At 41.2% G+C, this 72,089-nt stretch overlaps 2 long non-coding RNA genes across 2 annotated transcripts; both read left to right on the plus strand.

The window, feature by feature from the left end:
* The first annotated feature begins 2,246 nt into the window (after positions 1-2,246).
* Positions 2,247-12,789, plus strand: LOC105370066 (uncharacterized). The gene is made up of 3 exons (XR_945526.2): positions 2,247-3,294; positions 10,438-10,543; positions 12,490-12,789. It is a non-coding gene; the product is annotated as an uncharacterized LOC105370066 (long non-coding RNA).
* Positions 12,790-26,826: 14,037 nt separating this feature from the next.
* On the plus strand, positions 26,827-51,365 carry LOC105370067 (uncharacterized). Its single transcript, XR_945528.4, has 4 exons — positions 26,827-29,445; positions 34,463-34,577; positions 39,375-39,518; positions 49,773-51,365. It is a non-coding gene; the product is annotated as an uncharacterized LOC105370067 (long non-coding RNA).
* Positions 51,366-72,089: the final 20,724 nt, after the last annotated feature.

Genomic DNA, 72,089 nt, shown 5'->3' on the forward strand with positions numbered 1-72,089 from the left:
CTAAAGCTTGGTGAGTGAATAGTGAGTGACCTGGAGCTATTTTGAGTGAGTTTCTCTGAAGGTTTCCTTGAGAAGGCTGACTTTGGAGCAGAGGCTTGAATGAAGAGAGGAAGGAGAGATGTGAACAGTTAGGAGAAGCTGTCCAGGCAGGAGACGGCAAGTGAAACTGGAATAAGCTTTGTGTGTGGGAGAAACAACAAGATGGCCAGGTGGCTGAAGCAGAGGGAGAGAAGTTGGAAGTGATCGGGGCAGACCCACGTGGGCCCTGGCAGGACATGTGTGGCTGATGCTGAAATTACCCCACCTCAGTATCCATTCTCCCCTCCCTTCGTCAGCATAGAAATCTTCGTTTTTAGCTTGACAGAATAATGACTATATTTTCCAGCTTTTTTTTTTACTCCTCATAAGGCAGGTATCCCTGTGATTAACACTTGATATGGCTGAGAGTGGTGCCTGTAATTTCCTTGATTTTTTTTTTTTAACTTTTTAGATTCAGGAGGGACACATGCAGGTTTGTAATATGGGTGTGTCGTGTGATGCTGAGGTTTAGGGTATGACTGGCCCATCGCCCCGGTAATGAGCACAGCAGCCAATAGATAGTTTTTGGACCCTTGTTCACTTCCCACCCTCCCCGTCTCGTAGTCACCAGTGTCTGTTGTTCCCGTCTTTAAGTCCATGTGCACCCAATGTTTAGCTCCCACTTAGAAGTGAGACCGTGCAGCATTTGTTTTGAAATGTTCTTAATGGAAGGAAACATGCCCCTCCTACATCCTGGTGGCTAGAATGTGGGTGTCATGACTGGATTACCAGCATTTATTTGGGGCCACACAATGAGCTTAGGAATGGAAGTTTGGCACAGTGAAGCAACAAGAGAAGGGGATCTGGGTCTCTGGAACTAGACTTGGGCTGATTGCCTCTAGGCTACAGTGGCATGAGAGAGAAATGAAACTCCTCTCTTGTTTAAGACCCTGCATTTTTGGAACCTTCTGTGACTCACAGCTCAGTCTAATCCTGTTTGATATACTGAGGTAAGAACTTTAAATTTTATTCTAATCCCAAGGAAATATTTGGAGAATTTTATGCCAGGGAGGGACGTAACGTGCTCACTAAAGGCTCACTCTGGCTTCTAGGAGAGATCAGGCACCAAGGCCCAAGAGTAGAAGTAGGTCAATTGGTTGGGGCTCTTGCAGTTATCCAGGTAGAAGGTGATGGTTGAATTAGACTATGGTGGAAGTGCGGTGGGTGGTGATAAGTGGTCGTATTTGGAGTGGATTTATGTACTGTGTATTTTTGTTTTATCAAATGTATTTTTTTTAATCTGGGGATATCATTTATATGCATTAAAACACACCCATTTTCAGTGCACAGTTAATACATTTTGGCAACTACATACATCTGTTCAAACACCATCACAATCAACACACAGAATACTCCATTCATCCTGAAAGTTTCCTCATTCCCTTTCACAGTCAATACTCCCACAGACTCCAGACCCAGCAAACACCAATTTGCTTTCTGCCACTATACATTAGATCTGCCTTTTCTGGACTATCATGTAAGTAGATTCATACAGCATATTGTTTCTAGCTTCTTTCACTTCACAAACGTTTATGAGATTCATCCTGTTGTTATGTGAATCGGTGACTCACTTCATTTTTAGTGCAGAGTAGTGTTTGTTGCTGGGAGTTTATTTACCACCATTTGTTTACCTTCTCATGTGTTCATGAACATTGCATTGTTTCTAGGCATTGCTGTTATGAACAAAACTACTACAAACATTCATGGACAAATCTTTATGTGGTCATATGCTTTAATTTGTCTCTGACAAATGCTAAGAGCAGAATAATTGGGCAATATTGTAAGTGTAAATTTAAGCATGTAAGAAACTGTCAACCTTTTCTCCAACTGATGTATTAGGTTGGTGCAAAAGTAATTGTGTGTGTGTGTTTTTGCCATAAAAGGAATGGCAAAAACCGCAATTACTTTTGCATCAACCTATGATTCCCAGTTGCTCTTCACTCTCACCAAATCTTTGTATTGCCAGTTTAAACAATTCTGTCCTTTACTTGCAGAACCCTGCTGCTAATGTGCCCAGCTAAAAAGAAAATAAAACAAACCGGCAAACACAAAACGCTGTATTTCCCAGCAGTGCAGCCAGCTGACAAGGTCTGGCCAATGAGAGGCCAGCGGAAATTCCTGGGCGGGACTTCCGGGAATTCCCATAAACTGGGCTGAGTTTCCACTCTCCAAGATGGTGGCCCAGGAAACTTTATGCCTGGGGGAATTCTCGTCTCAACCCCAGGGCTTGTGAGCAGGCTTGGCTCTGAGCTGGAGCTGGTCTGCTTCTGGTGGATGGTGGCCCTGTATGGACAACTCAGGCAGCTCTTGGTCCTTGATCTCCTCACCTTGTTGCGTTAGCATAGTGGTTCCACCTTAGCAAAAGGTATCACTCCTTGCACCCTCATCCGGACGTCTGGGGAATCATACTTTTGGGGGATGTGGCTAACCTTGCCCAAAGCCTTTCTGTATTTGGGTTTTGGTGGATCCTGGGTCCACAGCTAAAGGGATGCAAGGCCTGAGTCGGGCAGAGATTCGGGTTCCTTGGCTGGTTTACTCAAGGATGGGGAAGGGAACATGAGAATTTAAATGAGAGAAGTGTGGGTCTTGGTTCAGGGCTGTGCACAGAAAGCAAACCCTGAATGAGAGAGGAGGAAGTAAAAGTCCATTTAAATACACTACACGTTCCATCATTCAGACAGACAACACCTTCAACTCATGCTTAACTTGGCAAATTGTCATTAGATACAGATAATCATCAATGGATCTTGTAGCGTCATTTACGGGCAGTTCCCAGAAGGAAGATGACATTTCAAACCAAATGGAGTTCAAAATTTCTGCTGCTCATTCGTAAACTGCTTGTGGCCTAACTCAGTTCCCAAGAGTCCTGTTAGTAATTCTGCCTTTGTCTTTTTCTTTCCTTTTACTTTAGCATTGGAGCCCCAAGGGCTCACCATCAGCATAGACTCTTCTCACCAATACCTTACCTACCTGGGATCTGTTGTATGAGAAATTCAGAAACCCCCTTTTTGCATAAGGAAACCATCAGGAGCTAAATCATTTTTTTACATACAAAGCTAAGTGGTTTTCAATATTACATGTTAACTACAGACCTTCATTATGGAAAATGTTGTGCCTCTGGACTTACGGCAACCTCAAAATATTTCAACCTCAAAATATTTCGGACAAACCATTAAGTTTACTTGTAAATGGAAGCTAAAAGCCTACATTTTCCAGGTGAGAAAATCTACCTGAGCAGTTTTATTTTGCCTTATGGAAGGAACTATGACAGCACCATGGAAGAAAATCACCATGCTCTTAGCGACCCCTGAGAGGTGAGAAAGCAGCTGCTGGCCTCAGGGGATCTTGCCCTGTGTGCCTCAGAACTGGAGCTTGTGGGCAGGTCTTGGTGGCTCACACCTGTAATCTCAGCGCTTTGGGAAGCCCAGGCGAGAGGATCACTTGAGGTCAGGAGTTCGAGACCAGCCTGGGCAACATGGCAAAACCCTGTCTCTACTAAAAATACAGAAATTAGCCGGGCATGATGGCATGTGCCTGTCATCCCAACTACTTGAATCCACAGAGGTTGCAGTGAGCCAAGATCCTGCCACTGCACTCCAGCCTGGGTGACAGAGTGAGACTCTGACTCAAAAACAACAACAATAACAAACGAACTGGAGCTTCTGTTCAGATAGTTCATTTTCTGATGGGATTGCTGGGAGGAAAGTCAATGGACCCAGCAGAAGGGACCCACGAGGGGCTCTATTATGCTATTTGGCAAGAGAATGAGAAAGTAGAGGACAGGCTGGATGAATAGGGTACCATTGGCTTTTAATGGGCTCATGAAAATTCTTAGCTCAGTGAATTCTGGTTGGATGTAGTGTTGTCATCTGGCAGCCTTCCCAGCCAGTCAAACCAGGAGGTATTGTCATGTTGATGTGACCTCACCTGCAGTTCTATCATTTTTTCTTCATCCTGAGTTGCTTACTTGCATAGTCAACTACTGGTATGAGAGCATGACGTGGGTGAGACCCTGCTTGGTGTTTTGAAGATGTGTATTTAAGAAGAGACAAAGCATTTCCAACTGCAGGGGGACAGTCATGTGGATGCACATATACACAAGCCAATCCCTCTAAATTCTTTTTTTTTTTTTTTTTTTTTTTTTTTTGAGACAGAGTCTTGCTCTGTCGCCCAGGTTGGAGTGCAGTGGTGTGATCTTGGCTCACTGCAAGCTCTGCCTCCCGGGTTCTCGCCATTCTCCTGTCTCAGCCTCCTGAGTAGCTGGGACTACAGGCGCCTGCCACCACACCCAGCTAATTTTTTGTATTTTTAGTAGAGACGGGGTTTCAACGTGTTAGCCAGGATGGTCTTGATCTCCTGACCTTGTGATCTGCCCGCCTCGGCCTCCCAAAGTGCTGGGATTACAGGCATGAGCCACCGCACCCGGCCTCTAAATTCTTTACTAATAGAAAAGGGTTGGCCAGCAACTGAACCAAAAAAAAGAAAGATGAAAGCAACATAACGTATTAGTTTCCCACTGCTGCTGTAACACATAACTACACACTTCCTGCTTTAAAACAATGTAAGTTTATTCTTTACAATTCTGGAGGTCAGAAGTGTGAAATGCGTCTCACAAGGTTAAAACCAAGATGTTGGCAAGACTGGTTCCTTTTGAAGGCTTTAGGGGATGTTTCCTTTTCTTGCCTTGTCCAGCTTCTAGAGTTGACTTTTCCTTTTTAATTGCTTTACTCATGGTCTCTTTAAAGCCAGCAGCCTCACATCTTCACATCTCTCTTCACTTTGGTTGTCACATCCCCTGTGACAATGTCCCGTATATAGACCCCTGTAATTATGTATAAATCTATAGAGATTTTCTGCTTCTCACTTTTTATAGAAAGCAGTTACTGCATCCAGATTTGGGTAAAATCCAGAACCAGCTGCTGTAAATAAGGTCATAAAGGAAGAAAGGTAAATCAATGACTTCAGGATGTCAGGGCAAACAGGATAGTGGATAGGATCTCTCACAGGTAAAAGGAGGCAGTAGAGTGTTAGTTCATTGAATGGACTTTGTTTAGAACCAGGTGGTTGAAATTGTGTCCCCATCACTTACTAGCCTTGTATTTTAAACAAGTGACTTAACTCTTTTTACCTCAGTCTCCTTTTCTGTAAAATAGTATCTACTTTGCAGGATTCTTTAAGGATGAATTGAATTAATAAATGCAAAGTGTTTCCACAACACCTAGCATGTAATAAATAATTCTTAGTTATTGCAATGACATTTCACTTATTGGATTCTGCTGATGATACATTCATGATAATCTCCAGACAATATTGATCTCTTCTTTTCTCTGAGCTCTGGCAATGTGTAAAACTTTAATCAAACAGTTTAATTTGGATTTTCTTTTATTGTTAGTTTATATTTCATCTGTCTCTCTATCTATATATATTTCCAACAATAACTTTTTCTTTTTCTAAATCATAAGTCCCTCAAGGCCATGGCTGTTTGTCTTTCACTTTTTTTTGTTGTTGTTGTTCTTTCCCAACCTTGACTTTTGATTGCCTTGATAAGTTAATTCACATAGAGACCTACACTTAAGTTTGTGCTTTGTAAGAAAGCTATGTTTGTACATTGAAGAAAAGCATTGACCAAGCAATTTAGTCATGTAAGCATAAATGCTGAAGGGATGTTGATGGTACTTGAAATTATGCTGTGTGGGCATTTGAGAAATACCCATTCGCATGCATACCATTGATATGGCCATGATAACATACTTTCAATGAATCATTAAAACATGTTCTCTAGGAATATGTCACATCACCAGGCACCATGTGTTTCATCTTCCTTCATGTGCTTGAAAACAATGGTCTGCATTGGGAAAAGGATGCACAATATTCCATACATGATGTTGACCCCCTCAAGCTAGTTAGGATTACAAGTGTGTTATTATTTACAAAGAAAGGTCAGGTCTGGGGCTATAAACTGACCCTGGTTCTGCTCAAGTGAGCTGTGAGGAACCCACATCTATTTCCCAGCCCCACTTTTTTCAGTGTTGGTCACATGTAAGGCAGACTCCTCAGTATAATGAGAGGGCTAGAACAGGATACAGATGAGGGAAGGGGGCTGGGCCAGGGGAGGAGGTGGACAACAGGGAATGGTGGGAACTGTGGGGAACCTTAGAATGTAGGCACCCACCAAAGATAACAGTAACCACGCAGATCCAGCTGCATGTCTGGGTGGACATGCATGCCAGCTAAGTGGAGGGAGCTGGGGCAGGGGCAGGGCCATATTCCTGGTTGGGTAACTTATGGATACTTCTTACAGTATCTCTGTCTTACTGACATCATCGATGAAGACTCAGTATCTAAAGTAAGCATATTGGACATTCAATGTGTAACCAAAAAGCAGGTCAGTTGCTTGTCACATGCAGAGTCCAGTTAGCCAGAGTGAGGTCTGGTATAACAAAAGTAAATTTATTCTGAAGCTAGCTTGGGGGAAGGGGCACAAAGCATCTTTAAGGATGAAATGAGTTAATAAATGTGCCATTTCCCTTTTGGAGCAGAAAGCAAACACTTCCATAAGGCAGTGAGGGTCAGTGAGCAAGGGACGGGTTCCTCCTGCTAGCTCGGTGCCTTATCTACCTGACGGTTGAGTTGGCACCTTCCTGGGCAGAAGTAAGATGTAAAAATGGTTAAGCAGGCATACTTTTGATATACCCTCCCAGAGGCTGGAAGTTCTGAGGCAACCCCTGGAAGTGAATATTCCACAGCGGGCATGATTGGGTCTGTAAATCGATTGTTAGCTCTTCAGGAATTAGATGATCTTGTCCTCTAAGAAGTATCTGGTGAAGGAAGAGGTAAAAGGCTGTATTTTCGTCTCTGAAGGACTAAGTGGGAAGCAGCAAGTGGGAAAGGGGAAAGGAGAAAAAGAAGAGAAAATAATTTAAAAATAATTAAACTATTAGGAAAATAGGGGTACTCGATTGCAATTGGGCATTGATTTATTGTGGGTACTGAGCTCATGCTCTCCATCTTATGATTCGAAAATATCCTGTTGAATCCCAACTGCAAGTTTTTTCTCTGAGGCAATTACCTTTGTGTCTGTACCATCAGGGGCATACTCTTGGTGTTTCTTTTCCAGCATCAACAGTTTTATCAGGTTGTAAATAGGCTTGCCATTGAATAATTATATTTTTAGATGCATTTTGTTGCTTTGAGCAATGCGTTGAGTAGGCATTTATGTTGGTTTTGATCATCTCTACCTAATATCGCTTGCTGTCTTGTCACAAAAATACTCTGATGAGTACTTTGGGGGATGCACTTCTCGCGTAGCCTGTGGATCAGGGAAAACTGATATACTTCAGGTGCCCAGGGTGGGTCACATGACCATGGCTGGGCTCATCAGCAAATTCTATTCTCCTAATTCAAGTGATTGGTTTAAAGATGGGCACATAACACATCTGATGATACAAGGAGATTCGCAAAATTCTTCTTTGGGTACTTCTTGGAAATCAGTTTTTAGTAGTTCTTGCTGAACTTGAAGGAAATCAAACATGATATTTTTCTTCCCATGAAAAGGAGATTGAATAAGGATCTGACACCGTTGAAATCAGTTATGAGTTGAGTAAAAATGTCTAAATGAAGTTTTCTGAACTTTGATTTTCAGCTGTGATTGGAAGTCACTCTATCTCTAGACATTCCATTTATGACTGTCATTAACTTTTGTTTAAGCTCATTTGAATTGAACTTTTTGTTTCATCACAATGGGAAGAATCCTTGTAGATGGATGGAAAGAGCGAGTGAATGAAGGCCAGTTTGAATTCGAATCCCTAAGTAAATGAACTCGACTATGACATTTATCTGAGCTGACTCTTATGTTTATGGGGCAAACAATTGAGTTACTTCATGGTGTTCTTGGTGGATATTAGGAAGTAGATCCCATGTGACGGGGGCGAAATTGAATTTCAGAGAGATTAAGTGATTTGTCTCACTAGATAATATGAGTTGATGACAGACTTAGATTTCCAACATGGATTTTTTTTTTGGCCTCTGTTATAAGCCTCAGCTGCCCCTAATCAGTTAATAACAGAGTTTTCTGAATTATTAGCACATTTCTGATACTATCTAAACAGTCTCTGAAATGTCCAATTTGGAATAAATATAAATGTAAATTGGAACAAGGTGTACACAATTTTCTACTGCTCAACAGCTGATATTGCCTATAAATGATTAAAATTCCTATTAGATTAAGGTCTAATTTTTCTACTTAATATTTGTAGTAATGCATGCTAGTTTCACATCTGGATCCTTGTGGGCATCTAACACATCGACTTCAAATCCCTTCACTCTGGTTTCACGTTATGCCTTTTCATCTCCACTTAGCCCATGAAACTGCAATGTTGATTAAGAAAGAGCCATGTGATTTATTTCAACTTTTTATCAGGTTAAAGGGTCATAGTTGTACCAATTAAAAACTGTGTTGAGTAAGTAATTCTTGCTGCTGTAACAAATGAACCTCCGCATTTCAGTGGCTTTCCGTGTTCAAAGTTGTATTTCTTACACCCACAATGATCTAACATCACTGATGATGGTTGGCACGTGGTTTACTTCCCTGTCTTAATTTCTGCCATGGCCTAGGGCCTTTAAATTATCTTCTCCAGCTGATGGAGGGAAAGAGAGAGATGTGTAGACACATCTAAACCATCTAACTTGGAAGTGATACTCATTTCTTTTGCTCACATCCCATTGGTTACAACTAGTACCACATCTGGAAGCAAAGCTAGGGAGGCTGTGAAACAGTCCCTATAGACCGTAGCCCTAACTGCCCCTCTTAATAATTTGCAGAAACATACATGGTAATTGAGTATACAGCAAACTCTTTCTGCCACAAAAACAATGCCTCTCTCTGCCATTTCACCACGTTTCTAATTGCAACCGGCTGTTCAGCGATAAATTTACCTGCGTGGCTACTTTTTATATTTATGGAGCTGAACTCTACTCAGTTTAAGGAAGTCTCCTCTTCTTCTGAGATATAAATTAGAAACAAATTATTGGCTTTCAATGTTTGATGTCTGGAATAACAAGCCTAAATGAGATCCCTCTAGTGTCGGGACTTTTGTCTGAACCCAAAAGAGAAAGCCAGGTTCATTGTCCTTGCTTTATTTGTGTTTCTGGAGGAGTTCTAAGACAGAAGGAAGATGCACTTGATGACATACTGGGCAGGTACTGGGGGTAACTGTACATCTGAAACAAATATCAGAGCGTGGACACCAACTGAGGAGAGAGCAAGAGAAGAGAGTGCTGGTGGCTTACAGGCGGATTTGTTATTATTATTTATAAGCTGGCCTCAACCTATTTCCTACCTGAGTTTATAGCTGATGCCACCTCCTGCAAATTTCCTTTCGGATACTCAATGTCTTTTCTGCAGTGCCCGATGGCCTTTTACATTTGTGTGCTTTTGTCAGACTGGCCCAAGTTTTCTGCAACGTCTTCTGCCTGTCCTTGCTCTGACTGGCAAACTCCTCCTTAATCCTCAAGATTCAGTGCAAATGTTATCTCTTCCATGAAGTGGTCCCTAAAAATTCTCTAGGTCATTAGTTGATCCAGCTGGTTGCTTTCATAACACTTGGAATTATTTTATTATAGCGCTTAATCACATTGCATTTCAATCTCATTTAAGAACTGCTTTCTAAGGGAAATCTTGGACCTCTCTGCAGGGGCTTGTGACTTTTGTCATTGTGCAGAGGCTGAAGGTGTTCTTAAGGTGAGCATCTTGGCTAGCCTCTTCACTTTCCATAATTCAAATATATTGATTGCTTAAAATATAGATATAGAATACAAGTTTGTATGTAACAAAAAGTATTTTTTCTACTGTTGTTAAAGTAATACACATATACAGTAAAAATAGAGCAGGAAGAATAAGTTCAAGAGAACTGTTGTACAACATAGTGACTATAGTTAATAATGATGTGTTCTCAAAAATTGCTGAGAGTTGATTTTAAGTCTTCTCACTACAAAAAATGAAATGTGAGGTGATGCATAGGTTAATGGGCTCTATTTGGCCATTCCATAAGATATGTGTATATATATATATATATATATATATATATATATATATATATATAGTTACAACATTATTCTGTACACAATAAATATATTTAATTGTTATCTGTCAATTACAAAATAAATAAATTCAGATGACCATCAGTCCCTCTCTACAGTTTGCTCCCTGTCCAGAGGCAGGCACATCTAACATCTCCTACTTTTATTTCTTTTTGTAATTACTTCTGTAACACTAAATAATGTTAACACATCTATGTCTTCCTTAAATATATTTATAGAAGCTAAGGATTTAGCATACTTTTTCTGCCTCTTACTTTCCAGTATATCATTGAGAATTGTCTTGAGCTGCAAGTAACAGAAAACTTCTCTACGGTTGCTTAGCTACATAGAGATTTGTTTAATTCTCAACATAATGAAGAATCCAGAGGTAAGTGCTCCAGGGCTATTCAAGAGAGTTATCAAGGATCTAGGTCCTTTCTGGCTTTGTACACCACCATGCTGAATGTATAACGTCGGGTCACAGTGATTGCAGAATTCCTGCTCCACCTCAGTTTCTTCTCAAGATGCCAGCATCAGCAACGACACTGGAAAGCTTGGCATTTGGAGGTTAGCTAAATTTATTTAGAGAAGATTCCTTTGCTTTGTTTTCCACTGAGGTAAATACAAAGCATTCTAACTTCTACTCAGTGGGGGGAGGTAGGGAAATGGAGATGAATATTCCATACACAAAATGTTAATCAGTTTTCTTGCATTCAACCTCACTTTTCTCTCCCATCTACCACTATATTTGCCAATGTGGAATCAGGGGCCCCTGTGGGATTCCAAAGAGGACCCTCTTGGCATCTTCACTGTTCTCCAGACTGTGGTGTCTTTTGTTTCTGTTCCATCTTACACTTTAACAGTTTTTGTCCACTCTCCATCTTCCACTGTTTTAGATAAACACTTTCTCTTGCTGATGGTTTGCATCTTACACTGTTTGCTGGAAAGTATTTGTTTTGATACTTCAGTGGTATTTAGTGGGGTATCTGTGGACATGTGAGCTGAATGCATGGATTCATGGCCATGGATTCTTCAGAAAAGAGAACATCCAATATTTTAAGTCACATATTATGTAACTTTTGTGTTTGTAAATGCATTAAAATATAACCAAAGACAGTCATCATCATACTGTTCACACCCATATCCGTGATCAAAATCTAAATTTATTGTTGGCAGAAGGAGCTTAACCAAAAGTTCTACAGTTAATTTTTAAGAAGAAGGAATTTTATCATCAATAAAATGGTGATATAGAAGGTTGTTGAGAAGACAATAATACTCCCATATAATAAAATATATTGTAAGACTACATGAATCAAACTGTCTTGGTACTAGCACTTAGAGGCGCAAATCAATGCAATATAATACACCACTCAAAAGCAGACACTAGTATTTATAAAATCTAGTATGAATTAAGGAGAAAGCAACAAGTTATTTGAACATGGTATGGAGAAAATAACTGGCAATTTGGGAAAACACTGTTAGGGTCACTACTTCGGCCAGTATGATAATTGAGTGAAATCTGAGTTTAAAATGGAGATTGAGAGATGCATGTTAATTAGAGTGCAACTGCTCTGCCAAAAACTGAATATTTCAATTTAATTTTGAAAATTTTTACAGGAAGGAATCATTCCTCTGCTTGTTGAATTTAGAAAAAATTCAGCAGATGTCAGTCTGTGATTTATGATCATGTTCCCATTTCACATCATATGCCAAAATAAATTTTAAAGGAATTCCAGAGCTAAATTTAAAATCTGCAGCTAGCTAGACATACACACAGAGATAGCACTAGAAGAATATATTATATATATATGTATACATTTTTCATATATGTGAATATGAATATCTGATCTTTATTAGAATTATCCAGAGAAACAGAGCCAATAATTTGAGTTATCTCCTTATTTTATATATAATATATACAATGTTATGCAATTTTATGTGTGTATATATATACACCCGTACATAAAATACATATATATGTATTTTCATGAATAAATATATATTCATATATAAAAATATATATTCATATATACATATATATATATATATGAGAAAGACATTGGCTCATATGGTTATGAAGACTGAGAAGTCCCAAGATCTACAGTCAACAAACTGGAGACCCAGGAGAGTGGATGTGTACTTTCAGTCCAAGTTCAAAGGCCTGATAAATAGGAGAGTTGATAGTATAAATTTCAGTCTGAATGTTGGCAGCCCTGAAAACTAAGAAGAGCTGAGGTTTCAGTCCAAAACTGAAGCACAGAAAAGGCCAATATCTCATCTCAATCAGTCAGGCCAAGAGAGTTGCTTCTTATTCAACATTTTTATTCTTTTCAGCTCTTCAACTGATTGGAGGATGTCCACTCACATTGGAGAGGGCAATCTGCTTTTCTCAAAGTTCAGCCACTCAAATGTTCATTCATCCAGAAATGCCCTTGAAGATACACACAATATAACATCTGGCCAAATATCTGGGCACCCTGTGGCCCAGATTGACACATAAAATTAAACCTCACCATCTTGCCTAGGGGAAGGATTTTCTCATCATAAATGCCATTGTAGAAATCATGAAAGAAATGATTAGTACTTCCTACTGTGTCTTAAGTTTCATGCTTTTGCCTTCACTATAGAATACGCATGTGCATAGAAGCTCGTCAGAAATATATAATCTCAAACTATGCTTCTTAACTCTTATTAAGAATTCAGCTGCTCTTAGGAAGAGGTTTTACAACAAAATAATGTTCTTAAGGGTAAGAATTAGAGTCAACCTTGCACATTTGTGAGTTCTGCATTTCAGTAATACTGTATTTTCCACCTGCAGTTGGTTGAATCCATGGATGCAGAACCCAAGGATATGACGGGCCAACTGTACAAGCTATTCTCTATGGTCATGTTCTAGGTTCTCTCTCTGTGAAGTCTTACCATCCAGCAGCAATTGGCTTCTCTGGAACTACACTACTTTGTTCCCTGTGGAATCTCTTTTATTGGAATGCCCTTTTGTGGTGTACCCCCCTCCCTTTGTTTTAAAAGTTGGATAGGAAGCATCTGGATAAAGTTCATCTTGTCTGTGTGTGTAAATGCCTTTGTGTCTCTAAAGATTTTCTTCCGAGACACCCATTAGCATAATTTCTCTTAGTCCCTGTAGCCATGAAAAACTATTGTCATTCGTCTTATAGAAAGTACCAGTCTCATATCATATTGTGATTTGAGAGCTGAACATTTCAGAGGCGAACTCGGTGTTCTTCAGGCTTTGCTTAGAGTATTAGATGTTGATTTTTGCTAACCTTTTCCCTGTCTGCATAGCATAGTGGCTAAGAACATGGACTCTAGAGCCAGGTGGCTGGAGTCAAACCCAAGCTTTGTTACTCACCAGCTCCATGCTCTTGGGAAAGGCGCTTCACTTGGAGGGTTGCTTTGGTACATATTATTGTGTGGGGGCTTCTATTTAATAGGCCTTTTGTGCACTCAATAGAGTAAGAACTATCTGACTTCTCTCCAGATGGCTGAGCCAGTTCATGTTCAAGTCAGCAACAAATGTGGGTGCTGAAATCCACCCATCCCTGGAAATATTTGGCATTATTCATCTTCGTAAGTTGTCCTAATTAAAAATTGTCATATAACAGGTCCCGGTGTGTGATGTTCCCCTTCCTGTGTCCATGTGTTCTCATTGTTTAATTCCCACCTCTGAGTGAGAACATGCGGTGTTTGGTTTTTTGTCCTTGCGATAGTTTGCTGAGAATGATGGCTTCCAGCTTCATCCATGTCCCTACAAAGGACGTGAACTCATCATTTTTTATGGCTGCATAGTATTCCATGGTGTATATGTGCCACTTTCTTAATCCAGTCTATCATTGTTGGACATTTGGGTTGTTTCCAAGTCTTTGCTATTGTGAATAGTGCAGCAATAAACATATGTGTGCATGTGTCTTGCCTGTTGTGGGGAGGGGGGAGGGGGGAGGGATAGCATTAGGAGATATACCTAATGTTAAATGAAGAGTTAATGAGTGCAGCACAGCAACATGGCACATGTATACATATGTAACGAACCTGCACATTGTGCACATGTACCCTAAAACTTAAAGTATAATTAAAAAAAACAAAAAACAAACAAAAATTGTCATATAATATGTTGTTTTTTTATAATTTGCACTTTATAAATACTGATGAGTTTGAAAACCTTGTCATGTGGGTGTTAGCTTTATATGTTTCCTCTTCTGCAATTGCTTACTCATATTCGCTGGATGTTTTAAGTGTTCCTTCTTTCACTCAATGATTAGCAGAAATTCTTTATATATTGTATAGGGTAATTCCTAGTTATAGACATTGTATACATAAGATACTAAATTTACATCTCTGTCCGGAGATCTCGTTACCATTTTCAGTCTTGTCTGCATCTTCCCCTCTACTGTCTTTCATTTCTCCAGCCTAAGTTTGATGAAGCACTTACCATGTGCCAGGCATGGTATTTTTTTGTTTGTTTGGTTTTTGTTTTGTTTTGTTTTTTGAGACAGAGTCTCGCTCTGTCACCCAAGCTGGAGTGCAGTGGTGCAATCTTGGCTCACTGCAAGCTCCGCCTCCGGGGTTCACGCCATTCTCCTGCCTCAGACCACCAAGTAGCTGGGACTACAGGTGCCCACCACCATGCCTGGCTAATTTTTTGTATTTTTTTTTTGTTAGTAGAGATGGGGTTTCACTGTGTTAGCCAGGATGGTCTCGATCTCCTGACTTCGTGATCTGCCCACCTCAGCCTCCCAAAGTGCTGGGATTACAGGCGTGAGCCACTGTGCCTGGCCATGCCAGGCATTGTCAGATGGTATGAATGGAGTGAGTCAGCTGTAGTCTCTGTCCTTATGGAAGTCACTTCTGTTCATTAAGACAGGCATATAACACAAAAATTTGAATGGGCTTCATGTTTCTAAGACAGGGAGTATTCAAGAAGGCCATAGTAACTGTGATGGTTAATACTGAGTGTCAACTTGATTGGATTGAAGGATGCAAAGTATTGATCCTGATGCAAAATATTGGTGTGTCTGTGAGGGTGTTGCCAAAGGAGGTTAATGTTTGAGTCAGTGGGCTGGGAAAGGCAGACCCACCCTTAATCTGGGAAGGGACCATCTAATCAGCTTCCAGCATGGCTAGAACGTAAAGCAGACAGAAAAACGTGAAAAGACTAGACTGGCCTAGCCTCCCAGCCTGCATCTTTCTCCCATGCTGGATGCATCCTGCCCTTGAACATCAGACTCCAGGTTCTCCAGTTTTGGGACTGGGACTGGCTCTCCTTGCTCCTCAGCTTGAAGACAGCCTATTGTGGGACCTTGTGATCATGTGAATTAATACTTAATAAACTTCCCTTCATCCTATTAGTTCCCTGTATCCTATTAGTTCTGTCCCTGTAGAGAACCCTGACTAATACAGTAGCCTTGTCTGAAAGGTGTAGAAGGTTTCTTCAGGGAGGTGACACATGAGCTAAGAGCAGAAGGACTGGACAGAGGCAACCAGTGAAAGGGTGACAGGTGGGTGGGGGTGGAAAAAAGGGGGAAAGTATGGCTGGATGCAGAGAACAAAGGGGAGTGTTGCAGGAGATTGGAAGGGTGGGAGTGGCTGAGGGAGCTGAGGCCTCAGAGGCCGTGTTAAATAGTTTGACCTTTGCCCTAATAGCAATGGAAAGTTACATCAAGGACACCAGTCTTTAGTTTTAGAAAGTGATAAGTTGACTGGCAGATCCCAGAGTGGCCGCTAGAAGACTGAGGATGAGGTGTTTGATTTGACCCAGGAGTGAGGCAATGGCTCTGGGAAACTCAGGAGAGAGTTTTAGGTGACGAAGGTGGCAAACGTAAGGCTCTTCCTTATGAGTCTGAAAGAATTCCTCTTTGTACTTCGTGGATTTCCAAGAAACCCTTGAATAGCCGCCTCCTTTTCTCATCACTTTGTGTGGGTTTTATAGCTGTGTGTGTGTATGTGTGATAGTGTGTAAAATATATCTGCTGTGTGCCAGTGGATTATGGGGAACTGGCTCAATTTGCCTCTTTAATATTTTGTAATTGCTTTATAATGAGTTGTGTTATAAGTGGTTTTCAGGAAATTCAAAGAGACGGGGCTAAACAGAGAGGCAGGGGACACATTGTCATATTACTTTCGTGTCTGGAGGGCATTGATCTAAGACTATTTCATCAAATCTATTCCGAACGTGGAACATGCCATGTATTTCCACGTAAGGTCTATTAGGAAAAAAAGGTTCTGCCTCTACTGTGTTTTAAAATGACTATCGCTGTCATTTATTATAAATGAAAGATTTTAAAACTTCCTAAACAAGAAGCAGGAAGATAATGAGTTACGGAATGGTGTCATTTGTACACTCTAAAATTGCAAACCTAGGTATACTTTCTTTTTTAATTATACAAAATTGGGATTCTATCTCAGTTTTCTAAATCCACGATTCTCTTTGCAGAGAATTAATAACTTTTCTTTTTTTGTTCTTATTTTATGTAAACTTCTAGGCTAGCTCTTAAGCCAGTATATTACACCTCACCCATGCATGCCCCTGTCTCCCATGGGGAGCTCTCTGCAGACAGGATGCTGACTTGGGACTGTCTGTGTCCACAGCACCTAGCACAGGACTGTCAGCTTGTAAGCACTCATTAAGTGTCTATTGACTTGAAGTAAGTTTGTAACACAGTATAAGAAAATTTGCCAGCCACCTCCAGAGTCTCTAGCTATGACTTTTGCTCCCCCGTGGCAATGCTGTTGCATGTGCTACTTAATAAGTGTATTTGAGTGTTTTATCCAAATAGAAAATCACACCTTTACACAGTAATTGTGCTTTATTGGGTTTTGACAAAGGAGCTTCCTTCCTGCCCTGAGGTTTGAATGTCAGGATCAATATTAGAAGCACTTTCTCCAGAGGCGAAAAGTTAAACAATCAGCCAGTGAAACTGGTCATTTTAGATTTCCTGGGTTTGGAAATTGGTGATGATTTATAGATGCTATTTATAGCTTTCATTGAGTGAAAATATAGAAAGGCACTACTTTTCTCTGAAAATTTGCAGGAATTTTGCCTGTGTATTAAAGGACCTGCTCTTTCTATGAGTAAAATGTCAAGCTGAATACTCCCAACGACAAGAATTTCTTCAAAACCATCGCCTCCTCTTCCTCTCTCCTCCTAGGCCTTTATCCTTTCTCACTGTTTTACAGTCACAAGGGACTTCTGTTGGCTTCTTGAAAAACCGGACTTACTTCCACATCACCACTGTTTTCTTTGTGCTATCAGGCTTTAAGCCTCTTTCTTCCAATATTTCATGGCTGGCCTCTTCTCATCGCTTAATTTTATTTTTCTTTCTTTTTTATTTTTCTTTTTTGAGACAGGGTCCCACTCTGTTGCCCAGGCTGGAGTGCAGTGGCGTGATCTCAGCTCACTGCAACCTCCCCCTCCTTGGCTCAGGTGATCCTCCCACCTCAACCTCCCGAGTATCTGGGACTAGAGGTGTGCACCACCAGGTACAGCTGATTTTTCTATTTTTTTTTTTTTTATAGAGATGGGGTTTCGCCATATTGCCCAATCTGGTCTCAAACTCCTGAGCCCAAGCCTTCCACCCACCTCGGCCTCCCAAAGTGTTGGGATTACAGGCGTGAGCCACCACACCCTGCAGCTTCTCCTTTTTTCTCGGGTCTCAACTTAAGCACTTCCTTTCCTGGGACCATTTCCCTCATCATTCTGAGAACATCCCACCTCAGCTCCTTTCTGAGTCATTATCCATCGTTATCGTCTTCACAGAACTATTGTCCATCTGAAATAATCTCAGTTGTGTTTATTTTTTTAATTTACTTATGCATCTATTAGCTGAGGTCCCCGTTAGACTATCAGCATCATGAGAACAAAGAACAGGCCAGAGAAGGCACCCCTGGATTTTTAGCACCCAGGACAGTGCCTGTGGTGTTGTCGAATGATCTTGCCTTTAGAGGCTAGATCCAACAGTTAATTCATGGATCAAGGGTATAGGCTGATACCGTGTTTAGGAAGCGATAAAATGCTATTTTAATACATGTGATGGCATAAGCCTAGGGGGGTGACCACCAGTGACTCCTGCCTCCTTTTCATGCCTATACATAATATTATCCCTGAGTGGGTGTGGGGCTTGGGAGTTATTAATTGCTCTAACTAATATAATATGGCAAAGATGATGGGTTACTACTTTTATGATATCACACACACACATATGTCACTTATGTACAGAGAAATCTATATTTATATCTATCCATCTCTATAATGCATATGAGCATGTCATTATATATTACATATGTAAATTTATATGATCATACACACACACACGTATATACATAAGCAGATCCACTCCCTGCTGGTCTTGAGGAAGCATGCTGCTATGTTTGCTGTATTGTGAACTGCCTATAGAGGAAGCCACGTGATGGGGAACTGTCGGCATCCTCTAGGAGCTGAGAGCCTCAGTCCTGCGATCACGGGAACAAAGTTCTGCCTACAGCCATATGAGCATGGAGGGTCACCTTGAGCCTCAAATGAAAATGCAGTCCTGCAACTTTGACTGCAATCCAGCAAGATCCTGAGCTGAGGATCCAGTTAATCCAGACCCAGACTCCTGACCAACAGAAACGCTGAGATGTTAAAGTGTGTGTTGCTTTGAGGCATTCATTGTTTGGTAACTTTTTGTGAAGCAACAGATGACCATTACAACTTGTATCTCTTCGTTTAGAAGTTTCTTGTTAATTCTAAGGTCAGAATCCCTCATCCCCATCCTTCTTTTTATGACATTTATGTGTGTGGATACATAGATAGATAGATAGATAGATAGATAGATAGATAAATAGATAGATAGATATAGAGATATTTGATCACCAATTGGAAGATTTCAAAAGGTCAGAATAATTTACTAAAACAGGTTCAATTGATGGTTCCAGTTCTCAGCAGTCTTGTGCCCCCTGCCCTTTCATTTCAGCCCGGATTTTTCCCTGCTTGCCAAGTACGTGAAATTGTGCTAATCAATCTGTAATTTTTTGGTGCTCAATAATTTATTTTAATTATGGGCTGCTAAAGATAGCAATAAAAGAAGAAAGAAATGTATCTGAAATTATGAATGAAAATGAGTTGTTATGTTTAATGTTTTCCAATGGAAGAATCTTATTTTACGATGGCTTCATGTTTCAGAAAAAAACCAGGGGTTAAATTACATTATGTAGCATGGTTTAAAATTCAGGGTAGCAGAAGAGACATTTCTCTCATGGAACAGATTAATACAAGACCTAATAGAATTTTCTGACCCTAAAAACCACCAAGAGAAGATTTCATTTATTTCTCTTCTGTATATAAATTTTACATATTATAAAAATTATTTCAGAAATGTTATTGCCAACAAAAAACATAAAATATAGTATGAACTAAGATAAAATGGCAGAATACCATTTGCAAATGATTAATCTAGCCTAACATTGCTTTTTAAAAAGGCCAACAACTAGGTTTCATCTTCAGAATCTGCTTTCCAATCCCAGTGAGCTTGCTCAGTTATGAATGCAACATCCAAGACTGCTGGTTTCACCTCCAACATGTGAATCATTTTAAAGTCACCACTCCCATTCATAAAACAAGAAAGGAGCTCAACAAACTGAAAACCCACGACTTTTATTATGCACATCAGAAACTGTAGGTCACAGCACAGTTACCCCCAAACCTGGAGAGACAGGGAAATATAGATAATCACAATTAATGTCCAATGTGACTACATGGGGCAGAAGCATCTAGAGCCATGAAGCCAGGAAGCAAGAGTAGCCACACAATGCCCAGGAAGAACAAAGTGAGGTGACCGATGCTGCTGGCGTTGTGAAGGCCCAGTCATCTAGACTGTGTGCTATTGGAGAAAGAAAAGACAAATGGGTGGATGGAACAGAAGAGGGCCTCAGCAATAGACTCTCACAAATAGAATCAACTGACTTTTGATAGAGGAACAAATGCAGGAGAAGAGTCATTTCAACAACTGGTACTGGAACAATTCTATGCACAAAAGAAAGTGGTGTGGGGGCCAGAGAAAAGAATTCAGACACACACAGTACTTACCACTGTCACAAAAAATAATGTACAGTGGATCTTAGATCTAATACAAAATAGAGTACCATAAAACTTCTAAAAGATAACATGGGAAAAAGTCTAAACAAACTTGCCTGTGATGATGAGTTTTTAGATAACATTTCAAAAGCATGATTCATAAAAAAAGATAAGTTTGACTTTATTAAAATCAAAACTTCTGCTTTCAGAAAGTTAATAGAATTTTTTAAAAGTCAAATACTGGGAGAAAATATTTGCAAAACACATCTGGTAAAGGATTTGTATGCAAACATACAGAAAGAAACTCTTACAACTCAACAAGAAACAACCAAATGAAAAAATGGCAGAGATCTGGCCGGGCGTGGTGACTCACTTCTGTAATCCCAGCACATTGGGAGGCCGATGTGGGATGATCGCTTGAGCTCACAAGTTTGAGACCAGCCTGGGCAACATGGGGAAACCCTGTCTCTACAAAAATACAAAAATTAGCCGGGCACGGTGGTTAACACTTGTAGTCCCAGTTACTCAGGAGGCTGAGGTGGGAGGATCACTTGAACCTGGGAGGCAGAGGTTGCAGTGAGTCAAGGTCATTCCACTACACTTCAACCTGGGTGACACAGCAAGACCCTGCCTCTAAAAAAAGGATATATATTAAACGACAACAGCAATAGAAACTCCGTGGCAGCTCTACTAGTAGAAAAACTGAAATAATTATTTCATACAGTAATATTAAATTGATATGTATGTATGTATATATAGACATATATACATACAGACATCAATAATATTAAATTGATATGTATGTATGTATATATACACACATATATATACATACACACTCACACATATATATACCTTTGATGGAAAAACCATATAAATTAACATTATGTATTTATTATATTTTATATTACATCTAAAAATTTATATATATACATATATATACATATATATATATATCTCAAGGTACAAATTTGCTTAGAGTTCAACTTTCTTAGAAGAAAAAAAAGGCAAGTGAATGAACAAGGAAAGGGCAAGAAATCTCAGAGATGTCACCGTGCGTTCATTTGGAAAAGTTCACAGGTACACAGAGTTTCTCTTTCACAGGTTGAATATTCAAAATTAAAATGAGTACTTTATCACACGTCTTCCTAGTGGATATGCTTTTCTAGCATTAACTTTTTTTAAGATGATTCTAGTTCATGTCATCCTTCAGAAACCAAAATTAGGCATCTCCAAGAGCCAGATGCTTGTGTAATTAGAAAAGAGAGCTACCTTGACAGTGTGGGATGTGGAGACATCCCCTTTGCTCTGCAGGCGTGCAGGTGAGTCCAGCACCGTGGGCCTCCTGTCCTCTGGGTGGCTCTCTGGAAACTTCCCCCCACGCTGTGCGTCTTGTTCTGGAATAAGCTTTCTGTGAAGAATGCCTTGCCAGCCTCTTGGCTCCCTGGGGGGAGTTGCATGCCTCTCTCTTTCTCCTTGTGATTAATTTATCACAGAGAATGTGGTTTGCTGAAGAATCCAAATTAAAAGTGTCTCTCCTGGTGTCATTAATCACATCCTGAAAGTGCGTCAGTTCCCGGGGCTGGGGCTGTCTCATAATGCCTGCTGAATTTCAGATGCTACTTTGTCTTAGTCTCCTTGGCAAAATGCGATTTTATGGACTGTGTCTGGTGAAGGGTTTGGTCCCAAGTAGAATTTCTTTAGGAGTAGTCTGAAGGCCTGTTCAGACTACCCACTGAGGAGCTGTTGATTTATATATTAATACCAATTCTGGGGCCCTGTTCCAGAAAATCTGAATCAGAATCTTGGGGAAATTGAGTCCAGAAATCTGTACGATTGACCAGTGTGATGGTTAATACTGAGTGTCAACTTGATTGGATTGAAGGATGCAAAGTATTGATCCTGGATGTGTCTGTGAGGGTATTGCCAAACAGGGTTAACATTAGAGTCAGTCGCCTGGGAAAGGAAAACACACCCTCAATCTGGGTGGCCACCATTCAATCAGCTGCCAGCATGGCTAGAATATAAAACAGCCAGAAAAATGTGAAAAGGCTAGACTGGCCTGGCCTCCCAGCCTGTGCTGTATGCCTCCCACCCTCAAACATCGGACTCCAAGTTCTTCAGTTTTGGCACCCAGACTGGCTCTCCTTGCTCCTCGGCTTGCAAACAGCCTATTGTGGGACCCTGGGACTGTACAAGTTAATACTTAATAAATGTGCGTATATATATCACTTGCATTATATATATATATAAAAATATATGTTATATATATTTTATAAATATATATAATAATACATAATATATATAAATTTATGTATATTTATATATGTGATATATATCAATTTATATATATTTATATATAATATATATAAATTTATATATATATAATAAATATATATATAAATTATATATAATATATATTATATATATATATAAATTTATATATTTTATATATAATATATAAATTTATATATTTTTATATATAATATATATATTTATATATATTATATAATATATATTTATATATATTTTATATATACATAATATATAAAATATATATAAATTTATATAATATATATAAATTTATGTTTTTATATATATTTTATATATATAATAAATATATATATTATATATATTTTTATAAAATAATATATATAAAATATATATTATATAATATATAATAGGATATATAATAGGATATAATTATATATTATATATGATAATGAGCATAATTATATATTATATATGATAATATATCTTATATATGATAATATATAAGATATATTATATATGATAATATATAAGATATATTATATATGATAATATATAAGATATATTATATATGATAATATATAAGATATATTATATATGATAATATATCATATATATTATATATGATAATATATCATATATATTATATATGATAATATATCATATATATTATATATGATAATGATAATGAGGACAGAGGCCATTTCTCTTACTATCCCCTGTCTCCAAAGAGAAGGAGGAAGTAAAAGCTGAAAAACAACAGACTGATCGACACCGCTGGTCAGGCCTGTAGGTTAAAGATTAACCCCCACCCTAATAGCTTGTGCTACCTATAGATCACAGACTATGGTATGGAGAAGTACTTGCATTGCTTATCCCCACCGCTAATGTATGTGGACATAGTCATGTACCCCATGCATGCTCACTCTATCACAACCCTTTCACGTGGACCCCTCAGGGTTGTAAGCTTTTAAAAGGGCCAGGAATTCTTTCTTCAGGGAGCTCAGTTCTTGAGATGCAAGTCTGCCAACCTCCCGGCTGAATAAAGCCTCTTCCTTCTTTAACCTGGTGTCTGAGGGGTTTTGTCTGCAGCTCATCCTGTTACATTTCTTGGTTTCCTGACTGAGAAGTGAGGTGGTTGATGGACGGTCGAGGTAGCCCCTTAGGTGGCTTAAGCCTGCCCTGCAGAGCATCCCTGCGGAGGACTCTGGCTAGCTTGAGTGACGCAGATCCTAAGAGTGCTCCCGGGTAGCCATCTGCCCTGGTGGAATGCCTCGTCAGAGCGGTGCATGGCAGACCCTGCGAGGATCAACACAGTGGCTGAACACCAGGAAGGAACCAGTGTTTGGAGTCTGGACATCTGGAATATGGTAGGACCGGTCCTGGGAACTTGCCCCCTCCATTTGAGTGGAAGCATGGCCTGATCACCCACGGTGTGCCCTTATTGACACTTTGGTCTCAGTTTTGATTTTGATTTGGCTTGGCTTGTTTGAAGAAAGGAGAGTGAAAGTGAGTGAATACTTGTGATTGACACAAATCTCCTCTTGTGGCGTGAGTGTTCTTTTCTTTCTTTTCTTGTCTTGGGAAGGAGATGGGTAAAACACAGAGTAAGCCCACTCCATTAGGAACTATGTTAAAGAATTTCAAAAAAGGTTTTAATGGAGATTATGGGGTTACTATGACTCCAGGAAAACTTAGGACCTTGTGTGAGATAGATTGGCCAGCATTAGAAGTGGGTTGGCCGTCAGAAGGAAGCTTAGTCAGGTCCCTTGTTTCAAAGGTATGGCATAAGGTAACTGGTAAAGGACACCCAGACCAAGTTTCCATACATAGACACTTGGTTACAGCTGGTTTTAGACCCCTGACAGTGGTTAAGAGGACAGGCAGTAGTACTAGCGGCAAAGGGACAGACAGTCAAGGAAGACTCCCGCTCCACCCACCGAGAGGAGTTGGCTCTTAAAGTCCTGTCCGACCCAACATCAGAGGATTAATGGCAAGAAACAGCACCAGTGGCCCGCACTGTTACCAAGAAGGAAGGCCTCCCACTCCTGAGCCCACTGCGCCCAAGCTTCCACAAGGCCTACATACCCCTAGGCCACCCAGAGTAGAAAAGAAAGGATGTGAGACCTTGGGAGAAACCCTTCCCTTGGCAGCCTGTTTGAGGCCTAGAACTGGCATACAAATGCCCCTGAGAGAGCAATGGTATACTGGGGTAGACGAGGACGGGCATATGGTGGTGCCTTCGTGTATCAACCCTTCACCTCTGCCGATCTCTTCAACTGGAAAAACAATACCCCATCCCATCAACCCTTCACCTCTGCCGATCTCCTCAATTGGAAAAACAATACCCCATCCTATACCAAAAAGCCTCAAGCTATGATTGATTTGCTCCCAACTATTATCCAGACCCACAACCCTACTTGGGCTATTGCCACCAGTTGCTCACGTACCTCTCTTTAACATGGATGAAAGGTGAAGGGTTCTCCAAGCAGCAACTCAGTGGCTAGAGGAACATGTTCCAGCTGATTACCAAAACCCCCAAGAGTATGTGAGGATCCAATTACGAGGAACAGACCTCCAGTGGGACCCAAATGAAAGACAGGTTATGCAAAGGCTAAACCGGTACAGGGAATCCCTCCTGGAAGGGTTAAAGAGGGGATCTCAGAAGGCCACAAACATTAACAAGGTCTCTGAGGTCATTCAAGGGAAAGGTGAGAGCCCGGCACAATTCTATTAGAGACTATGTGAGGCCTATCTTATGTATACCTGCTTTGACCCTGAAAGCCCTGAAAATCAGCACATGATTAACATGGCTTTAGTTAGTCAAAGTGCAGAAGACCTTAGAAGAAAACTACAGAAACAGGCTGAGTTTGCAGGCATGAATACTTCATAGTTATTGGAGATAGCCAACCAGGTGTTTGTGAAAAGAGATGCAGTAAGCCACAGAACCGCAGCGAGAGTGAACGCTAAGTCCGGTGAAACGCCGAACTGCTAGCCGCAGCTATTAAAGGGGTGCCCCCGAAGGGCGAGAGAAGGGGGGGCCCGGGAAAAATACCAGTCTGGCCGTCCATGCTTGCAGAGTAACCAGTGTGCTTACTGTAAGGAAATAGGACATTGGAAGGCAAGTGCCCCCAGCTGAAAGGGAAACAGGGTGACTCTGAGCAGGAGGCCTCAGACAAGGATGAAGGGGCCTTGTTCAATCTGGCAGAAGGGTTACTGGACTGAGGGGGATCAGACTCATGTGCCCCAAAGAGCCCATGGTCAGGATGACAGTCGGGGGGCAAGGACATTGAGTTTCTTGTTGATACTGGTGCTGAACATTCAGTAGTAACCACCCCACTCACACCCTTATCCAAAAAGACTATTGATATAATCGGAGCCACAGGGGTTTTGGCAAAGCAAGCTTTCTGTTTGCCCTGGACCTGCACTGTAGCGGGGCATGAGGTAATTTACGAGTTCCTGTACATGCCTGAGTGCCCCTTGTCTTTACTGGAAGGGACCTACTTAGCAAGCTGAGAGCCACTATCTATTTTACAAAGCATGGCTCTTTACAGCTAAATTTACCTGGAACGGGAGTCATCATGGCCCTTATGGTTCCTCTGGAAGAGGAATGGAGACTCTTCTTAACTGAGCCAGGCCAATAGATAGGACCAGCCCTGGCTAAGTAGTGGCCAAAGGTGTGGGCGGAAGACAACCCTCTAGGGCTGGCTGTCAACCAGGCCCCAGTACTCATAGAAGTTAAGCCTGGGTCCCAGCCAGTCAGGCAAAAGCAGTACCCAGTTCCCAGAGAAGCCCTTGAAGGCGTCCAGGTCCATCTCAAGGGCCTGAGGGCCTTTGGAATTATAGTCCCTTGTCAGTCTCCATGGAACGCTCCCCTCCTACCTGTTCCCAAGCCAGGGACCAAGGACTACAGGCTGGTACAGGGTTTCTGCATGGTCAACCAAGCTACAGTGACTTTGCACCCAACAGTACCTAACCCGTACATGTTGTTGGGTTTGCTGCCAGCCGAAGACAGCCGGTCCACCTGCTTGGACTTGAAAGATGCTTTCTTTAGCATCAGACTAGCCCCTGAGAGCCAAAAACTGTTTGCCTTTCAGTGGGAGGATCCGGGGTCAGGTGTCACCACTCAGTACACTTGGACCTGACTCCGCCAAGGGTTCAAGAACTCCCTCACCATCTTTGGGGAGGCACTGGCTCAAGACCTCCAGAAGTTTCCCAGCAGAGACCTAGGCTGCGTGCTGCTCCAGTACATCGATGACCCCCTGCTGGGACACCCCACGGCATTCGGGTGTGCCAAGGGAACAGATACCCTGCTCTGGCACCTGGAGGACTGTGGGTATAAGGTGTCCAAGAAGAAAGCTCAGATCTGCAAACAGCAAGTATGTTACCTGGGATTTACTATCTGACAGGGAGAGTGCAGCCTGGGATCAGAAAGAAAGCAAGTCATTTGCAACCTGCTGGAGCCTAAGACCAGAAGGCAGGTGAAAGAATTCTTAGGAGCTGTAGGGTTCTGCAGGTTGTGGATCCCAAACTTTGCAGTATTGGCTAAGGGCCTATACGGAGTCACAAAGCGGGGAGACAAGGAACCTTTCAAATGGGGGTCCTGACAGCAGTGAGCTTTTCATGAGTTAAAAGAAAATCTCATGTTGGTCCCAGCCCTGCGGCTACCTGACCTGACGAAACCTTTTACACTGTATGTGTCAAAGAGAGAAAAAATGGTGTTTGGAGTTTTGACCCAGACTGTGGGGCCCTGGTCGAGGCCAGTGGCCTACCACTCCAAACAACTAGACGGGGTTTCTAAGCATTGGCCTGCATCTTTAAGGACCTTGGCAGCAACAACCCAGCTAGCACAAGAAGCGGATAAGCTAACTCTTGGGCAAAACCTAACTATAAAGGCCCCCCATGCTGTGGTGACTTTAATGAATACCAAAGGACATCAATGGCTAACGAATGCTAGACCAACTAGATACCAAAGCTTGCTCTGTGAGAATCCCCACATAACCATTGAAGTTTGCAACACCCTGAACCCTGCCACCTTGCTCCCGGTATCAGAGAGCCCAGTTGAACATAACTGTGTAGAGGTGATGGACTTAGTTTATTCTAGCAGGCCTGACATCCGAGACCATCCTTGGACATAAGTAGACTGGGAGCTGTACATGGACAGGAGCAGCTTCGTCAACCCATAAGGAGAGAGGTGTGTGGCATATGCAGCGGTAACCCTAGACACTGTCACTGAAGCCAAATCGTTACCCCAGGGCACTTCAGCCCAGAAGGCCGAACTCATTGCTTTAATTCAGGCCTTAGAGCTAAGTGAAGGTAAGACTGTAAACATTTACACTAACTCTCGGTATGCCTTTTTAACCCTCCAAATGCATGGGGCATTATACAAGGAAAAAGGCCTGTTGAACTCTGGGGGAAAAGACATAAAGTATCAGCAAGAGATCTTGCAATTATTAGAGGCAGTATGGGAGCCCCAAAGGGTGGCAGTCATGCACTGCAGAGGACACCAGTGAGCTTCCACCTCGATTGCCTTGGGGAACTCCCAAGCTGACTCAGAGGCTCGAAAGGCAGCATCCACCCCGTACTGGGTGTTAGTCACAGCCCCCCTGCTCCTTCAGTCACCTGACCTTGTGCCTACTTATTCTAAAGAAGAGAAGGACTTTCTCCAGGCAGAGGGAGGACAGGTTATAAAAGAGGGATGGATCCAGTTATTGGATGGAAGAATAGCTGTGTCACAGCTGCTAGGGGCTGCAATTGTACTGGCTTGCATAAGACCACCCACCTAGGCGAAGAGTCATTTGAAAAGTTGTTAGGCTGGTACTTCTACATCTCACATCTGTCAGCCCTTGCCAAAACAGTGGCGCAGCAGTGTGTCACCTGCTGGCAGCACAATGCTAGGCAAGGTCCAAAAGTCCTGCCCAGCATACAGGCTTGTGGAGCAGCCCCCTTTGAAGATCTCCAAGTAGACTTCACCAAGACGCCCAAATGTGGAGGTAACAAGTATTTGCTAGTTCTAGCGTGTACATACTCTGGGTGGGTGGAGGCCTATCCAACACGAACTGAGAAAGCTCATGAAGTAACCCATGTGCTTCTCTGTGATCTCATTCCTAGGTTTGGACTGCCCTTACCAATTGGCTCAGACAACGGGCCGGCATTTGTGGCTGACTTGGTACAGAAGACAGCAATGGTATAGGGGATCACATGGAAACTACATACCACCTATCGACCACAAAGTTCTGGAAAGGTGGACCGGATGAATCGGACTATCAAAAATAGTTTAGGGAAAGTGTGTCAAGAAACAGGATTAAAGTGGGTACAAGCTCTCCCTGTGGTATTGTTTAAGATTAGATGTACCCTTTCTAAAAGAACAGGATATTCCCCTTATGAAATATTATATCATAGCCCCCTCCCACACTACAGGGACTCCCAGGCACTCCGCAAGAGCTAGGTGAAATTGAGTTACAGTGATAGCTACAGGCTTTAGGGAAGATAACAACAAAAAATTTCAGCCTGGGTAAGTGAGAGGTGCCCCATCAGCTTACTCTCCCCAGTTCACCCTTTCTCCCCAGGTGATCGGGTGTGGATCAAGGATTCGAACGTAGCCCCCTTGCAGCCACGGTGGAAAGGACCCCAGACCGTCGTCTTGACCACTCCCACAGCCATAAAGGTAGAGGGAATCCCAGCCTGGATCCACCACAGCCACGTAAAACCTGCAGCACCTGAGACCTGGGAGGCGAGACCAAGCCCGTACAACGCCTGCAAAAAAGTAACTTTGAAGAAGACGACAAGCCCTGTTCCAGTCACACCCAGAAGCTAACTGGTCCACGCATGGCCAAAGCATGAGGAAACTCATCCTGGAACTCATTTTCCTTAAATTCTGGATTTGTACAGTAAGGACTTCAACTGACCTTCTTCAGACTGAGGACTGTTCCCAGTGTATGCATCAAGTTACTGAGGTAGGGCAAAAGGTTAAAACAGTCTTTCTGTTTTATAGTTATTATGAATACACAGGAACTCTAAAAGGAACTTGTTTATATAATGACACCCAGTATAAGGTATGCAGTCCAGAAGATGGACAACCTAGTATTCGTTATGATCCATCTGAACACCCCATGACCACAGTGTTTGAAATAAGGTTGAGGACTGGCAACTGGAGAAAAGCCAATAAGAGTAAAATAATAACTAGAACAGAAGAAAAGGGAGTCCCCAAACAAATTATCTTAAAAGTTGACACCTGTGCAGCAATCAACAGTAACCTGTATAGAAATAGAATAAGATGCGGCTCTCTAGATTGGGAAAGGAGCCATACAGTAGAAAATAAGTATGTTTGTCATGAATTAGGACTGTGTAATGATGAATGTAGTTACTGGTCCTGTGTCATTTAGGCCACCTGAAAAAAGGATGAGAAGGACCCTGTCTGCCTTCAAAAAGGAAAGAGTAACTCTTCCTGCACTAGTGGTCACTGTAATCCATTAGAACTAGTAATTACCAATCTCCTTGATCCCCGTTAGAAAACAGGAGAGTATGTAACTCTAGGAATAGATGGAACTGGACAGGATCCCTGAGTAAATATTTTAGTCCAAGGGGAGGTCCACAGGCGGTCTCCCAAACCAGTGTTTCAGACCTTTTATGAGGAGCTGAATCTGCCAGCACCAGAGCTTCCAAAAAAGGAAAAAAGAGACAAAGAACTTGTTTCTCCAGCTAGCAGAAAATGTAGTTCATTCCCTCAATGTTACTTCCTGTTATGTATGTCAGGGAACCACTACCGGAGACCAATGGCCTTGGGAAGCCTGAGAATTGGCACTTACTGATCCAGTTCCTGACACAATTCCAGTCCCAAAGGCCCAAACTAGCAACTTCTGGGTCTTGAAAACCTCGATTATTGGAGAATACTGCATAGGTAGAGAGGGGAAGGACTTCACCATCCCTGTGGGAAGGCTCAATTGCCTAGGACAAAAGCTATATAACAGCACGGCAGGGACAGTCACCTGGTGGGGTCTCAATTGCACTGAAAAGAGTCCATTCAGTAAATTTCTCAAGTTACAGACTGTTCGGGCCCATCCAGAATCTCATTGAGACTGGACGGCTCCCGCTGGACTATACTGGATATGTGGACATAGAGTCTACACCAAGTTACCTGACCAATGGGCAGGTATTTGTGTCATTGGCACCATTAAGCCATCTTTTTCCTACTGCCTGTAAAAAAAGGTGAGCTCCTAGGTTTCCCTGTGCATGCCTCCTGAGAAAAGAGGAGCATAGCTATAGGAAATTGGAAAGATGATGAGTGGCCCCCCAAAAGAATCATACAGTACTACAGGACTGTCACATGGGCACAAGACAGCTTGTGGGGATGCCAAACCCCCTTCTACATGCTCAACTGGATCATACGGTTACAGGCCATCTTAAAAATAATCACTAGTGAAACTGGCAGAGCTTTGACTCTTTTTTAGCCTGGCAGGAAACCCAAATGAGAAATGCCATCTATCAGAATAGATTGGCCTTAGACTGTTTGCTGGCAGCTGAAGGAGGAGTATGAAAAATTCAATTTGACCAATTGCTGTCAGCAAATAGATGATCAAAGACAAGTAGTCAAAAATATAGTTAGAGACATGACAAAGCTGTCACATGTGCCCATGCAGGTTTCACATGGGTTTGATCCTGGATCCCTGATTGGAAAATGATTTCCAGCTCTAGGAGGATTTAAAACTCTTATAATGGTAATAATAATAGTGTTAGGAACCTGCATGTTACTCCTCTGTATGTAACCCATATTTGTCCAGTTACTAAAAGGTTTTGTTACTACCTTAGTTCATCAAAAGACCTCAGCACAAGTGTATTACATGAATCACTATCGATCTGTCTCACAGGAAGATCTAGATAGTGAGGATGAGAGTGAGAACTCCCACTACTGAGTGAGGGTCTCAAAGGGGAGAATGAGGAGAGAGGCTATTTCTCCTACTGTCCCCTGTCTCCAAAGAGAAGGAGGAAGTAAAAGCTGAAAAACAACAGACTGATCGGTGCCACTGGCCAGGCCTGTAGGTTAAAGATTAACCCCCACCCTAATCGCTTGTGCTATCTATAGATCACAGACAATGGTATGGAGACATACTTGCATTGCTTATCCCCACCGCTAATACTAACATATGTGGACGTAGTCTCGTACCCCATGCTTGCTCAATCTATTACGACCCTGTCACCTGGACCCCTTAGGGTTGTGAGCCTTTAAAAGGGTCAGGAACTCTTCCTTCAGGGAGCTCCATTCTTGAGAAACAAGTCGCTGATACTCCTGGCTGAATAAAGCCTCTTCCTTCTTTAACCCAGTGTCTGAGGGGTTTTGTCTGTGGCTCGTCCTGCTACAATAATATATATATGTTATATCCTATTATATAATATATTTATATATTATATATTATATTATATATATTTTATATTATATAATATATTTATATATTTTATATTTATATATTATATTTATATATATATTTATATATTTTATATTTATATATTATATTTATATATATTTATATATTTATATATTATAATATATAATTATATATTATAATATATATTCATATATAATCTATTATATATGAATATATATTATAATATATAATTATATATTGTAAATATATAATATGTAATTCATGGTCTATTTCTTTAGTGCTCAGCAATAACATTCAGCACAATTTTACTCTCCTTATATGTTATATATAATATATAATTATATATAACATAGGATATAACATATATATTATTGTGTATATATATATATATAATATATATAATGCAAGCAATATATATAGGCACTTTTGTTAAGTATTAACTTGTACAGTCACAGGGTCCCACAATAGGCTGTCTGCAAGTTGAGGAGCAAGGAGAGCCAGTCTGAGTCCCAAAACTGAAGAACTTGGAGTCCAATGTTTGAGGGCAGAAAGCATCCAGCACAGGAGAAAGATGTAGGCTGGGAGGCTAGGAGATACATATATATGTGTATATATATGTATACACATTATACATATATATTATATATATAATATTATAATATACATATAATATATATTATATGTATAATATTATAATATAATATTATATATATATAAATTCTGTCCCTCTAGAGAACCTGACTAATACAACCAGCTTGCCAAATTATTCTGCTATGCTTGAAGGTGTGATGGCCTCTGGTAGGCAGCATTTTCGTGCCTTCCCTGCCCCAGTCTTGGTGGTTGTTAGTAGTCTCTTGCTGAGCCTTAACACTTAGAGTCCTTAGAGTGACTTACTCATGTGGTTTGCCTGGTACTGTCGTATTTTAGACTTGAAAATCCTGCATATGAAGAAACTCCTTAGTCCTCTGAAACCCGGTACAGTTTGTCACTCTAGCTGCAGACTCGCAAGGTGTCCAGAGAGCACTGCCATCTCCTAGATCATCATTAAAACAATATGTATTAAGTTCTTCTTGAGCCAGGCACATTTCTCAGCACCGGGGGGGACCTACGCACCAGAGATAAGAAAAAAGGAGAGTAAAATTGTGCTGAATGTTATTGCAGAGCACTGAAGAGAGAACTAGACCATGAACGGAGGACAGAAATGATGGAGAGTGGGGAGGAGCGGCCTCATGGAGAAAGCACCACTTGCCCAACGATCTGGAGGAGACGAGTGAATGAATCATGCCAGTATAGACAGGGTGGGTGGGGGTTCCAGGTAGATGAAAACACAATGCAGTTGGCAAGAGGCTGTACAGAAAATATTCCAAATAGGTTCTGAGAAAATGTGTCTAGTAGATGGTAATGTACTGTTCACTTAAAGGGTTAAGAGTAGGTTGTTCACTCGAGCAGTTCTCCACCTCATGACATTGATACTTGAGGACAAATAGATCTTTGCGCAGGGGCTGACCTGTGTATTGTAGTTTGTTTATCAGCACTCCCGGCCTCTACTCACTCGATGCCTGTTGCAGCCCCCCAGTTGTAACAATCAAAATTGTCTCCAGACATTGCTAAATGCCTGGGGCATGCCAAGTTGCCTCCAGTTGAGAACCAGTGACTTAAACCAATCAAATGCATGCTTAAGAGGGAAATCAAGTATTCTTTTCAACCCATACAGAAGTGATTGTAGAGAGATGTCTGGCAAGAAAAGTCCAGTCACACCAAGAAACATAAATGCTACAAGAATGACTCAAAAACAAATAAACAAACAAAACATCTAAGGCAATTCTACGGAAGCCATTCTACAGAAGTCTTTATGGGGGGAAAAAGGATTTAAAATAATTTACTTCAGCCAATAGAGAATGTGCTCTTCCTGAAGTTAAAGGACTTTTCTTCCAGAACTGAAGAGTCGCATCGGATTCATCAGCTCCAGAGGGAAGAGGTGGCTGTGATCCTGCTGGAGTCGGAGCAGCTCCAAAGGACACTCACAGAGAGAAGAAGGCTGAGACTGCGTGTATCGTCTCTGGATTATATACAGCATTTAGTTTTTAGAGCAATAAAAATATTAGCTATAATTTCCTGAGAACCTAAAATGTACCAATCCCTCTTCTAGGCACTTTCTGTACTTTATTTTTGTCTCATTACAAAAACTTTTTGGAGTTGACATTGTCATCATTCCCATTTAAATGCAAGGAAATTGAGATTCAGAGAAGTTAAGGTGTGTTGTAAAGATTAAATCAACCAATAAATGTGTGGTGCTTAGACTGGTACTTACCATGTAGGAGTTGCTCAGTGGACTTTTGTTAGGAAGCTCTTTTTCTCCTGCAAAGCAGGAACTTAGGGAAGGTGATCCATGCTCATGGCCTGTGGCAAGATCAATCTGAGACCCACTGGTCTAGAGAGAGCCTGTTCCTCTGCATATTCCCAAGTGCCACATGTACAACACTGGACACTCAGGGAACTCTTTAAATGTTGGGAATGAGTGGAAAGCCCTTTCACATTGCTTCTTTCAAGGTTCTAACTGGTGGTCTTCTTCCTCCCTTCTCTTCCCAAGGCAAACAAAGACTGGACTTACTCATTGAGTGCAAAACACACAACAAAGGCTGAAGGCACTTCAAGCACTCGTGGTCCAAAGATCGGGCAGAAAAATTCAGATGCATCCTCACAAAGTGAGTTGTTGGTTTTGTTTCTTTGCTTGCCACCAAGCTAAATAAAAGTGTTGTTGTCTTGGAATAAGAGGAGGGGATTATGCAGTGCAGACTCTCTGAGTCTCTGAGCCCCTCACTCTCTTATCACCATTGTCAGGGAGCTGGGAAGACTGTGGTTTGGCTGATGTCCTTCTCCTTATTCTCTGGGGAGACCCACCTCTCATTGACAGCCAACAGGATGCCCATATTTGGTTCCAAAACAGGGATGCCCACCTGGGTTCTGAGGCTCTGCTAAGCAGCCCCCTCCTCCATCATAGACAAGTTCAATGTTTCCAGGATACCCTGAAACCCAAAATTCAACAGTGTAGCTTTAGACATAAGGGATAATGGGATGTGAAGGGAAGAGACCCTTCAGGGATTCAAATAGTGTCATTGCACCTGACCACCAGGCTTCCCACTGAGCCTGCATAGAGATGCAGCCACAGTGACCTGCGTCTTTGACTTGAATCTGTATTAAAATATGGTGTCTGTTTTTGTAAACTTTTTACCGAATCCTGAAATATATGCAAAAAGTGAATTTATATTATAACATAGAGAAAAGTGCACATATGTGTACAGTGTGATGAATTTTCACAAACTGATACACTCAGAGCAAGAAATTGAATATTACTAGAACACCAGACTCATTCCTCATGACTATGTCTATTTATGACCCTCCCTCTTAGGGTAACATGGTACCGACTCCAACACCATGGCATAGCTCTGCTGGCTTTAGAGGTTACTTTGTTCTCGTCTGTGTCTGACTTCCTGTATTAGTCTGTTCTCACGCTGCTAATAAAGACATAACCAAGACTGAAAAATGTAGGAAGGGAAGAGGTTTAATTGACTCAGTTCAGCATGGCTGGGAGGCCTCAGGAAACTTATAATCATAGTGGAAGGGGAAGCAAACACGTCATTCTTCACATGGTGGTAGCAAGAAGTGCAGAGTGAAGCCAGGGAAGAGCCCCTTATAAAATCATCAGCTCTCGTGAGAACTCACTCACTATCACGAGAACAGCATGAGGGTAACCGCCCCCATGATTCAGTTACCTCCTACCGGGTTCTTTCTACCACACCTGGGGGAACTACAATTCAAGATGAGATTTTGGTGGGGACACAGCAAAAACTTATCACTTCCCTCTTGCAACAAGATGTTAGGAGTATCATCTGTGCTATTGTGCATAGCTGTAGGTTTGGCCATTCTTATTCCTAAACATATGCAATTATATGACTGTACCATATTGAATTTATTTGTTGTATTGTTTACAGGCATCTGGAGTCATTTCCTGTTTGGGCTATTATGGCAGTCCTGCTGCAAACATGCTTGTGGCTGTCTTTGGGTGAACACCTGCATGCATTTCTCTTGGATATAGTTTTGGGGTTTTTTGTTTTGTTTTGTTTTGTTTGTTTCAGATTTAGGAGTTTGAACTTCTGAGTCAGAGGGCATATTACTTTCTTATTGCTACTGTAACAAATTACTACATACTTTGTAACTTAAAATAACACAAATGTATTACCTTACAGTTCTGGAGGCCAGAACTTCAGCTTTACAGGGTGAAAAACAAAGTTCAGTGGGGGCTGCTTCCTTTTGGTACTAAGGGACTGTGTTTCCTTGTCATTTCCAGCTTCTAGCGATGTCCACATTCCTTGGCTCCTGGCCCCTTCCTCCACCATCAAAGTGCATTGTTCTCATCTCTTTTGTCATCACCTCCCCTTATTCTGACTTAGGTCCTCCTGCTTCCCTTTTACAAGGACGCTTGTTATGACATTGAGCTCAATAAGATAATCTAGGATCATCTGCCATCTCAAGGTCCTTAGCTAGTCACTTTTGCAGAGACCTTGTACCCTGGAAGATGACATACTCCCAGGCTTCGGGTACAATGTGAACATCATTGGAGGGCCAGTATTCTATCTGTCACATGGGATAAACCTCAATTCAACTTTAGTAGACGTTTTGGTGAATGTACCAATTAACCTCCCAATGACAATATTTGTGATTTCTCTCAGATCTTTGCCAGCACTCAATATTTTCTGCTTTTTTAGTTTCTTTTCTGCCATTCTAATGGATATGTGTCTGATTTTTGTACTATTGAATGGTGAGTGATGAAATAATGCTGCATTTTATTAAAAATAACTTGATGTTGAGACTTGCTGGAATGGATTAATAATAAGAAGAAAACATAGAAAAGTTATTTTTCAAAAAATCCAAAAGTGGGTCAGTGCTGCGGTAGCTGATGAATGACTCTCCCACATAGACGTGGGCTCCTTGGTACACACGAAGGTCTGTCCGCGCTGCGCTCTTTCCAAATGATGTTCCTGTCTGAGCATCACTCTTTGGGAGGAATTTATCCTTGGAATTCTAGATGCAACCAGCCACTAGGAAAGAGGGTGTGATTTCTGGAGTGTCCCTCTTTCCTGGAAAATTTGCCCAGCCAAAGTGTCAGAATTCCATATGTTCCAAGTCGCTACGGCAGCCAATTTTTCTTCCTGAGATTCATCTGTCTTTTGCCTTGGAGTTTCCTGGGGCAGGGAGGGGTGACTGTTCTCTAGGAAAGCATAAGAAGCAGAAATGTTGTTGTGAAGATGGAAGGAAAGAGCAGTTGTGCTTGAGCTTTTAGACCTAAGTAAAGTGCTAGGGTATATGTTGAGGGGTGGATGTTAAAGGTCGGGATGGAGAACATGAGCCAGTAAAGTTTCAGGAGAGAAAACCAAGATGCCCCAGGAAGGCAAGCCCCTGCGTGGCTACTGGGATGCACTTTTATTTGGGATCTAGAAAGAATAAAGAGGCAGGTGCAGAATTGAGACTTGAGCAGCAGATAGCTGGAAGGCATATTTGGCATCATGTAGACAACAACCCTGCCAACACCTAGAAATCATCCTGGGCTGTCCCCCACCTCTACTCAAATGCAATAACCTCCCTCAGGTGACACACCCCGGAAGTGCACGTGGACGATCTGATGGTTCTCCAGACACATCCACAGCACTGGGGCGGGTCCTCAGGCTGCCCGTGGAATCCCCGCAGTAACCAGACGCCTCTGTCATAACCCAGGGGCCATATTTTTAGAATCAGGTACTAAGTGCCATGTGCACAGACTTTGAGTTCTGGCAGTTTCACTTCTTTATGGCACGTGGACGATGGGTGGCAGCTGCTGCCCCAGGTGCCCTGCCGTGTCATCCAATCATCTCCGTCTCCTTGTGGGGCTCCACTTCTGGGATACCTGCACCCAACTCTGCAAGGCCATCAGCAGAAGTGTCAGTGGCTAGCACAGCAGGTGGATCTAGAACCAGCTCTCAGCTCTGTGCCCGCCACGCCATTTGTTAAATACTTTGAAAACCATCCTTAGGCAGAAACATTCTGCCTTTGCAAGCTCCAAAGAACATTTCACCCACCTCAGTGCTCTCTGTGTGGATTTGAAAAATACAGCCAGAAGGGCAGCTTGTAGGGAGGCATCGCCACCTGCCTTCAGTGGACTCTGTCTGCAAGTACACAGAGAATGATGCTATTATATTTTGGTAGTAAGAGGAACAAAATAATAATTAAAATAAACGCAGAGGTGCCCAGAGCCTCACAGGACATTTCTCACTGGTACACAGGCCTCTGGGAAGCAGAAGGGAATTGATCTCCTTTGCAGCCAAAACCATGCCGACCTCTGCGGTTTTGATTTATGCCTCTGAAAGTCCAGGCATGTCATTGGGGTATGACTTCCATATAATTAAGGCACAGCAAGCCGTGGGTATTCCACAGCCCTGCCATCATCCTGATGGTTCTCCAGACACATCCACAGCATTGGGGCAGGTCCTCAGGCTGCCCGTGGAATCCCTGCAGTAACCAGGAGGCCTCTGTCATAACCCAGGGGCCATATTTTTAGGATCAGGTACTAAGTGCCACATGCACGGACTTTGAGCTCTGGCGGTGTCACTTCTTTATGGCAGAAGGACCTGCCTTCTTGGCTCTTCCTCACAGGAGGGAGGTCTGCACACTTTATACCCAAGCATCAACCGTCCACATTATCCCACAACACTGTTTGTGTTTCTTTCAAGTGTGTGGTCACCCTCATCTTCCTTACCTGTGTGCTCAGCATGTGCCCGCTTCCTCTGACTGTCATAGCCCCTGAACTGACAAAGGATGTGCGGCGTCCCCAGCTCTGCCTTGCAGCACCCAGGGACTCCCCCTAGGGCTCAGATCACACCAACGCATCCTGGATGGGTTGAGTTTGAGTTTTATGTCACACCGGAGCCCCTGAAGCAGAAAGTGACCTTCTTCCCAATCAATATTTGTAAATAGAAAATTCATGACCTTGGAAAAATGATGGGGCTACAAGATGCTTTTTAAAGGAAAAGCACTGACAAAAATCCTTACCACAACTCCCCAAAGGGAAAGGTAGAGGTTCGTATCTTTTTCCTTGGGGACTGGCCCAACGGTGCATACACTCTCTCTATCTCATTTCATATATATTCATATATATATATGTGTGTGTGTGTGTGTGTGTGTGTGTGTGCGTGTGTGTACACATACATATATACATACACATATGCATGCACATACAAAGAAATATAAAAATAATTGTATTACCTACTTGTATGCATGTATGTTCATGTGGCCTCATATGTATGTGTGTATGGTATGTGTGTGTATATATACATTTTTATATATGATGCTATTATATTTTGAGAGTAGAAGGAACAAAATAAAAATGAAAGTAAACTCAGAGGTGTGTCTGTATATATATACATGCACACGTACATATAGACATACGTGTGTGTTTTTCCATCCAACAGAATTATGGCAGCAGCAAGTAAGAAGGTAATGATCCTGAGAATCAGCACCCAAGACCAGTGGTCAGTCCAGCAGGAAAGAGATAAAGGTGGCATGGGACAAGCGCCACCCTCACCTCTGGGGACCATCCCCCAGACACCAAGCAGGTGAGCAGGAAGAGCCTCAGGTGCTGGGAGTGGGTGTAGGATGCAAGATCCCTGTCAACACCAGGTGTCTGTTCTGGGAAATCGGTGCTTCCGGTGTAATAGGAGATGCAGGCCCTCTGCTCTTGGGCAAGCTTCAGCCACACAGCTTCTTCCTATGCACCACCAGCATTATTATGTCATTATATTGCTTTTTATTTTCCACAGGAAACAGCTAAGAGTTAACATGGGGAAAGATAGAAATGCTGTAAAAGGCAGGAGAAAGTCTCATATATATGTATATATATATATCTCAGTTATATGTAATATCTAATTACATAGATATATATCATTAATATACAGGTTTTATATATAATATATATTTACATAGATGTTATATATTTATAGATTAAATATAATATCTGTTTACAAAGATATTATATATTATATACAACTTATTGATACAATTAGAGACCTACAAATGTTATCAGAATAGTACAAAGAATTCTCAGTTTCTCTTCACCCATATTCCACAAATGTAACTCTTTTATTACAATCAACTCCCCCCTTCTCTCTCTCTGTTACCCGCACACAACCACCACCACCCTCAACACACACACAGAATATTATTCCGCCTTTAAAAAGAAGAAAATCCTGCCATTTATAAAACATGGAAGCTGCAGGACATTTTGCTAAGTGAGATAAGTCAGAAACAGAAAGACACTGAAGGAGCTCACTTATAGGTGGCGCCTATGAAAGTCTAACTCATAGTAAGAGTAGAATGATTGCTACTAGGTCAAGTGCAGGGAAGAACTGGGTTGATTTGGTTAAAGGATGAAAAATTTCAAGTCTGTATGATGAATACATTCTAGTATGTTCAGTATGGCAACTATGTATAGGTAGTTATACTCTATTTGCAAACTTGAAATTTGCTAAAAGAGTACATCTTAAGTGTTCTCATAACAAAGAAAAAATGGTAACTTCATAAGGCAATGAATATGTCAATATGTCACTTAACTTGAGTGGAGTAATTATTTCACAACGTGTGTGTGTGTAAACATTACATTGTTCAAGTTAAATAAATGTAATTTAAAAAATCAAACAAAAATTGTGTACCATCCATACTAGGAGGTAGTATACAGCCACTAGAAAGAATGAAGTAGCTCTGCATTTGCTGAGATACAACAATCTCCAAGGAACAATTATCTAAGAATAATTAAGATGTATGGCCAAGTTAAAAAAGTGAAGCAAGGCTGGGCACTGTGGCTCATGCCTGCAATCCCAGCACTTTGGGAGGCCAAGGTGGGAGGATCACTGGAGCCCAGGAGTTTGAGGCCAGAATGGGCAACACAGGGAGACCCCATCTCTACTCCAGGCCAAGGCCGGAGGATCACTGCTATGGTGGTGTGCACCTGTAATCCCAGCTACTTGGGAGGCTGAGGTGGGAGGATCACTTGAGCCCGGGAGATCACGGCTGCAATGAGCTATGATTGCGCCACTGCACTCCAGCCTGGGTGACAGAGTGAAACCCTGTCTCAAAAAAAAAAGTGAAGTATAAAACAATGCTTATAGTATTTTTCCATTTGTGAATGCTGTAAACAGTCCTGTCTCCAGAGATGTTCACCTTGGTCATTTGGTTAAGGCAGTGAGTGCCAGGTTTATCCACTATCAGGTTAGCATGTATTCTTTGTCATCAATATGTATCTTTTGAGGAGATGCTTTCAGACCATTTAAACATCCACGGCCAGGCATAATGGCTCATACCTGTAATCCTAGCACTTTGGGATGCCAAGATGGGAGGACTGCTTGATCCCAGGAGTTTGAGACCAGGTTGGGCAACATGGTGAGATCCTATCTCTACAAAAATTTACAAATTATCCAATGAGAGGCACATACCTGTGGCCCCAGCTACTTGAGTGGCTGAGGTGAGAGGATCACTGGAGCCCAGGAGGTTGAAACTGGAGTGAGCCATGGTCACACCACTGCACTCCAGCCTGGGTGACACAGAATGAGACCCTGTTCCCAAACAAAAAATAAATAAATATCCTGTGAAGAGTCACAAGAGTGAATTTGAAAATTAAATCATTTTCAAATCCATAGATGAATCTTTTGGACTGAAATTTAATGCTTGATACATGGTGAACTTCTAACTCCACCATTGCTTCAGCATTCATCAGAATAATGTTACTTGATTTCTGCAACAGGGAAAATCTTTCCCTTCTCTCCATGTATTTATTGACCGTTTATCTCTCTGTAATGGACTGAATGTTTCTGTTCCCCCCAAATTTGTGTGTTGAAGGCCTCAAGCCCAGTGCAATGGTATTTGGAGTTGGGGCCTTTAAAAGGCTGTCGGGTTTAGAGGAGGTCCTGAGGACAGAGCCCTCGTGAGGGGATCAATGTCCTTATAAGAAGAAACACCAGAAAGATTGCTCATTCTCTCTGCCTTGTGAGGGCGTGGTGAGAAGCTGGCCTTCTGCAGGACAGGAAGTAGGGCTTCACCTGAAAGTGATCAGCTGCCCCTTAATCTAGGACATCCCATCTCCAGAACCATGAGAAATAAAGGTTTGTTGTTCAACAACTCAGTCTATAGCAGTCCGGACTGACTAAGACATCATTAGTCAATCCATCGATATCAGGATGGGCTCATGGATTCTTACGGTATTCAGCAGGTTGTATTCCTTGATTATCATTATTTTATGCGTAACTGGTTCTGCATTTGCCCAGTGGCCGTACCTTCAAGCTGGCTTTCGTGTCCTATTGACAAATCTCCATCATTTTTTAGTCTTTCCCTGCTTTTTCATTCCCCCAAAAGTCTTCAGGCTCATCTGTTCTTTTCCTGTGCCAGCCCTGCTCAGCCATTCCTAGGTGAATGCACTTTTTAATGTGTCAAACCAGGGCCTGGGTAGCTATTGAGTTACGGCCCCTTAGCACTTGCTTGCAATTGTTTTGCAAATACCACAGCTGAGGTATAGACTATGGATAAGGTGGAACACATCTCATATCTCACAGTATTAAGCCCGATGAGCTTTGTATGTCTGGCAAGCAGTCTGCGTCTCTCCAGTTTAGAAGCCACTTAGAATTTTGGGGGTTGAACTTCCGTGGGAAGTGGAGAGGGTTCATTTTGAGTAGTCTTCCGTGAAGACATGCAACTTGCAGAAGGAACCCTCATTCCTATGGTAACAGCCTGATCTAGACCGTCTCTGCTTCTCTTCCCTCTTCTTACCCCCTGCCACCTTTCCTTTGAGTGGCATGCGTCTTGCATGGGGCTGTTTAAGGGGTCTGTATAATGCACAACTCCAGACGCGTCCCTCCTTTGCTTTTGGGAAAGCTGTCAGATTTAAAATACTCACTCTGTCAAACCCTGACAAAATGAAGCCAGGGAAAACCATGAGAGGAGCCCCTTATGCATATTTGCCTGATAATGAGAACCATCTCAGGAGACCGCCAGAAACCACAGCCCTGCACCAAGGCCACTGCAACCTTAGACACAACGTGCTCCTGCAGGGGCATCTGCCCAGCTGCCTCGGGCTGTCGCCACCCTTGTGATTAATTCTTGTAGCCAAGGATGATTATTTTTAAACAACTTATGTAATCATCCTCATTTTACTTTTAAAATCCCTTGTCATCCTTTGTCTTCCTGAATGCACCCATGGTTGCCTTGCCAGGCATGTTTTGCATTGCAAGGCCCTGCTATTCCTGATTAAACTCAAAATCTTCAGTGCCTCTCTTTGTTTGTTATTTAGATTGACACCTTATAGCTGTCGGTGAGACCCAAACTTAGCTCTCCTTCTGAGGCCCTTCGGGGACTAGTACTGATCATCTTGTGTTTTTATCACCCGTTCTCTTTTTCTTCTTTACTTCTTTAAAAAGTTGAGCTTTACAGTGTTAGGCACAAAGGCTTTTTCTAATGAAAGTATAAGTGAGTGAGTGAGAGCAGGTAGGTTAGGTTGGAACTTCCTTTTGCAATGGAATTGGACAGGGAGGGCCACATTTTTGGTGACCCCAGAAAATCTTGTCTGGAATTGTTTTTTGCCCGCTTTTGAAGATCTCTTCCAATGAGTATAACGTTACTGTGGTTGAATGGTCAAAGCCTTCTAGGCAGATAGCAATTGATGAAGGTACGAAACTAGATAAATCCAATCTCAATCTCTTGGTTACACTCCATTACAGCTACCAGAAAGGACTTCTTGAGGTGACTTTTTATCCCCACAGAGCTTTTGGAAATCTGCATACACTTGCTAAGCATCCTGTAAATCTCAATTGCAAATACGTGGAGAGGATGTGAGATTTGTGTGTTATTTAGAATGATTTCAATTGCAGTTAGTAGAATATTATGTAAAAGTGGCTGAGATTATAGGAATTTATTGTATTGCATAACAGACATTTCAAAAGTGGTCATCTCCAGGTTCTTTCTAATTCAGTGACGCACACCAGCATTACTCCAGTGTTTCTATCTTTCCCTTCCATTATGCCCAGTGCATTGGCTGTCATAGTTCAGCTTGTGTCCTCATAGTCACAATACAGCTGCAGCTCTTCCAGACATCACAGACTCACCCATTTATATCCAAAGGCAAGAAGAGGCATGTATGTCCTCATTTATGTCATTTTACCAAAGAACAAAACCTTTCCACAAATCCTGTCACCAGTCTTCTCTTTAGATCCCACTGGTACACAGTGGGTCCTAGATTGAGAGACTCTGGGGATGTGCATATTTGACATTATTAAGCTGCATAGATGGGAGCAGGTCCTGCGGTTAAGGAAGAGGCGTGAGAGAATGACTGATTGGTAGGCAGCCATGAGTCAGGCCTTCTCTTTCCAGGTGGCATCTGTTGGATTCTCTGCATTGTGTGGGGCCCTGTGAGTTTGCACCCCCAGTGGGAGACTTCCTCTTGGTTTCTGGGCTTATCAGGTGGCTTCCTCCAATTGATGTAATTAGGTGCCACACTAATGAAGTTCCTCATGCACGTGGAGAAGTTCGGGGGTGGCCCGGTACTAGGAATCTGGGGTCAGGTGCTCAGGCAGTGTTTTTAACATCCTGTCTCCCTGTCCTGGCTCTTTCTCAGGCCTGCCTTTCCTTCCTGGAGGCAAGATAGCCCTGCTAGCAGCTCCCGGCATCCATCTACTGACTTGGCCACTGCAGGGAGAAAGCTGCTCTCCCCAGACAGGCCCAGCACAAGTCCCAGGGTGGGTGATCACTGCCTTTGTGTGGCATAACTTAGATTATACATCCACTCTGAACCAATCACTGTAGCTAGACCCAGAACCAGGGTTCAGACCAGCGCCGCCTGAATGGCTTCGGTAGATAGTGGGAGAGAGGTTCTAGGTGGGCAGCAAATGCTGATGGGGACAGGAACTGGAGAGGGCACCAATCCGGTTACCACAGTCTCATGGGTCCTGCTGTCGTGCCATAGGAGTCCGAATGAGATTTTCCAGCTCCCCGCCCTCAGAAATCACTGTCTGGGTACATCACCGTAATATCTGTGGATTTGGCATGGGGCACACATTTTCTTAAACTATCTGGTCAAGAGTTGCTGTTTTCAAGTTGACAAACCAACACAGATGATGGTTATCACCTTTGTTTTGTGAGAATAACTTCCGCATTATTTTTAGAATGTATAAGAGAGATTGCTTAAGAAAAAGTAATTATGGGCCACGTGCGGTGGCTTACACCTATAATCCCAGCACTTGGGGAGGCTGAGGCGGGCAGATTGCCTGAGCTCAGGAGGTCAAGACCAGCGTGGGCAACACGGTGAAACCCTGTCTCTACTAAAATACAAAAAATTAGCAGAGCACGGCGGTGTGCGCCTGTACTCCCAGCTAGCTATTTGGGAGGCTGAGGCAGGAGAATTGCTTAAACCCGGGAGGCTGAGGTTGCAGTGAGCCAAGATCATGCCACTGCACTCCAGCCTGGGTGGCAGAGCAAGACTCCATCTCAAAAAAAATAAAAATAAAAAATAAATATATAATCAGGATTACATAATTAGGAGTTCTCATATTCCACTGCCTCTTTCTCCTCGCCTCTATTCCTTCCCTTTTCCTATTTGACCTTGATTATGGTGTTAGACGTGCAGAAAGCTTTGCCTTGGCATGGCAGTGTGTGCCTATCTAATACGCCTGTAAAAATCCATTCCATAATATAAGTACATAGCGTTTCTTTTTATCCTTTTTGTTGAATTATGCTATCAAATGAGATGTTAAATGCAGGCTCATGGGGTGTGTTTGACAGCTAACAAAGTGAATATATGAATATATTTCTAACAAAACGTTGCACGGAGCTGTAATCTCTGAATTGTGACAACCTTGGGTGGAATCGTTTTACTAGAATATAATGTACAAAAGGCCTGAAATATTGTGATAAGAATTTTAAAAGCTGATGCATGCAAAGACCCAATGCACTGGATGAGAAAGGCAGAGAAGGTCTGAATGTAAAATATTTTAGTGAACGCTCATTGTGAGGACTGAAGGTGAGAATCATGTGATTATAAGAAGGAAAGAAGACAGTGGAAAATAAGCAAGCTTGGAAGTGTCTGTACAGCTAATGCCAAGCCACAGGAAACAGAAGTTAGCTGAGAGACTCCTTGCATGGGAACTGGGTACACCCACATAGGTCAGCACTGAGGCTCTTTCCTAAGTGGACATTGTCAGACATGTTTTCTTATGTGCACTTAAATATACCTAGGAATAAAATTACTGGGTCAACGTGTACGTGGGTCTTCAGCATGATTAAACATTGCCAAGTGCTTCTTATAAGTGATTGAGCCAAGTGGCAAAGTGGAGAATTTTCGGTTCCTTTTTTTTTTGAGACAGAGTTTCTCTCTGTTGCCCAGGCTGGAGTGCAGTAGTGCCATCTCGGCTCACTGCAACTTCCAGCTCCTGGAGTCTCCTGTGTCAGCCTCCCGAGTAGCTGGACTACAGGCACACACCACCACACCTGGTCAATTTTTGTATTTTTAGTAGAGACAGGGTTTCACCATGTTGGCCAGGCTGTTCTCACACTCCTGACCTCAAGTGATCCGCCCACTTCCGCCTCCCAAAGCCTGGATTACAGGTGTGAGTCACCTCACCTGGCCAAACTTTCAGCAGTTATACTCTTATCCTCACTTCCTGATTTCAGCCTTGGTTATTTTGAACAATCTGATAGGCATGGAATGGAATCTCATTTAAATTTGTGTTTATCTGACTACTGGTGAAGTTGGGCATTGTCTTAGACGTTTACTAGCCATTTTGTGTTTTCTGTGAATAACACATTGAAAAGAAAGCCATTCCCCATTCTTCACATGACTGTGACCCACCCAAATATAGGAGAGCCTTGACTTGTGGGACCTGCTGGACAGATGGGTCCCGCAGGAGACTCTAAGCAAGATATGAGAGTGCATCTGCAGAGGGGAACCCAGAACGCTGAGATCTTCGGCCCATATCCTGCATGTTAGTCACGAAATGAGTGATGGTGAATATTTCTCCAATTCCCACTTACGTGTCTCTGTATAAGGTGATGACATTGATTGAAATGGGTGATGACGAAGAAGCTAAACTGCATTCTTTTAACTTACCTAGGCAAAAGGTCATCTATCCCTGCAGAATGTTCTAAACTTTTGGGTTAATGATATCTGCATGATTTTTATTTTAACTCAACCTAATCTGCTTCATTTTATTATTCATTATGTCACCGTGTGAATCCCAACCCACTCACTGGCAAAGTTTAATTTCTGGGAAGTCTGATTGGCACAACTCAGCCAAGAGAAGGTTATGGGAAGGGAAGTGATGGGATTTCCAGGGAGCGGGGGGATAACAGCTCAAGGGTCTTCTCAGCTTCCAGAGTCCCCTCCTGCCCATGCAGAGAATATGATGTAAACATGGCTGAGATTGTAGGAGCTTATCGTATTGCGTAACAAGCATTTTAGAGGTGATGGGCTCTGGGTCTTGTTTCGTTTTGTTTTGTTTTAATTCAGTGACACACTAGTGTTATTCCAACCTTTCTATCTTTATCCAGTGTTTCTGTCCAATACTGTACTGGAGCTGACATCTGAAATGACACTTCTCCCCTTTATGGGAGAAGGACTTGGCGGGGACAAGATGGCCATTACAGGTGTTTCTGCCAAGGTAGCCACCACCTTTTCTGTTGGGGTCATTCGTCCCCACTTCGCTGTTTCTTTTGGAACCAGTAACTGCTACTGAGGCTTCTCCTGGCCTGTGAATAATTTGGGAAAAAATAAATAAGTATTGAGAGTAGAATGGATATATTGTCTCCATTTGGATGACATGAACAGCTAAGCAGGAGAAAAACAAAAGTATAGCATTTCCCCACAGCTCCACTCTTACATGTAATTCAAAACAAAAAAACAATCAGAACTCTAACATGAGCCTCAGAGTCAAATAAATTCTGATTTTCCCCTCATAATATATATTTTATATTGAAGATTGAAAAATTAAATTTTGACTTTTCCCCTTTTTTCCTGTTTCCTTTCTTTCCTCTAACTTTTCTCTCCTTTTCTTCTCTCTCCTCCTTCATATCCTTCCCTTCCTCCCTGCCACTCTCCCTTCCTTCCCTCCCTTCCTTCCTTCCTTTCCTTCCTTCCCTCCCTTCCTTCCTTCCTTTCCTTCCTTTCCTTTCCTCCTTCCTTCCTTCCTTCCTTCCTTCCTTCCTTCCTTCCCTCCCTCCCTCCCTCCCTCCCCCCCCAGGTGATGATGGGGGCCCTCTCCACTAATGCCTGAAATACATGCTTAGCAAGCTTATTACCAACATATTATATGTGCAGTGAATGTTTCAACCTATTGAGTCATGCAGACTTGCTGGTTTTGTTTTTTTTTTTTAAATTATGTCGTGGTGTTACAGGTGGCCTGTGATGGTACATACATTTGTTCAGTCTGTGGCTAGGAATCCATGGTAGCTTGGAGAAGTAAAGAGGCCCAGGATAGAAATGGGAGTGAGTATATCACTGCTGGGCAGCATTGATCAACAGCAGAGGTTGGGCTGTGTGGTAGACTTTATTACAGTTCCAGACTGTTTGCTCCCTCTCTCTGTAAGAGGAGTCTGTGTCCTTTTCAGTGTCCTGTGACGCTTTGTGTGCCAGTGAGAGAAGTATCCATGACTTCTTATTATGCCTGGCACAGAGTAAGGGATCTCTAAGTGCTAACTATTATAGTCATATTTTTTTAATGTAACTTCAAAAGGGAGACCAAAAGAGACATGCATTTATAAAATGAGAGAACACTTTTGTGTGTGTGCATGGAGACAAAGAATATCTGTATATGATTAATCCGCAAACATAGGGTCTCCATCCTGCCGCACCTCGCACAACATGCTAGAGTACAAACTAGAGTTGAGGGCGGGGAGGAACGTGATGGCAAAATGTGAGTGGACCAATCCAATAGCACTCCAACTTCAACAGAGGACATAAAGCAGCTTGCAGCAGTTACCGTTTGATTTAACCATAAATAACAGAAGAAGAAGATGTAGGGTGAAGGATTACTTTACTGTTAAAAAAGACTTATCAAAGAAAAAAAGCAAACATGCAAGGAAATTGATTTTATATGGGGAAGTGCACTAGAGACAGCATCCCTCGTCCAAAGATCAGAGCCCTTAGCAGGTTGGTTTTGCCTTAGCCTTTTGTAGGGAAAAGGAGATAAGCTACAAAGAGAGTGACTAACAGCTGAGAATATTTTCCAATCATGGCAAGTCTCAGGCACTTAGCTGAAGAGGCAATGTTTACCTTGGTGTCTACCTAGTTTTAGAGTTTCAGGGAAACAATTCTGGTCTCAGCCAATCACTCAGGAAATGAGAGAGACGTTGGATGGTTTGTGTTTGGCCCTGTCACAGGCAAATAAAAGAGTCACCGTCACCGTGGCCTGGTGTGGTGGCTCACACCTGTAATCCCAGCACTTTGGAAGGCCAAGGCGGGCGGATCACGAGGTCAGGAAATTGAGACCATCCTGGCTAACGCGGTGAAACCCCGGCTCTACTAAAAATACAAAAAATTAAAATTAGCCAGGAGTGGTGGCGAGCACCTGTAGTCCCAGCTACTTAGGAGGCTGAGGCAGAAGAATGGCGTGAATCTGGGAGGCGGAGCTTTCAGTGAGCTGAGATCGCACCACTGCACTCCAGCCTGGGTGACAGAGCGAGACTGTCTCAAAAAAAAAAAAAAGAGTCACCTGTGAGTTTTATGGGAGCCATGAGAAAACACAGACATTATTAAGCCTTTTTTTTTTCCTATCAGCAAAAGGATAAGGACAGAAGAATTCAGTAAACAAAGGTTTTTTTTTTTTTTTTTTTTTTTTCAGGAAGACGAAGCTCAGGTCACATTCATCATGGCTGAACTCCAGGTCACCTGTGGTGCAGAGAAAGTGGCTGGCTCAGATGTCCAGGCCTGTGAGTAGGAACAATGACGGGGCTTTCTCTGAAGCTTGCATTGCACTTATCCGCAGCGGGGAAGGGGTTGCGGAATGACCTCTCTCCTTGTGAACTCCAGCAGAGCAGTTTTTCTGTGTATTCGTTTTCTATTTTTCTTGTTATTGTTTTGTTTTCTAATTTTACAAATTGAAAATGATATATGACCAAGTTTACTCTTCTCTCCTTGGAGACTGAATAATTTTTCAAATCTTCTCTTTCTCATGGACGAATCGTCCCTTCCTGTGTTTAGAAGTGCAGTGTTGTGTTGAGCATATGGACATGACTGTGAGTCCCTGGATGTCTTCTGTTTCTCATGGAGGAATTGTCCCTTCCTGTGTTTAGAAGTGCAGTTCTGTGTTGAGCAGACAGACATGACTGTGAGTCCCTGGCCGTCTTCTGTTTCTCGTGGAGGAATTGTCTCTCCCTGTCTTTAGTACTGCAGTGCTGTGTTGAGCAGACAGACATGGCTGTGAGTCTCTGGGCTTGTGCCCTGGCCCAGTCATTGCCTAGGCAACTCCCTCCCCACGGGCACCTGGCCTCTCTCCACTTTACTTTCTGAACCTGTAAAATGGGTAGGAGGATGGAGGATGGTACGTCCTACCTCATAGAGCTCATGAGAGGATTGGTACAGATGAAAGCACTCGGAACACTGGCTGCAATATGATAGGTCCTCATCCAATGTTAATTACCATTATAATTATAAGCGTCTTTCAAAAGTATTTGTCATAATACCTTTTTATGTGGATGGAAAGAGTGATATAAATTTTCCCTGTCATGATGTGAACAGAACCTGGAGCACGCTTGGGTGGAGCCTGGAACTTTGGGTTATTGAAGAGCCTGCTAGCACTAGTTCTAACAGCTGAGATATAGAATCAGTCCAGGTGTCCAATAATACATGAATGGATGAAGTATCCATGCAGATACATGAATTGAAAATGTATATACACATACACTTTAAAATTTGTGTATACACAATGGAATACTATTCAGCCATAAAAAGAATGAAATCCTGTCATTCATGGCAAAATGGTTGGAACTGGAGGACACCGTGCTCAGTAGAACGAGCCAGGAACACGAAGTTAAACGCCTCATGTTCTCACTTATTCGTGGAAGCTTAAAAATGCTGATCTCATAGAAGTAAAAGGTAGAACAGAAGATCCTAGAGGCTGGGAAGGATTGGAGAAAGGGAGAGATAGGGAGAGATTTGTTAAAGAATACAAAATTACAGCTAGACGGGAGGAATAATTTCTAGTGTTCTATACCACTGTAGGATGACTACAGTTAACAATAATATATAGTTTTAAATAGCTATAGGGAGGATATTGACAAGGAAATAATAAGTATTTGAGATGATGGAGATGCAAATCACCCTGATCTGATCACTGTAAAACATATGTATTAAAATTTCCCTGTTTACCCCCATGAAGGTGTACAATTATTATGTGTCCATGAAACATAAATAAAGTAAATTTTTAAGACTCCAACAAATGCTGAAGTAGGAAATCTATCTGTTTCATGAGGTAATTGACATCAGGCCTCAGGAGAAGCAGGAATGCTCAGCATGGTAGGCAGGGACCCTCACTGTTACAGTGTCCTCATCACTCACGCTGCCCTGTTAGTGCTTGTGCGGTAGCTTCACTTAACTGGTCATCCCAGGAGCAGGCCAGACCCAGCAGAAAGCACTGCCTGTTCTTGCTCATGGGTTTACCTACCGCACATGGCTGGGGAGAGCTGAGTGCAGCTCTTAAGTGAGTCCATCTTCTTGGGTCACAAGGACATTTCAGCTCCAGCTCAGAACACCCCCCAAGTGGGTGCTAAGAATGCGGACTGTAAGATCAGAAAGTGCAGGAATCATTATGAGACGGTGATAAGAAATGTAATTTTGATCTGACATCTGAAATAAATTAACAAGAACATTTCAATGAAGTCCCTGCAACTGTTCTTTCTGGCCTCAGTGGTTCATTGTGAGCCACTGTATAAATAAGCAGTAAAAGATGTGCAGGGGAAACTACAGACAGGAATATGTGGTTGCTGAATCATCTCAACTTTCCCTGGTGATCAGGTCATGAAGTACGGGTCCTCTTTGTGTCAGCAAACATGTGCCAGCAGCAAGCTTGGTATGTTGATTATTTAAAGTTTTTTTTTTGTTCCATATAGTCATTTTCAGTAAAGAAATGTTAATAGAAAACATCTTGCTTTAAATGTAGGAGAGAAAATATTTTGGTCAGACAGAAATATGCTTATTTACATCTTATGAAAACATACATAAAAGAGGCAGAAACCATCGCATTCTGTTGTGATTTTGTTAAACTTCTCAGTTCATTCATTTTACATTTTGCATTTGAGATCATAGCTCCTTTTCTGTAATGCGTACATGTGGGCATGCAAACACACACACACACACACACACACCACTCACATTTGCCTCTTTTCACCCATCTGAATATGGTACCCTTTCTCTAAAATGCAGCCTCACTTCCTTTGAGAAGGTTTCTGACAGGTTAGATTATGTTGAAATATTCAAGCATTTCTTCTACTCTTCTATTATATCTGTATGCCAGGAGACATATTCTCACTCTATTAATGTTGGGTTTGTTCATCTGTCTATATTTCATCATCTGATGGGTGAAGAATACTTCTTTGAGTTTAGCCATATCACTTGCATTGGCTAATTGGATTTGCAAACATGGTGGATAGAAGGATGAAATATTGTCTGACTGGCTCTTTCTTTTGCTATTCCAGGTAGTGTGCGTGTTACAGAGTAAGGAGATAGATAACATAGAGCTGCCCCACAGATGCATAGACCTGCAGCCTAAAAAGCTGCTCTGACTGGTGCGAATGCCAGTGAGCCTGACAATAGGTGCTTAGTATGGATGCCCTCCATGCTGGGGTGATTTGTTATTCAGCAGTAGCTGACTAATGCATCGTCCATGGTAATCTCTACCTCCTCTTACATCATCTTACCCTTCACTATGTGTACAGCATAGTTTATAAACAGTTTATATATCATCTCAAAATATTCTCTAGCTTCATTTGGTGTATTATTTAAGACGGCAATTGACAAAAGCCCAAGCAAAATTTTCTTAATGCACAGGGAAAATGTATCAGCTCACATGACAAGAAGTCCACATGATTCCAGAGGTTGAAATAGTATTGTTATGATGTCTACATGCCCAGCTATCTGGGTTTATTATTCTTCCTTGCTGCAGCAAGTCAGGCCTCTAGAAGCTCCAGGATGCCAATTGATTTGTTCCATATACTCAGCAAAACAGCTCTTCTTTTAAAATATAACTATGAAAGTATAAGCTTTAGTTTCACTGACCCGGTTGAGTTCTTTGTCTCTCTTTTCACTGAGATTATGGAATGGGATGTACTGACTAGCTTGTCCTGGGTTTCAAGTCTATGCCTGGAGCTGGCAGTGGTATCATCCCCATTTCAGAGAATGTCTGCCCCCATGGACAGAGAATGAAGATGAGGTCATTTGCCACAGGAAAATCCGTGCACTTTTATTAGAAGAAGAGAAAGTAGATACCAGGTTGGCTAAAACAAGAGATGTTCATTGACTTAAATCATCACCTAAATGAGAAGTGCTAGGTTCGATTTGATAAATGACTATGTTTAATCAGGAACCTTAAATTCCTAAACAGATATGCAATCACGTATTCTCTTGTCGATTATTCATTCAGTTTGTTTAATGAGTATCTATGTGACCACACCCTCTACTGAGTTATCGTGTGTATTGCTGAGCAAATTCAGGTATTGTTCTTGTATTCAAGACATTATAATTCTGGCAGAAAATATTGTTCTTAAGGACATAAGTAATTAATTACAATTATGATAAGAAGACATCCTTCTAGCCAGAATGGAGTAATATGGACAGAATTTACCCTTCACCTGAAGCACACAGAAACAAAATATATGAAAAACAGTAATTTCCAAGACACTGGACATCAGTTAATATATTATAGTAATCCCTAAGGAAAGGGAAACAAGACAAATGAGTCCTACGATGGTCCCAGATTATTGCCTATAGGGAGTTTCAAGATTCCAGTTTATATAGGGGAAAGCCAGTGGATGCCCTGAATTGAAGAGATACAGATGGAGTCCAGGGAGATGAAAAGGATTAAAGTTCGCAGAGTATGGGAGAGAAGCAGCATAGGGAGAAATCTCCAGAGATATGTAGCAGGACCCCCTGATTATTCAGCAGTGGGTACCAATGCAAAGATGTGAGAAAGCCACCAGGGAATACAGAAATAACTACCGGAAAGGACTAGTGAGTACAGAGGTGACACTCACACGTGGCTGAGAATAGTCCCTATTCCCACCAGATACCATGGAAAACCTAAGGAGTCATGGAGACCAAATAGTGATACAGAAATGTCTTGTCCTGGCACTGGGGAATAATTAGTTCTAGACGGAGCATCACACCAACTGCCAGCAACTGCCTAATAAATACAAAAACCGGACATAAAATAATAAAACTATTTCAAAGTAACTCAACTTTTTTGCAAAACAATCCCCAGGAACATTTGTAGAAATAAAAAAAAAATTATCACCCAGCAAGATAAAATACACAATGTTTGGCATTCATTGGAAAACTACCAGGCATGCAAAGAAGCAAGAAAATACAACCTGACATGCTGAGAAAAAGTGGCCAATCAACTCAAAGCCAAAATGGACACAGAACTTTAGAATTAGCAGACGATGATTGTATTGTTACTTATTACTATTACTACTATATTGTTACTTATTACTATTACTTATTACTATTAAAATAGTGATAAGTGTATTCCAAATATTTGAAAGCTAATAAAGTCATAGAAGATATTTTAAAAGTCTCCATTCAAATGTCTAAAAATGAAAATTACAATGGGATGAAAATATACTTTTGGAGGTTAATGGCAGCTTAGATATTGCAGAATTAAAGATTAGTAAACCTGAACACAAAGCAATGGAAATGATCCAAAATAACATTATATATAAATATATATATATAAACATACACATATATACTATTTGTGTGTATGTATATACACACATATGTGCATATGATTATATGATTGTATATATATATATGATATATATGATTAGCACTTAAATGAGTTGTATAAAAACTTCAATAATGCAATTAGAATGAAAGAGAGTGTGGGTAATTGAAGGAATAATGGCCAAAATTTTCCCAAACCTCATAAGAACTATAAACTCACAGATCCAAGAAGCTCGATGAGCTTCAAGCACAAGAAATGTGAAGAAAATCACTAGAAGACACATAATGAATGATCCAGTTGTTGAAACCAATGATAAAAACAATCACTAAGGTAACCAGAGAACAAGGACACATTATAAACAGAGAAACAAAGACAAGGAAGGCAACTGATTTCTCATTGGGAACATTGCATGTGAGAAGGCAGGGAGCATTATCCTTACAGCACTGAAGGTTAAAAGGGTTAAAAACAAACGAAATAAACTGTCAGCTTAGAATTCTACCCAGTGAACGTCTTTCAATAATTATGACAACATAAGCTGTTTTTCAGGTATACAAACCCTGAATAAATTTATCATCAGGAGAAAGGCACTACAAGAGATTGTAAAGGTCATCTTTCAGTGAGAAGAAAAGTGGTATGGACTTGCACAAAAAAATGAAGGGAAGCAGAAATGATAACTCCAAGGGTGGATGTACACACACACACACACACAAATTATATTGTAATAAAATCCAGATTCATAGGTAAAATATATATAATAACTTTGTAATAAGATCCAGATTCAGTCGGGTTCAGTGGCTCACTCCTGTATTCCCATCACTTTGGGAGGCCAAGGCAGGTGGATCACCTGAGGTCAGGAGTTTAAGACCAGCCGGGCCAACATGGTGAACCCCATCTCTACCAAAAAATACAAAAATTAGCGGGGATGGTGGTGTGTGCCTGTATTCCCAGCTATTCTGGAGGCTGAGGGATGAGAATCGCTTGAACCTGGGAGGCGGAGGTTGCAGCGAGCTGAGATCGCGCCACTGCACTCCAGCCTGGGCGACAGAGTGAGAGTCTCACTCAAAAAAAAATTATTATATATATTTTACATATGAATCTGGATCTCTTTATTTATTTATTTATTTTCTAGATGGAGTCTTACTCTGTCACCCAGGCTAGAGTATAGCGGCACGATCTCTGCTCACTGCAACCTCCACCTCCCGGGTTCAAGCAATTCTCCTTCCTCAGCCTCCTGAGTAGCTGGGATTACAAGTGCCCACCCATGCCAGCTAATTTTTGTATTTTTAGTGGAGACAGGGTTTCACCATATTGGCCAGGCTGGTCTTGAACTCGTGACCTCATGATCCTCCAGCCTTGGCCTCCCAAAATGCTGGGATTATGGGAGTGAGCCACCGCGCCCAGCCAAATTTGAATCTCTTTAAAAGATAAATCATTTATTCTGTAATATATTACCATAGTCTCAAATCTCCCCCAACACATGTATTAATTTGCAAAGGGAAAAATAGTGACTTTGGAGTGGAGAGAACATGAAGATAGACCCTTAAGCAAAGGAACAAGAATAGCACCATCATTAATAAGTTGTACTGAAAGCATGTACCTCCTGACACAATGCACTGCACAGAATACAGGATCACCTTGATGACCTTCCCGCCAACAACGCAGAACTCTAGTCTAATCATGGTGGAACAGCAGCTAAACCAAACTGAAGAGATGTTCTATAAAATCACTGCAAAGTACTCCTGAGTTATGCTGAAGTCATGGAAGACAAAAAAAAAAAATGAGGAACTGTCACAGATTAGAGAGGATTTAGGAAACACAGCCACTGGATGTTGTATGGGACCCTGGATTGAGTTCTGGGACAGGCTAAGGACTTTAGTCAGAAAAACTGGTGATAATCAATTAAGGCTGATAATTTATAGTAGTGTGCCAATGTAATTTTCTGGTTTTGATCATTGTACCGTGGTTGTGTATGAGGTTAACTTTAATGGAGAACTGGATGAGGGATATATGGACATGTGCTATTTTTTCACAGCTTTTCTGGAAGTATAAAATTATTTTAAAATAAAACATTGGCTGGGTGCAGTGGCTCACACCTGTAATCCTAGCACTTTGGGAGGCCAAGATGGGCGGATCACTTGAGATCAGGAGTCCATGACCAGCCTGGCCAACATGGTGAAACCCCATCTCTGCTAAAAATACAAAAATTAGCTGGGTAGTGGGTGCCTGCAATTCCAGCTATTCGGGAGACTGAGGCAGGAGAATCCCTTGAACTCAGGAGACAGGTTGCAGTCAGCCAAGATCACGTCACTGCACTCCATCCTGGGGGACAGAGCGAGACTCCATCTCAAAAACATAAAATAAAATAAAAACTAAACTAAAATAAAATAAAATAACATTGAATTATGATAAGGGCTGAGAAGTGTAACAAAAGATTACTCCAGAATGTAAAACAGAAGAACATGATGTAGTATGGGAAGATATCAACAATTTCCCTGAATAGCTGATACACCTCAGAACTGAAGTACGAGCAAGGATCACCCTATGAAGCATGTATAAACGAGGGAGACTGAGCATCATCTCTGTGTATTCATGGAGCTCAGAATGGACGTTGACACAGCTATGAGCATATATTAATTTTAGCACCATTCCAGGATGTGAAGAAACTAGATGACCCTAGAGAACTCCCTAAATATGGTTTTCACTGAGAAAATTATGCTTTCCTTCTCTGCAGGAAGGGCTTGAACATCTCACTGGTAGCAGCCAGTCTTCTGTGAATCAGGCTTCCAATGATGGTGGTGATTCCTTTTGTGGAGCCATCTAAGTCTTCTTGCACAAGTTTCAGAGTTCCACTTTAATGAACTAACTAGCTAGGGTTAAGAAAAGAATTTGTGTTGCAGGATTGAGTTCTCTTCTGCGAAGCTAAATGCTCCTGATAGAGACGGCAGTTTTAAACCTTGTTCTCAGGTGTGTCATGCTGGACCTGTCTTAAAGATAGTAAAGTAGGAATTTAGCTTTTAAATACCAAGAATAATGAAAAGTAACTCAGCTATTGTTATGAGCTAAATACAGCTTCCATCCGATAGCTCTTCCAATCATCTCGGGACCTAGAATGGTTGCCACATTTCTCTTGGGTAACAAGTAGGTTTTTGTTAGTGGATGAATTTTCAATGTATATTTATAATCTGCCAAAATTCATGATACTGACAAGAGAACTCACAATATATTCTGAGCTGTTACATCCCCTCATCAATATTATCATAATAGAAATAGATGGTAATGGGATGTGTTTACAGTACGATGGGCATTTCAGAATCACATTCCTCTCACTTTTTAAAGATAAAGACACTCTCGATTGTTTATACATATTCCCTTCTTCTATCTGAGCACTTTTCATATTTCTTTATGAAAACAGTTTCCTCTGCACATAATTGTGATTGCCTAGTCTTGAGAAACGTTAACTGTGCATTCATAGGAAAATTAGTAACTGAGAAAGTCTACTTCCATGTAGGCAGGGTCACTGAAATCTCAACTGCTCCTTTGTGGAAAAGGAGATTCTGAGTCATGACCTTCCTTAAGCTTTCCTTTGCCGGGAGAAACCTAATTAGAAGGGGGGTGGTGAATTCAGGGCTATTTATATCATTCTTCTTTCCTCCCAGATAAGTACTCTTAATACCCATTCATTGAGAAGTTGTTCCAATGTTAATGGTAAAATATATCTATCAGAAACTGGCTGAAATGCTTCTACCACCAGAGATCATCTTCACCAGGACACAGGACATCAGAGAGCCTCGGGCAGAAGCAAGACCAGAGTTGGTCTTGAACTTCTTTTTTTGACCAGTCCAGAAAGTCAAACGTCATCTAGATCCCTGGCTGGGTCACCTACCTCTTTAACCTCTAACTGGGCAAAATGCTAGATTTGACTTCCCTTGTGCTTGCCATAGCTAGTTTAAATATTGAAATAAATTACTCTTTCATGCTCTCAGATACCATATTTTGTGATATGACTGTGGTTCTGAGCCTATATTTTCATTTTTTGTGATGCTCATATTTAATAAGCTCTGCAGTGAGGAACCTGGAGTCCCAGTGTTGCTCACAGAGTTGGTATGTAAGAGTTGCTTAGTCACTGTTTGTTGATTTCATGGCATTGTTTTTTCTCTGTTTTTTCTTTTTTCTTTCTTTCTTTTCTTTTTAAGAGATGGTGTCTTGCTCTGTAGCCTAGGCTAGAGTGCACTGGTACAATCATAGCTCACTACAACCTTAAACTCCTGAGCTTAAGCTATTCTTCTGCCTCGCCCTCCCAAGTAGCTGAGACTACAGGCATGCACCACCAAGCCCAGCTAATTTTTTTATTTTTTGGAGAGCTGGGGGTCTCACTATGTTGCCCAGGCTGGTCTCAAACTCCTGGCCTCAAGAGATTGGCATTTTGCTTTTGTAATTAAAGACAACCTGAGCATATGTCAGATATTAGTTTTCTGTGCTGCCTTCAGGTCACTGGGCAGTGTGGCTGAAGCAATAATATGTTTTTATAGGAGGCAGTCAGTTGTCCTAAGCATGGGCATCTGATTATCAAATTTAGCTTCAGATAAGACTGCAAGAGTATTAGCTCAATGAGCCAAATTAGCAATATCTCTCAAGGGCATAGTGCAATTACTTATTTTCCTAAGTAACATAGACACGCTCTGACTTAATTACAATAGTTTTACTGTTGAGTAGATGGTGGTAATTTCCAAGTTAGTATATCTCATTAATGAGGTTTGCAAACTATTCTTGGCAATACTGTGAAAGGCCTTTACATTTCAAATCATTTTCTAAATTGCTAATTGCATCTTTGTAAGAAAAGCATTTCCAACTTTTCTTCTGGAGTTGAAATGTGTGTGCTTCAGAAAAGTCTAAATGCTAAATTTCCCCAGGTGACAAGACTTGACTACACATGCAAAACAAACATAATTATATTTTTTCTCATATTTGTATGTCTCGAAAACATCAGAATAATATCCACCACTATACATTCAGATATTGAGTTGTTTCACTGGGATCTGGAAAGCTGAATTTACCAGGAGCGAAGCCTCTTAAACCAGGAGCGAAGCCTCTTAATTCTGAGGCCTAGTTCTGACCCTGGGGTATTCACATTACCTTAGACAAGTTAGATAACATTCCTCTCCTTCAGCTTATTCATCTACAGAATAAGTGGATTCACCCTGTTACTGAATATCTACTATGTGTGAAACATTATTCTAGGCATTAGGAAAACAGCGACAATTTCTAGGAGCTTATATCCCAGTGGAAAAGACAACAAACACATAGATAAATAAACAAATTAGCAGTATAAACTAGGGATACACTGGTGATGCAGATACAATCAACTAATATAATTCAGATAGTGTTGGGGGAGTGGCTTTGGGAGGAACACCTCTCTGAGGATGGTAAACCATTTGAATGACAATTTAAATAATGAGAAAGGTTCAGTTGTAGAAACCTTGGAGTAAATACCTTTCAGGCAGAGGGAATGGCAGAGAGTTCGCTGAGGTGGGAACTGACTGATTTCTCAAAGTATCTTCAGCTATAAATTTCAATGATTTCTGTATTCGCCACTTCAGAAGTGTGCCACTTACTAGTTGTCAGGATTTAGACTTAATTTTTTTTATATAGGCTTAGCTTTCTTTCATACTATCTTGTCATTAATGCAATGTATGTACAGTTGACCCCTGAACAACTTGGAGGTTAGGGGCACCAACCTTTCTGTCCCCTACACAGTCAAAAAATCCACATGTAACTTTTAACTTCCTAAAAACTTAACTACTAATAGCCTACTGTTGACTAGAAGCCTTACCACTAACATAGTCAATTAACACATATTTTAATGTTATATATTATACACTGTATTCTGTAAGCTAGAGAATAAAAGAAAATAAAGTAAGCCAGAGAAAAGAAAATGTTATAAAGACAATCATAAGGAAAAGACAACATATTTATGATGCTATTCATTAAGTGGAAGTGGATCATCACAAAGGTCTTGATCCTCATCGTCTTCACATTAAGAAGGCTGAGGAAAAGGAGGGGTTGGTCTTGCTGTCTCAGGGGTGGCAGAGGTAGAAGAAAATCCACGTTATCTGTGGACCCACACAGTTCAGCCTCATGCTGTTCAGAGGCCAATTCTAGTTAATGTTTCTATGACCCTCTCCCCCAACAGATTTCTGGGGTTTGTTTCCATCATTGCCAGTCTAGCACACCCCTCTTCCTTGTTGATTTCCCAGTGTTACCATCCAGTGGCTATGAACACATAGAGGAACACGAAAATTCGGCGGCTTCAGCGTTCTTTAGTTTTAATTTTCATTTTAAGTTCCGGGGTACATGTGCAGGACGTGCAGGTTTGTTACATAGGTAAACATGTGCCATGGTGGTTTGCTGCACCTATCAACCCATCACCTAGGTATTAAGCCCAGGATGCATTAGCTATTCTTCCTAATGTTGTCCCTCCCCTGACCTCACCCACTAACAGGCGCCAGTGTGTGTTGTTTCCTCCCTGTGTCCATGTGTTCTCATTGTTGAGATCCCACTTATAAGTGAGAACATACAGTGCTTGGTTTTCTGTTCCTGGGTTGGTTTGCTGAAGATAATGGTTCCCAACTTTATTCATGTCCCTGCAAAGGGCATGATCTCATTCTTTTTTATGGTTGCATAGGTAGCATTCCATGGTGTATATGTACCACATTTTCTTTATCCAGTCCATCATTGATGGGGATTTGAGTTGATTCCATGTCTTTGCTATTGTGAATAGTGCTGCAATGAACATACACATGCATGTATCTTTATAATATAATGATTTATATTCTTTTGGGTATATACCCAGTAATGGGATTGCTGGGTCAAATGGTATTTCTGGTTCTAGATCTTTGAGGAATCACCACGCTGTCTTTCACAATGGTTGAACTAATTTACACTTCCACCAACAGTGTAAATGCATTCCTATTTCTCCACAATCTTGCCAGCATCTGTTGTTTCTTGACTTTTTAATAACCACCATTTTGACTAGCATGAGATGGTATCTCTGCTCCAGCCTTCTTAAAGATTCTTGTATCTAGGGTCCTTCCCAGATATCAACAATTCTCTTGAAAAGATATCCAATTTAAATGTTGTCATTTACATGGAATTTTCAACAGAGTATTAAGTTGAACATTTTCAACACTTCTGCCTAATACCGATAAGATTGATGTTAATAAAGATAACTAGAACAATGCAGCTAATGTATATTTCACACATTCATCTGGTAAGGCATTGACTCTATGAAGGAAAGTATTATGCAATGATGGGTCTAACTGGTGTCTAGAAATGTACCAATCAATAACAACATCCAGTCTGACTCAGTCCACTCCAAAACAGTCAAAAACGAAGCATCAGAGTCTGGTTGCCATCATTTCAATACCTAGTGCCAGTTGATGAGCTCCTTCTGTTTTGATCCATGATTCACACAAATGCTTTGTCAAAACCATGACCACCATATTGGTTTCACTTCACTGGCTCATCTGGCCATTGCTGGTCTATGGAAATTTTTTTTCACATTGCAGCATACCTATAAAAGAAACTTTTTAGAAGTATTCCAAAATTCGACCACAGTTCTAAAAACATGCATGTCATTACAAGTTTTGAATCTGAAAGAAGATCAAAGAGTGTCCAGTCAAAAGTAAGAAAATTATTAAGGTAGACCAGACAGTTAATAACTAAAGTATTAGCACATTAAAAAAATAGACAATGCTTATGGTATTTCTTATATTTTAATAAAGATATTATTTTATGATTTATAAATATTTATTTGTACACCTTATTTTGTGTTCATAGTTTTGTATTCTTTTTCTTAAAACAGATTTCCTGAATTATAAACTCTTCAGGCCCTACAAAGCCTGGATGCACCTGCTTGTAACTATTAGCTCTCTGTGTAGGCTCAGCTCAGTAGGTAACCATGACAAGGGCAGGAACCCCTTCATGGTTACATTTATGCAGGACCCCAGGAGAATGTGAGAGTGCACAAAGGTGGTCAGTAGAACAGCACCTTTGAATGACAGAACCTCCTGTGCCTCTTTGTAAGAACTTTCAGGGAAGGTCCAGGTCTTTAATTCTCCATCAAGTGGAAAAGGCCATATTCAGCCTCACCTCTCCAGGGTCACGGGACACAAGAGGGATGCAGCAGTGGCCACTGTCTGCAGGGATGATGGCTCTAGTCTCCTGTGTCATCAGCCAGTGACTAGTTAGGTGACCTTGAAAAAAATAATTTTACTTCTGTGTTCCCTTTGAAATAGGAAGTATAACAGAATCTACTTGTTAGGCTTGTGTGAGAATTAGACTATGTATGTCAAGTGGTGAATACAATAAAGGACAGCTGTGGTCGTTGTCAATGCTACTGTCTTCATCCTCCTCTCCATCAGTGTCAGTTCTCTACTTTAAACAGCACTTTTTCCATAACGTCTTCTCTGGCTACCCTAATTAAAGTAATAACTCTTGCCTTCACCCCTGTTTCCTCATCCTGCTTCATTTGGCTTCTTTGCATTTATTTTTCCCTGACATGACATGCATTAATTTGGTTGTGGTCTGTCTCATTCCAAAAGGGAATAAATTCCATGATTTCAGAGGTCTTGTTTTCCTAAATGCTGCATTATTAGTGTCTAGATACATGCTTGGCATACAGTTGGTTCTCGATAAATGCTTGATAATTAAACAAATCAGTATTCTCACAGTCTATTCACTGCTGTGTGGCTAAGGTAGAAATATATGGGCAGGTCAATGGCTGGGATGGATAAAAAATGCTGGAAGAATGTTTATCTCTTTCCAGCATGTTCAATGTTCACAGCTGTAGAATTAGTTCAAAAATAATTTGGATCTCTCTTTTAATTTTTAATTTTTTTTTTTTGAGACAGAGTTTCGCTCTTGTTGCCCAAGATGGAGCGCAGTGGCATGATCTCGGCTCACTACAACCTCTGCCTCCTGGGTTCAAACGATTCTCCTGCTTCAGCCTCCAAGTAGCTGGGATTACAGGCATCCACCACCATGCCCAGCTAATTTTTTGTATTATTATTATTATTGTTTTTAGTAGAGACAGGGTTTCACCATGTTGGCCAGGCTGGTCTCAAACTCCTGACCTCAGGTGATCCACCTGCTTTGGCCTCCCAAAGTGCTGGGATTACAAGCGTGAGCCACCATGCCCAGCCTGGATCTCTCTTTGAGACTGCCATCTCATGGGCAAAGACCAGTGTCAGCTCTGTAAAATGGAATCCTTGTTATGCTCAGTACGTGATAAGACATGACATGGTCGTAGTGTGGCATCAGGGCTTCCTGCCCAAGTCATGTGCAGCAAAGTGGTTCATGCAACCATTTGTTCTCTGCAGAGCTCAGATTAAACAAAAAATGCTGATAGACACAGGCAGGGGAGAGCTAGGTTTTGTGGAAACATGAATCTTCTCTCTTCCATGATAAGGGGAAGTTAATAAACATCTAAAATCTTTGATGCCATCAAGTGCCGATAAATCATTTGTGAAAATGGAAAGGAATAAAGGTAGTGGAACATTGAAGCAGCATTTAAGGTGATGCTGGAACACATGGCATGGACACCACTAATTTGGGTTCCTAGAGAGATATTAGTCAATACTCGAAGCATTGAGAAAGTAACAATTTGCCGAATTATAAGATGACCTGGCCATGAATTCAAACTTGGAAGCCTTTTAAAAAAATTTCAACTCATGAAATATACCGATTTCTAAAGCTTAAGTAAGTTTTATTTTAAATAAATGAACTCATCAAAATGCAATAAAAATTAAATGAGCTAAATTAATTTAACTTAGAAATAAATGTTTTTAATGGAGTTACTGAAAGGGATATGATCCAACACATTTGCACTTATTTATTTCTGTTATGTAAATCAAAAGTATTAAGTGACAAGCTTAATGTTCCGTCTCAGACTATTTTTGTTTCAATGGAAAACTGATTTAATCAGAAAACTTTCTCATCTAACAACACAGAATAAGTCACAGGAGACTGTTCTAGATAATTAAAGTTTAAATTTAGCTTTTGGATTTGAGAAATGTCTGGTTTAATCATTTTAATTTACAGTAAATATGAGAATATTGTGAGACTGGATTTTATTTTCTCCTCTTCTGTGTGCATGGGGGCTCCGTGGCTTTGTGGGTTACTTGGATTACATGAGGAACATTAAGGATCAATAACTTGTAACACATAGAACATTATTTTGAATTGGGCATTTTGCTAAGGGCTTCATATGACCAACCATTCAGTCCTTTGTGCACCCATTTTACAGTTGAGTAAACAGAGGCGCTGAGAGGTGAAGTTACTACCTCATGGGCTCAGAGCTAGGAAGCTTCTTCTTTTCCATCTCTGAGCTCTGCTATTCTGTGTGCCAGCTTCTTCCTTGTCAAGCTTCCCTCATGCGTTGAGAGACATGATGACCAGCGTCACTGGATTTGTATTCCACCAGCCTAAAAACCCTAATAGAAAGAGAACAACCCAAAGGTTTCTATCAACAGCCTGTAATGCCGAGTTAGCTCCTTTGCTATAAAGGACATTATTGAGAATTTTGGTGAAATTAGAATGAAGTTTGATTTTTATATATCAGTAACATATCAAGGTGAATTTCCCGATTGTAATGGTTGTCTGGAAGTTTTGTAGGTTTTGTTCTTATTGTAGGAAATACTTAAGTAATTTGGGGTGACTGGGCATCAGATTGGCAATTTATTCTCACTTGGTTCAGGGGGGGAAAGTTCCTTGTACTATATTTACTACTGTTGGTTATTTTGTGACTATTTCAAATTAAGAATATATTAATATTGTTAATGCGTTACTCCACAACCGTCTGTGATTGTGGGTCCCCACTGGCGTAGTCTGTGCTCCTGCTAGGGGTGGCTCTGCTTTAAGTGTCCCTCAACTCCCTCTGGCACCAGCTGGCCAGCCCAGCAGCACATTCCCAAGGAGGTGGGAGAGGCCCAAGAGAGCAATTAGAACACTCATGGGTACAAAGGGGAACTCCAACACATCTCTCTCTTTCTACTGGCCTAAGCAAGACATGTGCTTGAATACCAAGCAAAGAGGCTGATATGGTTTGGCTTTTAATCCCCACCCAGATCACATCTGGAATTGTAATCCCCACGTGTGGAGAGAGGGACCTGGTTGGAGGTAATTGGATCATGGGGCGGTTTCCCCCATGCTGTTCTCATGATAGTGAATGAGTTTTCATGAGATATGATGGTTTAAAAGTGTGTGACTTCCTTTGCTCTCTCTCTCTCCTGCCCCCATGTAAGACAAGCCTTGCTTCCCCTTCGCCTTCCGCCATGATTGTAAGTTTCTTGAGGCCTCCTCAGCCATGCAGAACTGTGAGTCAATTAAACCTCTTTTCTTTATAAATTACCCAGCCTTGGGTAGTTCTTTATAGCCATTTGAAAATGGACAAATACAGGGGCCTTTTAGTGGGATGAATCCACATCTCCGCATGGCAAAGGAGGTAAGAATTGAGGTTAGTGATGCAAACTACCTCAGTGCTGTAAACGGAAACAGGCGGGGTTGCACAGGGATGCTATAAAGATGTCCACCACGCCTGTCTTTCATATGTACAAAAGAAAGGTACATCAGAGGAGGTAAGTATCCAGAGCACTCACCACAATGTTTGACCCATAGTTAGCAATTAATAAACGTTAGTTATCTTTATTTTAACAATTTCCATGGTCAAAGTTGCTGATTGTCTATATATAGATGCCAGACCAAGAAGAAAGATCGAAAAATATCTTAATTTTCTCTGTACGTTTCTTTGTGATGGTGAGAAGAAATTATTTCTTCCATGCCAAGCAGCTGGTTGGGTCAAATATCTCCAGAACATTATGGTTTTATTTGTGTAATTAATTAAAACTTTTTTCAATATCACTTTCATAAATCTTGAATATGAAGTACCTATAAATTGACTTAGCTCTGGTTTATAGATTGGCAATGTAAAAATGTCATATATTCTATATCCTTGTAAGTCAACCATAATTCATTTAAGATTTGGAGAATGGGTAATACAAATGGAGTAGAAAGAAAAACTATAATAGGAACGTATTTAGTTAAAAAATGTAAAAGAAAAGTTTTTAAAAACAAAGAAAGCATGTTTGAAAAAAGTTGTAAAAATTAAGGATCTAATACACAGGTCTAGATACCTGCTCAAACACATACCTTCTAAGATCCACTGATGTTGAAAACTTGATTTTCTCACAAACATAGCCCCAGGTGATTGGGAAGAGTCTGAGAATTCAACCTAATTACCTGAATCATTTTAGGATTTGGAAATGATTTGTGTGGAATATAATAAAACTTAATCTTCCTCTTCACCCAAATTTATAGTTGTGGTGGAGAGGAATTTATTCCATGTGGAAGGCTGAGTATATTTCAGAAGAGGATGCCTGCTCACTTATAATCAGACTTAGAAGGCCATTCTAATTATGATTTACTACCATGCCTTTCAGAACCAGTCTCTCTTCAACCCCACACAAATGATAATTTATATGGTAATGGCCTCAACTCCATATTTCTCATTGAAGTTTTGAATCAAACTTGAATTCGTATCCCTCTTTTTAGAATGATATATATTTTACTATTTTTAGAGGTGGCTGAGTGTATTATAAAAGGTTTTTAAATGCAAAAAACAATCCCTTAATTAAAAAAAGAAAACTGAGCCAAAGAGATAGTGAAATAATGCAATTATTCTGATTTGTGGTACATATTCTTGCTTTCTCACTCAATCCACTCTTTTGCTTCATGAGAGAGAATTCAGAAGAATTATTGAACTGAAGTAGGTAACTCTTTCCTTCACCTGGTTTATCAATGAAACACACACACACACACACACACACACACACACACACACGCAGTTTTTTTCTAGCACCTAAATTTACTTTTTCCCTTTTGGGGAAAATTTTTGAGCATTGGGGGAAAATTTAAACATTATGTGGGTACTCTGGACTTTTAATTTTCTTTCTTTTAAAATGAAGATGAGAGTAATTTACTCTCATCTACTTATGTTGATGGGGGAATCTTCATAAAACTGTTACTCAGTTTTATGAGTAAAACTGAGTGAATCCTGGAGAATTGAGCCTAAGTCATACTAGTACATAGAAAAGTGGACTTCATTAAAAATTTTGGATTAGCTCAAGAAATCAAAAGTTATTGAATAACTAGGCATCAACAGACAAAAGCCGAGAGTAGCTCTAAAATCCTGGGAAGAAATAATTCCTGGAGTCTCTTACTAATGTTCTGTCATTAATAAAGACACAGTGTTTCCACATCAGTCTTTGCACTTCTCAATTCAAATTCTTGAGGCAAAGCATCTGATTGGCTTCTTGCTGGCCAGTGGATGTCTCTCAGAGGGCTGGTGGTTCACCTTTGGTCTAATTTCCTAAGACCAATAAGGTAAATTAATATAGTATAATCAACATTTTGGAGTCTATTTCTATGGTTTTTACAGGCCAGGTGCAGTGGCTCGAGCCTATAATCCCAGCACTTTGGGAAGCTAAGATGGGAGGACCATGTAAGGCCAGGAGTTACAGATCAGCCTTGGCAGTGCAGTGAGACTCCATCTCTACAACAACAAACAAACAAAAAAACATTAGCCTGTGTGGTGGTGTGCACCTGTAGTCCCGGGTACTTGGGAGGCTGGGGTGGGAGGATCGCTTGAGCTGAGGAGGTCAAGGCTACAGTGAGCTATGATTGTGCCACTGCACTCTAGCCTGGGTGACAGAGTGAGACTCTATCTCAAAAGAAATTAAAAAAGAAAAAGTGTGGTGTTTTTACTCTGAAGACATCCCTCCAAAATATTTCCTCATACCTTAGGTCTTCTCATGTGACATGTCTCGTGAACAGGATATTGTTGGGTTCAGCCAACCCCGCATCCATATCCCCTTCCTTTGGAAGCAGTTTACCATTTTCCTTTTGGACACTTACTTCTGATCATAGACAATGTTGGTTGGGTTGCAAGTCAATGTTTCTCATGCTCCACTGGCTAGGGACTGAAGGTGTGACCTATCCTCAGCCAATCAGATGCTGTCTTCTGGGTTTGGAATATTGAATCTTATTGAATCTCGACTTCCTCAGGGAGAATATGTGCAAAATAGAGGTATTTATGTACATACACACATGCATATATGTACAAGTGCATGTATATGCACACATACAACTTGATCCATTTCTATATCATCACCCCTCTATGATAAAATCATGAATTCAAATTGATAGCTCTAATTCTACTCCAGCATGGCAGGAGTCATTCTATTTTCTTATTTGTAGCTCCCTTCTCAAGCTAGCAGAAACCTGGCTCCCTTTATCACTGGATCACATTGATTGATGTTCAAATATTGAACCAGACTTGCATGTGTGGAATAAACCCCACCTGCTCTAGGTGTATAATCACATATAGATTACTGAAATATATCTGCAAATATTTAATTATTAGGTTGGTACAAAAGTAATTGTGGTTTTTGTCATGTCTTTTAATAAATATTTTGCATCTATATTGGTGATTAATATTGGTCTAGTTTCATTTTTGTTTTCACTATCTTTACCTAGTGTTGGCATCAAGGTACTACAGGCTTCATAACGTGAATTGAAAGTTGTTGTTTCTTCCTTTTATATTTTCTGGAGGAGTTATTTTCATCGTATTTCACACTTCTCAAAGTGTGATGGCTGGATCAGCAGCATCTCCATCACCTGGGCACAGTTTTCGATACAAGCGCATTCAGACCTGTAGAACAGAAACTCTGAGGGTGGGTCTGGCAATTCAGTTTAACAAGCTCTTCAGGTGATTCTAATCTAAAGCTGAAAAACAGTGCTTTACATGTATTATATAATCAACTGGCATTCAAGCTTAGCTTTACATTAGAATTACCTGGGGAGATTATAAACTACCAAAATCTAGGCTGTTGCCAAGACCAGGTAAAGCAGAACCAGTTATCAGCAACTTTTATGTCATGTCAAGTAATTCCAATGTACAGTCAAATTGGAGAACCTCTTATCTAATTAAATCCTCCTAATAACAGGTTAGATATGGTCATCCCCACTTTACACATGGGAAAACTGAGGTGTGAAGAGATCAAAGAACTACTCCCCAGCAGTGGTGGGATTCAAATACAAATCTAGCTAAAAGTTTCCAAGTCCATTTAAATAATCATAAACTTCAAGCTAGTAGGGCTGGTAAAAAGTAAGGTTCACCTGTAAATATGTCACCACAACATACCAAACACAACAAACCAAAATCTTGCTTGGACTTTTCTCATCCTAATAGAGGTTTTGTTAGTTAGTTAGTTTGTTATATACTGTGGTAATGGTAAGGTCAGTATGCCATTCCAAACCAGGAATCTCAGATTACTTCTCCAGAGGAAAAGAACAGTGTAGCCAACAGCCTTCTCTCTCAGGGCCAATGGCCCTTAGAGACCTTCAGTGGAGTAGAGGGGGGCTCCATGATTGGGCCTTGGGTGCAAGTGAAGCTAATAGAGTTCAGCACCATTAGTAAAGTGTCCTATCTAGCTGACTTGATGGATCAACAACTTGTTTTGGTGATTCAGCCACCCACCATGTCTCTATAGGTTGCATCAGAGCCCAAGAGTGGATATTTTAGTTTTTGGTTGTTTTTTTTTTCTGAGCCCACAGTGGATGAAACAACACAAAACTTCACAGACCACTTTAAAGGAGTCAGAGTAGAAAGAAAAATGTATTTTCTTTTTCTGTGACACATGGTCAAGATAAAAAGAGAACTCTAAAGACAGCTGTCAAAATGACAATCGATCCAAGTTAAAAACCTGGAATGGCAGGAAAGTTACAAGAAAAGGGGGAAATATAATCAAGGAAGAGCAAGAATCCTTTTGATTGAAAATGGCTATAGTTGTGGGAATTTGGGTATTCGTATTTTATGAAAGCATCCTGCTTCCCCTCCCCACAACCCTTACAAGAATGGGGCACTGAACGGTTTTCTTTGGCACATTTACCAGAACTGTGATCTTCCAGTTAAGACGCAGCAATGACAGCTCCGTCCTTCATCTGTCTCCCGCCATCCCCACCAAAGGCTTCTGTTGAAATTTGTATTTGTCTGTTCCCTGCAGCCTCCTCTAAATGTTGCTTCCTGCCTTTTAGAGCGTGAATTACACATCCAATGTCTGGCAGCATATGTGTGAATTCCTCTCCCCAGACCTGCCTCCTATCTTGTGATGCCGGCCAGGGCTGGAGATGGAGAGACAAGAACCTGGCGCAGGCTTGTTTGGCTTTACATATCGATGTGGCTGCTCTCTGTCCATATCCTGATGCACTGATTCTGTTTATTGAGAATTTGTGAAATTGACACTTCACTTTGTATTTTTGTCTCCTTTCCCCTTCCAGCATCCAGCACAGGAATGGGAGTTGGTGGGCAAGCAACTTTGGGTGCAGGTTAAGCCTGTAGGGGCTTCCTATGTGCTCAGCCATTAGGGAACATTTATGGCACCAGCATGGGGAGCAGTGATTGATGAGACAGTCCTGAGGCTTCCTTGTCCTGAAATGTTGGCTGAAGCAATCAGAGAGAGAAGAGGAAGGTTTGAAGTGATTTGGCTGGTGATTCTTTTTGTGGAAACTGCCGTCATGACTTCTCTTTTCCTAATGCTGTGGGCTGAATAGCACCCACCCACCAAATTCATACATTGAATTCCTAACCCTCAATGGGACTGTGCTTGGAGATAGGGCCAATCAGGAGGTAATTAAATTTAAATGAGTTCAAAAGGCTGGGGGCTCTGATTTGATACGTTAGTGTCCTTATGAGAAGAGACTCAATCTCTCTCTCTCTCTCTCTTTCTGTCTCTTATTCTCTTCTTCTCTTGCTCTTTCTTTCTTTCCGTGTAAGGACACAGTGAGTAGCTAACTGTCTGCAATTCAAAAATAGAGCCCTTACCAGTAACTGAACTGGCGGTCACCTTGATTTTGGATTTCTAACCTTCAGAACTGTGATAAATAAATTTCTTGTGTTTATGCCACTCAGTATTTTGGTTTGGGTTAACAACCAAAACAGACTAAGACACTCTGTAAGAGAATGTCTGAATGGATGCATGGAGGAGTCTGAGTGTCTGAGAAAGGGGTATGGTCTTCGGCAAGTTGGATTCATTCTTTTAGGCCTGTTTCTCCATCTTTCTTGTGAAAGGATAAAGCCATTTGTCATCTGTCCATTCATTAATTTAC

This window comes from Homo sapiens, chromosome 12, assembly GCF_000001405.40.
Source record: "Homo sapiens chromosome 12, GRCh38.p14 Primary Assembly".
NCBI classification, from domain to species: Eukaryota; Metazoa; Chordata; class Mammalia; order Primates; family Hominidae; genus Homo; species Homo sapiens.